Source organism: Oncorhynchus masou, chromosome 25, assembly GCF_036934945.1.
Source record: "Oncorhynchus masou masou isolate Uvic2021 chromosome 25, UVic_Omas_1.1, whole genome shotgun sequence".
NCBI lineage: Eukaryota > Metazoa > Chordata > Actinopteri > Salmoniformes > Salmonidae > Oncorhynchus > Oncorhynchus masou.
Window position 1 is genome coordinate 38,494,597 of NC_088236.1, and position 60,948 is coordinate 38,555,544.

Genomic DNA, 60,948 nt, shown 5'->3' on the forward strand with positions numbered 1-60,948 from the left:
ATACCCACTGTCAAACATGGTGGTGGCAGCATCATGGTTTGGGCCTGCTTTTCTTCAGCATGGACAGGGAAGATGGTTAAAATTGATGGGACGATGGATGGAGCCAACCTGATGGAGTCTGCAAAAGACCTGAGACTGGGACGGAGATTTGTCTTCCAACAAGACAATGATCCAAAACAAAGCAAAATCTACAATGGAATGGTTCAAAAATAAACATATCCAGGTGTTAGAATGGCCAAGTCAAAGTCCAGACCTGAATCCAATCGAGAATCTGTGGAAAGAACTGAAAACTGCTGTTCACAAATGCTCTCCATCCAACCTCACTGAGCTCGAGCTGTTTTGCAAGGAGGAATGGGAAAAAAGTCAGTCTCTCGATGTGCAAAACTGATAGCGACTTACAGCTGTAATCGCAGCAAAAGGTGGCGCTACAAAGTATTAACTTAAGGGGGCTGAATAATTTTGCACGCCCAATTTTTCAGTTTTTGATTTGTTAAAAAAGTTTGAAATATCCAATAAATGTCGTTCCACTTCATGATTGTGTCCCACTTGTTGTTGATTCTCCACAAAAAAATACAGTTTTATATCTTTGTTTGAAGCCTGAAATGTGGCAAAAGGTCGCAAAGTTCAAGGGGGCCGAATACTTTCGCAAGGCACTGTATATATATATATATATATATTAATGCTTATGTTCAACAGAGCAAACCAGGAACTAAAAGCCCCAAATATGGAGCATGGTTCGTAGATGCTAAAACATGGAAGTAAAGAGATGCTGATGAACCATTACGAGACCCCAATATCATCCCTGAGGACATTGAGTTTCCACCAGAACCAAGTGAAATGGTGGGTCTTTGGTATAACTCGTCCTTGTTCTTTGTGGGTATTTATGAGACAATTGATTTTGAGAGACCATCAATCCCCCTTGACGTTTCAGTTAAAATTATCTGAAATTATATTAGATGCATGGGACTCAAGCGTTCATCATCAGCACGGGGCTGAGGGTAGGGTATGACAACATTGCTTCACGTTTACATAGTGAGTGCTTCCCAGCACAGGCATAATGCTTTTCCTGGGAAGAGAGAGACCATATTGAATGGCAGATTATTATTAGATTTAAAAAAATATATTATATACAGATTGCTTGACTTTTTAACTTGGGACTTTTCTATTTTTCAGTTTCTGAATCTTCTCTTTGCAGAAGAGGAGCGAGACAATTGATCAAGGCCAGATGCAGCAGGCTCTGCTTCAACACAGAAAGGGAAATTGGTCCTTCAGGCATGTTTCAATAGGCATTATGTAGGTCAGTTTCACAATAGTACACAAGAATAAGACACTATGCTGGTAAAAAAGAAAAAGTGGATCTTAATTTTTCACGTTTCCAGATCATGATTAGAAAACATTGACAGTCTGTCAATGCATGTACATCACAGATCATCCTCAGTTACCTTGAATAAATGACATATTTTATGAACAAAAAGAGATTGTTTATCCTTCTGTCATCATATTTAGTGCCAATCTTGCTGTGTTGAAAGTAACATGCCATGGACATTGGCAATTTCAATTAATAATAAAAGACAATTCACAATAATCAGAGTGCCTTCATTTAAATACAAGTTTATTTTTGTTACACATGTGGAAATTCACCCAGAGCCTTGCTTGTTATAAAGCCTCCCTTTGTCTTTGAACATCAATCTCCTCTCTTGACCCTTTATCATAGAGGACATGTCTGTAGAGAGTAAAAAAATAAGTTTCCCACAAAAAGTGAGTTTTCATGTCAAATTCCACCTTTAGGACAATCCAGTTTATCGGACAAACAGCAAATGGAATTTCTCCGGATTAATTAGGAATTAATGTTTTTCTGACATTTATTTTATGTTTTACATTTACGGGTTGGTTGTTTAGCAACAAAAGCGATGCATGTTCAACAATGGGGCAAAACAGACAGGTTGACTTAGATTGTTGATAACATGTCAACTATATTTTGTCTCCAATGTTTATTAAAAACATAAATACATTTGCACAATGAGCGAGCACTTATTGTCTCACAAAAACATTGATACATTGGTTAGCTAGCTTGTGAATTTTTATCCATATTAGCATTGACATGAAATCAGTCAAAACATGGTATCAAGAATAAGATGAAACAAGCCAATTGTGATTCCCCACATGGCAGGTTCTTGTCATTGTTGGTAGCTATCTGGCCATCCAGAATCACAACAAGTCACGGACTTCTGCCCCATTGAAGCGTGTGCATCGTTTGTGACGTTGTCAGCTATAAACCATCTATTTATACAATCATGAAATTGACCTACCCAAGCCAATATCCTCTTTTTTCTGATTACATTCCTATTAAAATATTTGTCTGCTACACGAGGCAGGGAAGGACAGACATAAGTCTGGATTCTCACAACTGTTGAGTGTGGACAACATTGGTATCTAGGCTATTTCAACACTAAATACAGATTCAGTTCTTTAGCACGGATGTCAGTCACCGACCACTGCACAACAGTCATATGAACTCAAAAAACAGTGTCTTGGCTCAACAAACCTTGGTTCTTCATCTGCAAGTCATCCACCATGTTTTGAAGGCTGTCCAGTTTTCCTTGCAAGTGCTTGCATGTGTGTCCTGTCAACTCAGCATGCGGATTGGCCACTGGACAAACATTTCAAGTGAAACCACAAGTAAACGCACTCAAAAGGTCAACAGATTAGAGTTCAGAAATTCAACCATTATTATGACGACATACTGTAGTAACAGAGGAACTTCAAGCCCATTTAACTGGTGCAAAGAAGGACTCGGTCATCTCCCACATTGGTTACACAACAGAGGTGTAATAACACTGAAGGCAGTTGGACTTACAGGTGCACATGTCTGCAACAGGGCTTCCTGCCTGAGGCAGAGGCCTGCTCGGTTGTAGATGCGTGGGGCTGTGGTCAGTAGTCAGGAGTGAGTGTACAGGGGACGTGTGGCCCAGTGCCATGGCTCGAGGTGACGATGTGTAGCAAGGCAGAGATGCAACAAAAGAGAAGTCCCGGCCTGTAGAAATAGCAAACGATGTCTAAAGTGGAGGAAAGATTAACTGATCAAAATAGTGTGTTCCTTAATCATATTACATTTGAGAGGACCATAGGGATGATAAAGGAGACTCGAAGAGTGATACGAAATGTGTGAAATAAGGGAAATTAAGCACATGCTTTGTTAACTGTGTATAAGTGGTTGGTCGTACCAACAAAGACAAACTCACTCTCGCTTGAGAAGGTGCTGTTTAAATTCCGCTCATCCAGATCAGTTGTCCTAAGGAGGTGAGGCACACCACTACACATATTGCATACACAAACATGCATTAGAACGATGCCACAGACACTGCACACGCATGTGTGCATAGAAGGCGTGAGGAGTAGAAAAGCCAAGACACAGGTAGGGGCCGGTTGCCAACTGCCATGCTCAGGCAGTCAGACACAAGAGGTTCAAGGATACATGCTCTTACCTGCTATAGGTCCCCTTTGTCGTTTTGGCATTGTTTGTAAAACAATTGGTGACTTCATTACGTTTAAAAAAGAGGCTCCACATTATTTTAGTTAATGGGTTGAATGAGAACCAAATAGAACACAATCTTTGTAAACATTTGCGTAAAAGGTCACTCGTGGTTGTGAAATAAACAGATTGGCGCACACTATAAAATGTGGGGTGAAAACTAGTAACATCATGACCTCTAATGGTCACGTGATCTCTAATAGATGAGGACAGACTTACAGGGTGGTCCTGTGCACTCTCTCTGGAGCAGACGTCCTTTTGATAATGCTGGTGTGTGGTCCGGGGTTCTCAGAAATCACACGTCGCAGCTCTTTGACTAGAGAACGCAGCTCCATAGTGGGGCTTTCCAGCAGCCGCTGCGACTTCAACTGCAAGAGGGGTGAAGAGGTGCTGCGTAAAATACCATTATGGCCAATACCAATAAGGATTACAGTATATTCAACACATAAATCTTTTGTTTACTATCTGGAATCCCTCCATGCTTTGAATAAATTGGCTTAAATCCGTCCGAGTCAAGTCAAACGGTTGATGAGCGAGTCTGTCGTGCTACCACAGGAATGCAATCAGGGTGTGTTTTTAATTTTGGGGAAGTCAGATGTGCTGAGCTTGTATCTTTGTTTTCCACAGCTGAATAAACAGCGATAAAGCAAGGCCCTGGGAGGATTGGAGCCATTTTGTAGGAGATTTCTGTATTGATTTACCTCTAGCAGGCAGTTAGAGCGGTGCTGGGTTGAGGTTAGTGCATTCCGGGCTGTTGGGCTTGTAGGGGAAGAACGCTGAGCATTCCCTGTGTCTCGCAGGTTTTGACCCTGCAGCTCCTGCTGAAAAGACACAGCACTTGAAAAAGCACACAGTAGAAAAGGTAGAGACAGAAAACAACAAGACATCATATGCATTAGACCTCTATAGAGGCAAATGGACACCCGTCTTACTGAACTGTACCTGAGCATGCTGCAGCTTCAGCCGCACAAACGCCTGCTCTTGCAACTGGATGAAGTCTTGACAGTCAATAACACTCCCAGACATCTGAGGAACGTAGCAAGTGTAAAAAAAAAAAGGGGGTCAGTCAAAGCATATATATATATATATATATATATATATATATATATATATATATATATATATATATTTCATACTGTGTGATGAAGCGAATTTACATACAAGGTAGTGCCACACCACCTTGTGTAGGGTCGCCTCCAGTTTGGCCACTTTCTCCCTGAGCAGTCTCTCCAGGGAACGGACGGTCTCCAACTCAGTTGCCATCTGTCTCTTCTCCTCTGTGACTGAGGCCAGCTCCTGGACCTGACGCTTACTCTCCAGACTCTGGTAATGCTTTTCCTGGGAAGAGAGAGACCATATTGAATGGCAGATTATTATACATTTAAGTAAACAAGAGAATCCCTTGTTGTTTAAAATCCCTACATAATTAAGGACACAGGCCTTTTTTTCTGTGTGGAAGCCAGGGCACGTGTAATAGTGAGAGAATGGGGATTAACTCAGAATTTAGAGTTTTGCATCATGGATCCCTAAAGCAGACTGTCAGGTGTTCCTACCTGGCTCAGTTTGTCTATGGTTTCCTCCAGTAGTTGGATTCGGCCCTGGAGAGAGTGGATCTGGTCTCGCTTAGTTTTTATCTGCTTCTGCATTCCCATGGCAACCTTCAGGCCTGGACAGAAAAGGGGATGCAGGTCAGAGAGGACGAGTCAATCAAGGTTCATCTACTCTCATCTCTTTCTGTCTACTCAATGGAGGGGGAAAATTAATTAATACATTATTACTGAAATTATATTTACACCCAAATTGTCATACAAACTATTAACAAAGGTGTATGCCCAATACAAACGTATAACAAACTCGTCGCAGCTCTACCACAAAAATGGAAGAGGCAATTGCTCAAAAGAGAAAGGAATGAATTTGTTGGCCTGCCTCCAAAGAAAATCCATGCATGGCTTAAAATGACTAGTATAAATTGTAAAATGTATCAGTTTTACTTAAGGTCGAGAGGTTTGACAACTATACCAAGGCATTGGGTTTATGAACTGATAGAGAAAACAAATTGACACATCAAAATCCGTTGTTTTCAATTAAAATTATTATATAAAATTCTCGCCACAAAAAAAAGGCTCAATATATTGGGGCATTGAACAGACTCTGCCACTAGGAAACAGAACCAATAGATCATCTCTTTTGGTTTTGTCCTTCGGGGGCTCACTTTTGGTGTCAGGTCCAGGACTGGTTGTTAAGTCACAATGTCTGTGTGGACCTACAAACAGTACTGTTAGGAGATCTGAAGAACCACGATCAAACAATGGAAAATATGATTATACTCTTAGATAAACAATTTATTTTCGGGGGCAATCTCAATAGAAATGGTACAAATAGAGAGGTTCAGACCATCGTTAAGACACCACAGTAAAACAGATGTATATATTGAAAATCAAATAGTAAAATGGTAGTGTACTGGGAAAGATGGGTTAGTCTGTAAATATGTTGGTTGGGATTTTAAAAATGATTTCTTCCAGAGCTCTTTACTCATCCGTTTCAATAGTCAGTTCTCTCAAGTAAAAACCTCATGCCTATACACAGTGTATATTTCCCATAATCATACAAACACAAAATTCTCTACTATACTATAAATGTTCTCCGTGATGTTTGTCAGATGTGCAGTGCTGACCGTGTCCGTCCACCCCCTCTAGGGCCCTCCTGGCCTGGTCCATCTCAGCCCGGGTGGTCTTCAGCTGGGCTTTGAGACTCACCACCACACCCTCCTGCTCCTCACTCTTACTGCTGTGGAGCCTCTTCAACTCCTCATGCTCCTCTGGACAACAGACAGATGGACACACACACTCACACACACACACACACACACACACACACAAAGCACAATAAAGGCTTGATGAACATGAAACACATACAGTACATGCTGAAGTGTTTTTCCAACACAGTGTAGCAACTTCATCATTATTCTTGCCTTTTGCCACTAAAGACCTGTATTACCCCAAAGACTGGAGAAATGGATGCCGTTATATCTAATCATTGAAAGGTCTTCAATATTACAGAATTAATAAAGATCATAATTCATAGAGAAACGTCAACAAATAACGGTTTGGTCACAGGAGTAAAACATTTAATTGGCTAAATCAAGGACACGACGTCAACACAATCGTTTATGTTGATTAGAAGGCCGGCCTCAAGACGGATAACCACAACATTATCCTGCTGATGAAAGAACTGACAGAGTGGGTACGTCATTTTATCTGTGCACGGGGAATATTCTCATATGAAAGCCATCTATAATGACAGCTAGTGTACCTGTGAGGGTGACCAGTTGCATGCGTTGCATCTCTAGCTCAGCGGTGAGCTTCTGTTTCTCCAGCTTTAGCTCCTTGGCACAGTGGCTCTGTTCGGACAGGCCAGCCTGCTGCACTCGCCTCTCCTTCTCCAGCACTGCCAAACACTCCTCACGCTGCTCCAAGTCTGTCTGTACAGGGTGGGACACAGCAGGGTTTGAACATTATTGGTAGGATAGCTTTGAAAACACACCCAAAAAGAAAACATTGGAGTATTATAATCCAAGACAAGGAACAATTATTGGTGTTAAATGAGGATTCCCTTTAGCAGCCTGTATGACCTCTTGCCCAGAGGTGGAGGAAATGACCAACCATGAAATGAAAGTAGGATGATGCAAATAAACTATGATCAAAACTAAGTAGTCAACTAACTCTAGCTAGCTAACTAACAAACCAACCCTTAGCTGTTGGATCTCCAGCTTGTGCTCACTGAGCTGGTTGCTGAGGCGGCTCTTCTCGTCATGCAGGGAGTCAATGCTACGTCCATGCTGTACGGTCATCTGGGTGGTGCTCTCCAGCTGCAGCCGCAGCAGGTTCACCATCTTCTCCCGGTCCTCCAGCTTGAGCCTCAGCACCTCAGTCTCTGCCCTGAGGGCCTGGCAGTGGCCCTGGGCCTCCTCCAGCCTGGCCCGGCCCTGCTGCGCCTCCTGTTGCCTCAGCTGCAGCTCTCTGTCCCTCTCCTCCAGCAGCGCCTGGACCCTCTTCAGCGCCTCGTCCCGGTCCCCCTGTAGGGCCTGCAGTCTCAGCTCCTCGTCCCTGGCCCTGTTTAGCTGGTCTGTGGTCAGTTTCAGCTCCCCTCGCAGCACAGCCAGCTCCTCCTGCTGCTCCCATTGATGCTTCTCGCCTAACAACTGGCAGAGGAGATACAAAACAATAAGTATTTGACAACTAAGGCCTTGGTTTCATTTTTCATTTAAAAAAAAACAACATTTAAACAAACAGCTCAAGGCTTTTCATTTAATTCTCACCTGAGCCTCCATCTGTGCCTGGCAGTCATCTTTGAGAGATCCCACCAGAACCTCCAGCTGCTGCACCCCCAGGCGTCGCTCCTCCAGCTCCCTGCGCAGCCCGTCGCTGGTCACACTGTGACCAGTGTCCCACTCCCACAGCTGTTTGGTCTCCTCCTTCTCAAGGGCCAACTCCTCACGGACCTGCCGGAGCTCTGACTGACCCCACACGTAACACAGTACACACTCTTACTCATCGCAGTTTGTGTTCATACGTTTGGATTTATTCAAAACATTTTTTTTATCAAAGCCACTTTACCATTTATATATCAAATACATTGATAGATGTAGGCTTGTTGGAATATAAAAAATGTGCAATGTGCTTTTTCCACAGCAGCAGGGAGCACACTATGGCTGTATCCTCCCTGTTTATGTCTGAGGCTGGGCTGTCTTACCGTGAGCTGGCAGAGCTGAGAGTCCAGCTCCTCTGCCTGCTGGAGAGATCCGTCTCTCCCTCTCTGGGCCTCCTCCACCTGGGACTGGGCCTCAGCCAACTGCTTCTCCAGAGCACTCACCTGGCACACAACATCATGACAACCCAAACCTTCAGAACCTTCACAATGCAGTGGAGGCTGCTGAGGGGAGGACAGCTCATAATAATGGCTGGAACGCCACTAATGGAATGGCATCAAACACATAGAAACCATGTGTTTGATACCACTCCACTTATTCCGCTCTAGCCATTGCCACGAGCCCTTCTACCCCAGTTAAGGTGCCACCAACCTCCTGTGTTACAATGTCTACACCCTAAACTTCTGTTTGAATAGGCCAAGGCCACTATCATTATTCTAATCATTTAAAACACAATAGAGATATGTAGCCATTACCTTGTCTTCATGGATCCGCTGGCCATCCAGTAGATCGGAGCGCAGGATGGAGAAAGCTGACTCCAAGTCCTTGACCTGAGACTGGTGCACTGAAGCCTGACTCTCACCTTGTTTTCTGGTCAGAAGGAAATAAATGCATGTTTTTGGACACTTTCTGAAAGATAAGACTGATGTTTTACAACTAAATTAAAATATAGGTGATATAATTAATTTGCGGGGGAAAGAGAGCTTTAAATTTAATTCAACTCAGGGAATGTGTAGATATTGTATTGCGAGTTAATTAACGTCTCTCACTGTAGCAATTCCACCTGGACAGACAAGCTGGAGGCACTGCTTCTGGAGCTGCTCAATTTCTCAGTCAATATCGCCACCTCCTGGTCATGACTGGTAATAAGCTGCTCTAGTCTGGAAAGCAAGCCAAGCAAGGCAACTTGACATGTCACCTCAAGGAACTTGTCGTAAACATAACTTACAGTTTTTTTTTTAAATCAGAGAAGTGAATGAATGACTAATCCCAGGTAACCCAAGTGACTGAGGCAAGAATTGTCAAAAGTTAATGAAAAAGTACCTTTCCCTTTGCTCCTTCAACCGTATCTCTGCTTTATCTTGGCATTTCTGTTCTTGAGTCTCCATCTGCTCTTCCACCTGGCACAATGAGTTTGGAATAGAAAGATACAATATCAAGAACAACACGTCAAACCTTTGACAAAAGTGTTTAGAGTGGCATAAAACACAAGACTGATTGTATTACCAGCAGGAATCTTTCTCTCAGATTGCGATTCTCATGCTCCAAGTCCTGTAATACTTTCTGCACCGCAACTCCCAGTGCGTCATGGTTGGAGTACAAATAGTTTCTACACCGTTTCTCATAAGCCAACAGTGTGGAGTGAACCTCCTGTAGTGTACGCTCCATTGACTCTGCTTTACTGCTTTGTGACTTTGCTTCCTCCTCAGCCTCCAGTAGCCTCTGGTCCCCTGTCTGTTTATTGATTTGCAGCGCTCTGATTATTGCATGCATTTTCCCCATTACATCTGCCTGTTTTCTGCTCTCTTTCATTCTGAGGGACAAAACAATTAACATTCACGCAACTTATATCCTTTACTTCCTTACTTTTACAGTTAAAATGAGCTGAGATCTGTCCAAAGGTATACAGTACAAATGGCCTACATTGCAAGGGTTTTAGCATGAATTACCTTAGATCAGTCAGGGCATCTTTCTCAGTCTGGACCTCGTGCAACTTTGTCTGCAGCTTGATGATGGACTGACGCAATTTGAACTTCTGCTGTTCATGAAAAGCACACATCTGGAAAAGTATTAGCAAATGTGCTGCAATCAATGGCAACTCTGTGGCACAGAATTGCATGGCTCTTGAATCGAATAACTTAGTTCAGGAGGCCTCCTTCAACCAGATTATATCAACAACTCTCAGCAGGAAAGGAAAATAAATAGTCCTCCATCTCAGACTAACCTCACTCAGCTGCTTTTGGAGCTCCGACACCTGCTGAGAGTAGTCCTCTATTACATTTTCCAAAACATCTTTCCCGGGGAAGGTTACACCACTTCTGACCACCATCAGATCCAGGCCATCATGGTCATATGTAAGAGGCTGGATCAAAGACGGTCGGTATGGAGACAGCACTTCTGAGTTCTCCTCCGATGAACCATCTTTAAAAATAAATAAATAAAAAGAAATAAAAAAGGGGGCAATAGGGAAAACGTATCACAGCAAAGTACTACAGGTAGCTCCAGAATTCAAAATAGGTTAGTGTCATATTTTGACGTGTTACTGTATAGAGCTAGTACTAGCTAGCTAGTGTATACGCTTTGCAATGGCTATATTTTTATTAATGACACAAGAAAACCTCATACTCACCCATAAAAATGGGAAAGTCATTTATTTGTGAGGGTGAGCTGCTGGGAAATGTGCGTCCCATTTTCTCCATGGTAATTTTAGTTGCATGTTCCACCTCTTCTTGCAGCATTTGGGTCTCCTTGGTTCGTCTGTTGAGCTCCTCACTGTAAAGAAAGCCAACCTAACAAATTCGCTTCCAAATGGATAACGGTTCATGGTGCAAAAGGCAGACTGTTTTTAAATACAGGTAGGTAGCTAACGCCAGTGTTTTGAAAAAGGAGGTAGGGCAGTTAACAGGTAACGTGTTATCTAGCTAGAGAAACTCAGTGGAAAAATTACCTCAACTCATCCAGATTCTTGTACCTTTTAGGGGCAGTACTGGTGTCATTTGTACCTGTAAGGTAGGGGTAGTTATCTTAATTAGATAGCCAAAGAGGGTGGCTCAGTACTGCCACTGCGGATGGCGCCAGGGACCAGCACTATGACAAATAAGCGTTGCTAGCTAACGACGTTATAACTAGCTAGTCAGGTTAATTGACTTACTTGTTGTTGTTGAAATCTCGTGCAATAATCCATCATCAAAAAAATCAGACGATTTATGGATAGATAAATCACTATCTTTAGGTATGGAATTTTGAGATACAGATGACATTATCAGTTGGTTAGGTATCTAGCCTTGTGAGATAGCATGTGCAAATCCACAAGCGCCTGCAGCTACAAGTAACTACTAACGTTATAACGTTAGGGAAGCTTAATCGCTCGCCATGGAAACCGTTGATTTCGTGCTTTCTACAGAGTTGGTGGATTTTAGAAACGTTAGCTAGCTAACTCCCCAAACTTGTTCCTGACTTTATAGATACTATCTCAAGAACGAACAGAAAGATGTTTTACTTTACTGTTAAATACAAAATATTAAAGGGTCGTAGAACCTGTTGTCATCCACCGGTGCCCGATGGATGTTGTAGTTTACGAGACAACGACAGTCGTTGAATCCGCAAAGATGTTATAATTAACCCAAGATAGACCACAGCCTATTGTTTCCAATGGGGACAAATGAGTCATAGTGGGCAGGACAAGCAAGGACGTGGGCAGAGCCAAGCCAAAGCTAGCGAGATCCTATTGGTAAGTTCTAGCAAGTATTTGTATGTTTTGTTCGGAAACGCCTACTCCGTGCAGTGCGCGTGTACAATACCGACATACGCCGTTGCACTCCTTCTAAACAACGCGATTTATTTTTATGTGGCAAAGGGTAACGTCTACAAAACTTAGTCCACTCTGTTCATAACATATTATAGTTTTAAGAACATAAAACCTTTTTGAGATCAAATGTGTAATCGATGAGAAAATGTGCAGAATGTCGGACAAAATCTATCTTGGTCCATCTTCTCCCACTACCGGCCACTGTGCTTCCTCTCACTATCATATTTGGTAGTGATTGGAAACGCCAAGCGGAAGCTTCACATTTATACATTCGTCGAAATATCTCTCATTGTTCTGTGGTTCAAGCGTTGTTGTATTTATTTCAAGACGGACATTATCAACACCAACATTACATTAGATTACCATTTAGGAAACATAGTGTTAATTTACGTTATAGCAAACATAATCGAAATGGAAATGTGAATACTGATTTGATATGTGCACAAATTCGTCTTGTTTCAAGCGTTTGGCAAGGTACGAAATGACTCTGTCTTGTTAGCAAACTTAGCTCACATTAGCTAGCCTAGCTTGTTGACCCTTTTTGCTTTGCAGCTGGTATACTGTATACTCTTAGCATGTAATTTTGAGATACATGGGATCGTTTTTCATTAAAGATTATTAACGTTAATTAATTGCGTCAAAAATAATGTCACCTAATGTCACCTATATACGTGACCTATATACGACCGTTTTTTTCCAGCTAACGTTAGCAGCAAGCTAAATAATATAGTAATCATTCAATGTTTTTTATTTAACATTTTTTTAACTAGGCAAGTCAGTTAAGAACAAATTCTTATTTACAATCACGGCCTACCCCGGCCAAACCCTAACCCAGACGACACTGGGCCAATTGTGCCCCGCCTATGAGACGAGACTGCTTGCTTTTCAATATATCCATTCTACTATCAATAATATTTTGTAGGATACCTTAAGAAATAATGTTAAAGATGGCAGGCAAAGGTCTCCATGTAAACCATAAAACATAATATAATAATAATGTTAATTTAGGTTTCATTAAATAAGCCTTATCAGCAGTTTTGTCAATCACTGCATTTGGCTGTTATTTCTACATTTTGGTGAATATGTCATTTCTGTCCATAACATCATTTGAGGACATAATTTCAGGTCAAAATTAAAAGAATAATACTGAAAGCGACACAAGTTACAGATTTGGCTTTTGTTAGCTGATTAACTCCAGCATTTACAATAAAGTTGAGCGGCGACTTCACTTTTTTTTTAAACTAGCTACTGATTTCAGCACCCAAATAGCCCACAATTACACACAAGATTGTTCTGTGTAATTGTGTGCTATTCTTTGGTTGCTGAAATAAGTTGTTTTTTTTAATGACATTTTATGTGACATTGGTGCTCCAGTCCACCCACCTAAGACACTGCTCAACTCCATTTCAAATTGAGGAGTTGAGTTTAGTCTGCTAAGATTTATGAGTCCTTTTCTGGATCAGAAATGAAAACTAATGATACTGACGTGAGAATATGTGGGGAATAAACGTTTGTCAATAATGATCACTTATATGCAGATAATGAGATATGATGTAGTTGTTAGTTAGCAGTCAGTGAATTCCCTATCAACTTGATGAGGCTGCCATTTTAAACAGCTAATACTAACATTAGCTAACCACCAAAACGTGACTAACTACAACATGAAAATAATATAGCTATATTTCGGATCAAATATTATAGCTAGACCCTTTATGCTAAATGTACCCTGAAAAATAAATAATTATATATGTACTCTGAACAAACGGTTACCTAGCAAACATTAGCTAGCCCTAATGTGTCTAAGCTAGCTAACCAAGGATATCCATGTGACTTCTCCTGGCAAAATTCCTTTAAATCTTTTTCTCAATCTCAAATACTCTTACCACTGTAGCACTGTCCCTAAATAAAGATAATTGTAGACAGCAGTGACGTTTGAAGTGATTTTATTACGGTTAGCTAGTTAAATGAAAAACATTAAGAGCAATCGTAATGGCGTATTTTTGTAGGCACTAACGAAGGCTTAAGGCGTGCGCATTCATAGGTTCCATTCGCTCCTATCAGAACTTGGCAAGGCGAAGCAACTGTTAAGTATCCCTATATTTCTGTCATTATGCTGCTATCATTCTGTTTTTAGTACGCCTGTGTAACAGTATAGACTTTACGTCCGTCCCCTCTCCCCGACCTGGGCGCGAACCAGGGACGCTCTGCACACGTCAACAGTCACCCTCGAAACATCGTTAGCCATCACTCCACAAAAGCCGCGGCCCTTGTAGAACAAGGGGAACCACTACTTCAAGGTCTCAGAGCGACGTCACCGACTGAAACGCCAGTAGCGCGCACCACCGCTAATTAGCTAGCCATTTCACATCGGCTACACCTGCGCAAGAGTCTCACTGGAGATGGGTCTGGCCTGAGTGCAATGGCAACTATGTACTGTGGAAATACGATGAATTAAACATTGTTAAACTGGAACCTAATCGTTGTGTCATGTTTAGTTAACAGCAACCGTCTGTGCTCGCATAATTCCTAAAGACCTTCACTTGAAATATTTGAAAAAGCATCAATATTAATGTTTGTTCCTCTTGAACCACTGTAGCAACAACATAACCAGAAACACTTCCTCAAAATAATAAGAATTAATCTAAGATAAATCAAGAAATCTGTCATTAATTTGGAAGTTTTTGCCGAAGAGGTCTTAGTCACGCAATTTTACATCTCGCTAAGATGTTTGGTGCATGAAAACTAGCCGTCTCGTCGAATGACAACACATTCTTCATGTTCCCACACCTACTAGGAGTAGTACTGTTGACCAATCACCGAAGAAGGGGTGTAGGCTTCGGCTACAGAATATGAGAAGAGTGCAACTGCGTCCCGCAATTTGGGACATTCCTGCATCTCCTGTACATAGACGGGAGGGGCAGGAACACAATAGGTGGCAGTAATGCACTATGACGTTGGATGCCGACCGCTGATAAAACCCACAGAAGAGACGCGGCCGACAATTATAAAAACGTTAGGGCATCTAGCCTCAGGGGATGCCTTGCTTGACCACACCTTCCTTCCTTGCTCCTGGCCTGCCCTGCCCTGCCCTGCCTCTTCCACCAATCCATTTGTTTCTTATGGACAGAAAAGAGCAGAAGCTCTGAGCTGTCCGATCAGGTCCATTGTTTACTGGGCGGTCGACAATGGTAGCTAGCACACACGGGCAGATGGCGTCTTTCGCCCCAGGTGTCGCTAACTAGCAAGTTAGCTAGCACACGGTGCTGTCCAAGCCTCTCGCCCGCTGTGCTAGCGGGAGGCGGGGGCGACTGGTAGACAGTTGCAGTTGCACACTATTGCCGAACTTCGACTTGCCTCAAGAAAAAAATGTGTGTGCTCGAACAGCCCGAAAAAACTGTTTTGACTGGGAAGCATGCAACAGACTTAACTTTCGCTTGTTGGCTAAAAGCTGTGATAAATAAGGTCTGTGGTAAACACAGGCTTCAGAGATCTTATACGTTTTGTTCTACGTGATCATCATCTTCATCATCTAATGTAACTTTTTGTGAATTTTGAAGCGTTTATGTAATCAAAATTATACTTCATAATTCATAAAGGTCATGTTAACTGACTGATGTTATCTCATAGAACAAAACGTATAAGATCTTCTGAGCCTGTGTTAACCTCATACCTTATTTTTGGCGTTTATCCCAAAAACCCAGTCTTTCCCCATAAATTTCCCCCATAGGAATGGTTGAACGAACCAGAGATTTAATTTCCGTTTTTCAGGACTACACACTGGCGAGCTCTATTCTGCTGCATAAATCTGACCTACTGCCGACAGCTTCATGGCGCAGGGCAAGTGAAAAGGGGAAAATATTTTAAAATCCCAGCAACAGAAGATGTCCTGACTGAAATAGCTGGATCAAATGTAAAAAGTGAAATTGAGTTCTGATTGTGTTCTCAACTGTACAATATCGAGCATGTGAGCTCAGAGATGTGTGAAATTGTGACTTAAATCAGATAACTGAACCTTTTCAGATGATGGCATTTTCACATTGACCTGAAATGACCAATTCCAAGCATTTCAAAGGCACATGTTGACAGGTGGTCATGCTTAAGTGTTATATCATGGATCCAAAATCTGATCTGAACAAAATATTATTGCCGATTATTTTCTCTTGTGTTTAGCTGTTGTTTTTATTTTTACAACTGAGAAACCTTTCCTTGTCACTGTTTTAATTATCAATAATGCTATGCTTTTCGTTTTCAAGAATTGTATTGGGCCTATTGTAAAACATTGCTAGCAATCTAGCTAGCTATGATTATGGGTGGCTGCCATTGACATTTTGATACCCTGTGGGTGGGGTAAAACAGTCCCCCTTTCTCTGAGGGAAATGTTACAGTTTATTTGTTTTGGATCTAATCACAACAAAATGTGTTTTTTCAGGATGCAGGATCTTCAAGACCTTGACAATGAAACATGTTGGCTTGTCAAAGAGCTAAAGTCATACATTGCTCAAGAAGCAGACTTTTTACCAAGGGAAACTGGCCTCAATATAATGGAGTCTGCAGCAGAGGTAGGTATTGCTATCCCAGTGACCCAGTTCAATATACTGTACTTACCTTTCAGTAGTGTTTTGATGTGCTATTTTGATGTATTGTTGTGGTGTTTAACATTCATTTTTCAGAATCACAATGGAGTCTCTGCAAAATGCAGAAATGCCAAAGTTGAAGACCTGTGGAGCCTGGCCAGTTTCTTTGGTTTCAGCACCCAGACATTTGTCCTAGCTGTCAATCTACTGGATAGGTTCTTAGCCATTATGAAGGTGTGTATTTTAAAGATATTTGTTTTGTGATGTGGTCACACTGAATATTCTACATAATTGCAAATTGTATGCATTTTCTTTATTGTTAGATACCTGTGTTGTTGTTTACGTTGTGTAAATTTGCATGCTTTTTATTTAGTTTTTAATTATAATCGAACTCTGCAGAAGTAGCCCATTAATGCTGACTAGTGTATCACTATAATGGCATGTTCACAGGTCCAACCTAAGCACGTGCCCTGTATTGGAGTCTCCTGTCTCCATATTGCTGCCAAAATGGTTGAGGACGAGTGCAACATCTCACCCACCCATGAACTCATCCGCATCAGCCAAAGCAAGTTCACTGTGTCTGACCTCAGCCGAATGGAGAAGATCATCTCTGAAAAACTCAACTTGGAGCTCAAAGCCATCACAGCCTTAACCTTTTTACACTTATACCATGCTGTCATTGTATCACTTACATCAGAAAGGTGAGCACTTTGTTTCTCAATTGATCACTTTTCGCGTTATGCCATCAGTGATGTATTTTTCCAATGGCTAGAAGCTGTAAAGTTGATATCCTAATGATCAGTTGACATGAGGATCACATGAGAGTTCCCTTTATTTTAAGGGGGGAGATCCCAAGCATTGAAAGACTGGAAGCCCAGCTAAAAGCCTGCTTATGCCAGCTTATTTTCTCTAAAGCAAAAGTAAGAATTATTCTCAGGCCAATACACTTTTAAATGACAAGAATGTTAACTTTGAGTTGTAGGACTGATACGTTTTTTCATTTTTTTTCTTCAGCCATCGGTGCTGGCACTGTCTGTCATTACTCAGGAATTTGATGCCCTCCAGTCTCTTGCCATGTTGGAAATTGTCCAAGAACTCCAAAGGCACTTAAAGGTATTATACAGTTTACTTACATAGCCCTCAGTTAGATATGACGGTGTTGTGACCAATGACAGTTATTATATTGTTAGAATACAAAGACCCACTGAGGCTGACACTGGCATTATACTTTACCCTGGCACTGAACAAGTGAAGTCATCTGACAACATGCTACATGAAACTAGCACCTTCTGGCTTGGATGACTACTCTCTTTATTTATATTTATTTATGTCTTCCGCCAGCTTCTCAAATGTTTCCTGTTCCCTTCACAGATTGTTGACAGTGAGTTACTCTACTGGAGGGGACTCGTGGCCAAATGCATGACTGAGTACCGCTCAAGTGAATGTAACAAACCAGACAACAAAAAACTGGTGTGGATCGTGTCCAGACGAACCGCCCAAAATTTGCACGCTAATCACTTCAGTGTCCCTGAACTGCCGACTATTCCAGAGGGCAGCTGGGATGAAAGTGAGAGGTAAACAAACAGCCCCTTTTAATGCATCTCACTGTTTAATAACATTTGACTACATTAGAGCTACTGTGTGTGAACATGAAGGCTCATTATTGAATTGTACTGCAGAGTAATGCACCACATAACTTCTACATTGCTATGATGTTTCAGGGAAGAAAGAAAAGTTAACTCACTAATCTGAAGATGGTAATGATTACATCTGTTCTCCCCTGCATATATTTAGTGAGGATTCCTGTGAGGATATGAGCTGTGAAGAGGACAGCCTGTGCGGCTCTCCTGGCAGTGACGCAGAGGGAGCCTTCTTCCCCTCAGAGTTTTGCAACCAGGGCAGAAAATGATACTCCTCTCTTTTTGATGAGCTTCAATTCTCGATAGGGATTGTGTGTGTAACCAGGGTGCTAACTGTAACTTTTCCCTAAATGTAACTTTCCTTGTCGTTCGTAAAACATTTATGTTAATTACTATACAGAATGTGTGGCAGATGGGTATCTAACTCAAGCTGCCTGTGCGACTTGTTAGACCTCTGAGCTAAAGCCTAGGTGTGGAAGCTAACAAATCTTCCGGTCCAAAGTAAGTTTACTGATCACGGGAGCGTATTCAACATACCACCTCTGCTACATATGTATGTATTCTGGAAATACTGAATGACAGGACCTACCAAGTGCCTGTGTTAATCCAATCCAGTTTTACATTTTTTTGTTATGATTTTAGATAGATCTTAGTGGAATTTAAATTGCAATATCTTGGCAGCTGACTGGCAATAAGATCTTAAAATGCCTTTTTAAATATGTTCCTGGTGTCAATCTAAGTCAAAACTTGACACATTCCAGTTGTCATTAAAGGGTTTGTTCATCCAAATTTAAAATGACACATGTTTCCTTACCTGTTGTGTAATAAGCAGTCTATGCACAAGGTATGACAGCAATCCATGCTTTGGTTTAGTTTCCCTGGCACTGTTTCCACATGCTAACATTTTAGCATTTGTGGTACAAATCCCATTCAAGTCATTGGTATTAGGTGTTTTTGCACATCTACACCAAATCATACAAAAGTATCTCAAATTGATTATGAAGCTCAACAAAGTCACTTCTAGATGTGTTGAACATTTTGCATGAAAAATACAACATTAGATTTGTTCCACAAATGCTAAAACTTTAGCATGTGCTAGGGATGCTAAACCAAAAATGGATTGCTGTCAAGCCTTGTCAATAGACAGGGTAAGGAAACCAATACAGTATGTCATTTGGGTGTACTATCTCTTTAAGCACAATGGCAAAATAATTTTCTACCTAGGATGTCCGTCCCACACACTAACTGTTCAATCAATGGGAAATACCCAACATCGGTACATTGTGCAAGTTTTACCGGTTTTATAGAATAGTATTCAAGTAGTAGTTGCCAATTCACCATGTTATTGTAATGTGTTTGTGAGATTATATGCAGGACGATACAGTATGCTATTAATGGTGACTTGTATGGAAGTATGTCAATGGGATTCTGTTAGAGAATGATGGTGATTGTTGATTCAGTACACGTGCAAAATATTTATATGTAAATGAATAACACATTTACATAACTTGTATAAGAAATTATTTTAAAAAAGTGAATGTGTTATCATTCTTTGTGAATAAGCCATTTTATGTTACTGTATATCAACATGTTGTTATAAACAAACCATGTTTGCTTGGAAAAAAGAACCCTGCAAATAAAAGGATTACAATTTTTAAACCCTGTTGTGTTTTCCCTATTATTGTTAAGGCCCAGTGCAGTCAATGATTTTAAAGTACTTTATACAGTGCATTCGGAAAGTATTCAGACCCCTTGACTTTTTCCACATTTTGTTATGTTACAGCCTTATTCTAAAATGGATTGAGTTGTTTTTCCCCCTTATCAATCTAGACACAATACCCCATAATGACAAAGAAAAAGTTTTTTTTAAATTTGTTTTGCACATTTATAAATAAATAAAATAGAATTAAATATCACATTTACGTAATTATTCAGACCCTTTACTTAGTACTTTGTTGAAGCACCTTTGCAGCGATTACAGCTTTGAGTCTTCTTGGGCACACCTGTATTTAGGGAGTTTCTCCCATTCCTCTCGGCAGATCCTCTCATGCTCTGTCAGGTTGGATGGGGAGCGTCGCTCCACAGCTATTTTCAGGTCCCTCCAGAGATGTTCGCTTGGGTTCTAGTCCGGGATCTGGCTTGGCTACTCAAGGAAATTCAGAGACTTGTCCTGAAGCCACTCCTGCGTTGTCTTGGATGTGTGCTTAGTGTCCTTGTCCTTTTGGACGGTGATCCTTCGCCCTAGTCTGAGGTCCTCAGCACTCTGGAGCAGGTTTTCATCAAGGATCTCTCTGTACTTTGCTCCGTTCATCTTTCCTTCGATCCTGACTAGTCTCCCAGTCCGTGCCACCGAAAAACATCCCCCCCAGCATGATGTTGCCACCATCATGCTTCACCGTAGGGATGGTGTCAGGTTTCCTCCAGACGTGACACTTGACATTCAGGCCAAAGAGTTCAATCTTGGTTTCATCAGACCAGAGAATTTTGTTTCTCATGGTCTGAGATTCCTTTAAGTGCCTTTTGTGGCTTCCATCTGGCCACTCTACCATAAAGGCCTGATCGGTGGAGTGCTGCAGAGATGGTTGTCCTGGATGTTTCTCCCATCTCCACAGAGGAACTCTGGAGCCATGTCAGAGTGACCATTGGGTTCTTGGTCACCTCCCTGACCAAGGCCCTTCTCTACCAATTGCTCATTTTGGCCAGGCGGCCAGCCCTAGGAAGAGTTTTGGTGCTTCCAAACTTCTTCCATTTAAGAATGATGGAGGCCACTGTGTTCTTGGGGACCTTCAATGCGGCAGAAATGTTTTGGTACCCTTCTATAGATCTGTGTCTCGGAATTCTAGGGCCAATTCCTTCGACCTCATGGCTTGGTTTTCGTTCTGGCTGTATCGTAATAAAATTTGGAAAAAGTCAAGGGGTCTGAATACTTTCCGAATGCACTGTATATATTTCCACACCATGAAGATGGAATAATACTATGAACATGATAATGCCCTCTCAGTGTAAGAGCTGTTTGAAAATGTCAGCCTGTTTTGGTGCATGGAGTTTTGGCCTGCCTGCAGTAAATTAGTTAAAGACCAATCCTCTCTGCCAATAACAGTTATTTTCCCCCTTCCCTCTCAGACCATGCGCAGACAGTTGAAGGAAATTATTGCTTGAGAAATTGCTCTTTGCTGAGAAGCTATTTTTGTTTATTTTTGACCATTTCAATTGAAAACAATCACAGTAAAGTACTTAATTTTTACTCAGAAATGATTTGTTGTCGTAAAAAAACCGGCTGCATTGGACCTTTAAACTGATATTCTACTGTTAATGAGATGTACTTTAGTATTCGTAGGGACATCCCTTATTCAGATGCTGATAAGGCTTCCACATTTGCCAAATATTATGTGATTCAGTATTTTGTACAGTCAGCAAGTAATATTCGATGGTATGCATAACACATTAAGTTTATTGCTCCCATCTCTAAACCAAGGAGGTGTAATACAGTCATGACACTTTTAGTCGAATTTTCATCTGGGCTCAACAAACACTTCTCCATTTGCACCGGAATATGTGAAATGATTTAATGGGGAGAGGTTGCGTAGCCGAGACCGGTGAGAATTTTGCTGGATTGATACATTGACGTGAAATTCAGATGCATCGCCCTAATGGTATTAATCTGGCTGCCTGGAGATAATTCAGTTCAGCGCGAAGGCATGGCAAGGCAGCAGGGATGATGTGAGTGCACGAAGACAAATCGCTAACTGCCATTTCAACCACATTGCATATTTGCCGTCCATTTTACATTGGAAAGCATGTTTATTTTGTGTCATAATACGAATATGTATAGCCAAAATCAACATCTAGAATCGAGGTGATGAAGGCTGGCACATTTCCATCGCTATTCTTCAAGGAATGAAAACGCTCCAAGATGGTCCGCATCGCAAACGCGCTGGGTCTGGTCATATTGATGGTTGCTCTTCTCATTTTATCCTTAATAAGTTATGTGTCCATTAGAAAGGACAGCATCTTCTCTTCCACAAAAAATGACAATATGGGAGGACCACGGATAATGTTCCACGCAGGATTTCGGTGAGTAAGCTAAACCAAGATTTGGAAGCTCATCATTTTTTATTTTGATATGACGCATGTAAAAATCCTGAAATGGTCCGATAATATGTGATATATTTCATTCTGACAAGGCGCAAGCGGTACAATTTTTTTCCAACGTAATCTTTATGATTGTATATGTCTACATTGTTCTGTAGGCTATGGCATTATATGTCCAACTGTATTAGAGGAAACAGGACCTGAATAAATAATCAAAATAAATAATAATACTTCTGCAAGCGGAAGTAGCCTAACTCTAATGCAAACCCCTGCCTCAATTAATTAGCCTTACATTAAATGTTTAATGACATTTCAACTGAATCATCGACAGTAGGTATTTGCCCCCCCCCCAAATATATATCTAATATATATTGTTTATTGTTATGTGGTTATTGTGACGCGCCAGGCTATGTTTCCATGTTCCGTGCTTTTGCACTGTATGTTCATTTGGTACATTAGCTTTGGTGAGTGTTTTTTCGCGCGTTACACTTTTGCCTTTTTGCAGGAGGTTTTGACGCAGTTTGCGTCCGTCTGTTTGTTCACTCCAGCCTGAATAAAGTGTGCGCCTGTTCACAACACTCTGCTCTCCTGCATCTGACTTCGCCACCAGTATACACACACTTGACAGTCCAAGGTGCTGCTAGATGTTATTGTGCCTATACTGTTACAAGCCCACACATGAATGCATGCTATGAGTTGGCTTGGACATGCTGACAACAATGCTGACAATATGAATAGCTCTTTACTAAGGAAAACCCTTTTCTTCTCAGGTCACAGTTTGCCATGAATTTCCTGGACCCATCCTTCATCCCGTTAACCAATGCTCTGAACGAGGAGCTGCAAGGGAAACCCTCCAAATGGAAATTCAATAGGACAGCATTTTATCAGCAAAGGTATTATTATTATTATTCGGTTTAAACAGAATACTGTTTATGTGTTTAGTAGAACATTTCAGTTTATTTGTCGTTTGCAGTTGGCTACATTGCAACATTGCAATTTGTTGAAACAGCAGCTGTGAGCTGATATTTTGATCTGTTTACAACTTTTCAGGAAAGAGATCTTCCATTACATTGATGTGGCCAACAACTTCTCCCTCACCAAGAATGGTGTGCGCGTCGGCCAGCTGATGCACTTCGACTACTCCAGTCACAAGTATGTCTTCTCTATAAGCAACAACCTGAAGTCACTGCTTCCTGATGCTTCACCCATCCAGAACAAGCACTACAACGTGTGTGCCGTGGTGGGTAACAGTGGGATCCTGACTGGTAGTCATTGTGGGCCAGAGATCGACAGTGCCGACTTTATCTTCCGCTGCAACTTCGCCCCTACTGACTCCTACTACAAGGATGTGGGCCGGAAGACCAACCTCACCACCTTTAACCCCAGCATCCTGGAGAGGTACTACAACAACCTTTTGACCATCCAGGACCGCAACAACTTCTTCCTCAACCTGAAGAAGCTGGAGGGGGCCATTTTGTGGATCCCTGCATTTTTCCTCCACACCTCGGCCACCGTCACACGGACCCTGGTGGACTTCTTTGTTGAGCACAAGGGGCAGCTGAAAATCGAGCTGGCCTGGCCTGGAAACATCATGCAGGATGTCAACAAGTGAGTATGGAGAGACTGAGTTTATTGTGCCAGAGTTCTGGGAATCAGAACTGTCATTGGTGGTTTTGTTCTCACTTTCAGACACCATTGTTCCTACATACTGTACACACAAAAAATGACCCAACTGCTGGGTTGTAGGCAATGGGTCCCTTAGGTTGTTTTCTTTTAAAAGAGCAAGGTTGGGTTTTAATGCTGGGTTATTGATGCTGGGTTATTGAAATAGACTGCAGGCGTGGTTTAGTAGGGGCGTGGCTTTCAGATAGCCACCTGTGAAAGTAAATGTCATTCCTGTCAATCTGTTCTGTTATATTATTTCTGCATGTTAAGGTTGAACACTGGCAGTTTGAAGCTTTTATGAGGCTCACAGAAGGCTTACAGAGGTTTTGTGTTCCTTAAAGTCCCAGTGCAATCAAAAATGTGATATTTCCTGTATTTTATATATATTTCCACACTATGAGTTAGGAATAATACTGTGAAACTGTTGAAAAATATGATAATTTCCTTTTTGTGTAAGAGCACTTTGCAAAGACCGCCTGGTGGGATGGAGTTTTGGCCTGCCTGGTCACATCACCGGGCAGGAAATTAGTTAATAGACCAATAAGAAAGAGAGTTACAAACCGATCTGGATGGAGACGGTGGAATTCTGATAACATGGAAGGATCTTAAACAGTCGATCTCTTCCGCTTGTTCCCGAACGCGTTCCTCCACCTCCATGAGCGTAGTGTCCTCTCCTGCTGACTTCATAATTATAGGGTCAGAGAATCTGTCAGAGATATGTGGATAGGTGGCAGGGAAGTCAGGCGCAGGAGAGTCAAACGGAGTGTAAAATGGAGTCTTTGAATAATGTCCAAGTAACATGCTCCATAACACTAAATAGAAAAAATGAATATAAACAAATATGGGTACGAAGACCCGTCGCGCACCTATACAACAAACACTACACTGACAATAAACAATCTCTGACAAAAACCTGAGGGGAAACAGAGGGTTAAATACACAACAGGTAATGAATGGGATTGAAAACAGGTGTGTGGGAAGACAAGACAAAACCAATGGAAAATGAAAAATGGATCAATGATGGCTAGAAGACCGGTGACGTCGAACACCGAGCACCGCCCGAACAATGAGAGGCAACGACTTCGGTAGAAGTCGTGACAATGGCCAATTAATTAGGGCCGATTTCAAGTTTTCATAACAATCGGAAATCTGTATTTTGGGGCGCCGATTTGCCAATTTTTTTATTAGATTTTTTAAAAAATTTTTATATGCCTTTATTTAACTAGGCAAGTCAGTTAAGAACACATTCTTATTTTCAATGACGGCCTAGGTACGGTGGGTTAACTGCCTTGTTCAGGGGCAGTACAACAGATTTTCACCTTGTCAGCTCGGGGGATCCAATCTTGCAACCTTACAGTTAACTAGTCCAACGCAATAATGACCTGCCTCTCTCTCGTTGCACTCCACAAGGAGACTGCCTGTTACGCGAATGCAGTAAGCCAAGGTAAGTTGCTAGCTAGTATTAAACTTATCTCATAAAAAGCAATCAATCATAATCACTAGTTAACTACACATGGTTGATGATATTACTAGATATTATCTAGCGTGTCCTGCGTTGCATATAATCTGACTGAGCATACAAGTGTCTGACTGAGCGGTGATAGGCAGAACCAGCCGCGTAAATGTAACAGTATTGACTTTACGGCCGTCCCATCACCCCGACCTGGGCGCGAACCAGGGACGCTCTGCACACATCAACAGTCAACCTCAAAGCATTGTTACCCATCGCCCCACAAAAGCTGCGTCCCTTGCAGAGCAAGGGGAACCACTACTTCAAGGTCTCAGAGCAAGTGACGTAACCGATTGAAACACCACTGGCGCGCACCACCGCTAACTAGCTAGCCATTTCACATCGGCTACATAAACATTAATTCAAACAGCACATTCGTGAGTTTTGCCAGCAGCTCTTCGTTGTGTGTCAAGCATTGCGATGTTTATGACTTCAAGCCTAACAACTCCTGAGATGAGGCTCGTGTAACCGAAGTGAAATGGCTAGCTAGTTAGCGCGCGCTATTTGTCATAGTGTTGCTGGTTCGAGCCCAGGGTAGGAGCGAGGAGAGGGACGGAAGCTATACTGTTACACTGGCAATACTAAAGTGCCTATAAGAACATCCAATAGTCAAAGTTTAATGAAATGCAAATGGTATAGAGGGCAATAGTCCTATAATTCATACAATAACTACAACCTAAAACTTCTTACCTGGGAATATTGAAGACTCATGTTAAAAGGAACCACCAGCTTTCATATGTTCTCATGTTCTGAGGAAGGAACTGAAACGTTAGCTTTCTTACATGGCACATACTGCACTTTTACTTTCTTCTCCAACACTTTGTTTTTGCATTATTTAAACCAAATTGAACATGTTTCATTATTTACTTGAGGCTAAATTGATTTTATTGATGTATTATATTAAGTTAAAATAAGTGGTCATTCAGTATTGTGATAATTGTCATTATTTCAAATAAATAAATTGTCCGATTAATCGGTATCGGCTTTTTTGGTCCTACAATAATCGGTACCGGTATCGGTGTTGAAAAATCATAATCGGTTGACCTCTAGTTTTGTGTTTTACCCTCCCAACTCAGACCACTCCCAGACAGGCCTAGCACAATTCTTGCTAGAGTCTTTGCGAGGAAGCTTTTATTTGTATTTTATTTTTTGTTGAAAACAATCACAGTAAGGTACTTAACTGACACCTAGAAATGATTAGATATTGAGATAAAAGTGTCTGCATTGGACCTTTAAAGCTGGAGTCCTTAATGGTGAAACAGCCAAATTCGTTTGTGATATTACAACAGCAAATACGTTTTTTTTAAATTGGATGCGAGATAGAAGAGCACAATATGATTTTTGTTTTATCATGCTGTGCAACGCTCCTCCAATCTAAAAATTAAAATAAAAACATTGGTGGTGGGGTGGCCACTGGCACTGTTCCCCACTACTGCGGATTCCATCTTGAAGAACCTATGCAAGTTCCAGTGTTGAGATAGCTACCACTTTATTACAATATGTAATTAATAATGTTAATATCCAAAAATATTTAAGGAACATTTAAAATTACACTGTACAATCTTAACATGTGATACAATAGAACAGAACAAATGAACAGGCATGACATTTACTCTCATGGGTGACCAAGAATAACTATCTGAACGCTACATCCTTAATAAGCCATACCTCCTGAAAAGAATAAGGATTACATTAAAAAAAGACCTGCTGCTTTGTCAACCCATCATGAAAGAAAACCCAACTGATGGTTAAATTAACCCATGTTTGGGTAATCCTAACATCCCAACTTGTTGGGTTATTCACGCAAACCAACTGGCTGGGTCAAAATAACCCACCATGGGTTCTGTCCAATATTTACCCAGTGCTGAGTTAATCAAAATAACGAATTGGGTTATTTTTAAGAGTCTATCTAAGTAACATAATAAAAAACTCCATCAAAATCTGTCAGTTTAAGCTAGACATATCCGGAAAGTGGCCGAGCTACAGCTGTGTTTGTCAGCCCATGAGACATACAGAAGATCGATCTTTTCATGAAAACATCTGTAGCGTCCAAACAGTTTGGCTTAAGAAACTAATAGGACCCCACTATGGAAAGGGGGGGCTTTCTGTTTTGCTCTATGACACACACAAGTGTCATGGGAATTGTCTGAAGGTAACACGAATGGAAGTATGGAGGTAGTTTTGTGCCAAAAAAAGCTAAAACATTTCCTAAGCTTTCTTATATCGCTTAGATATAGGACAGACACTTCAAAACTTTATTCCTTATGATTTTTTCTGACTGTCTTTTTTGCCATCTGTCGAACACTTCATTGTCCAAAAAAAGTGTTTACTTTTCCCCCATAGATATTGGAAGACCAAGAACCTGTCCCCGAAGCGACTCAGCACTGGTATCCTCATGTACACTCTGGCCTCGGCCATGTGTGAGGAGATCCATCTGTATGGCTTCTGGCCCTTCGGCTGGGATCCCAACACAGGCAAGGAGCTGCCCTACCACTACTACGACAAGAAAGGAACCAAGTTTACCACCAAGTGGCAGGAGACCCACCAGCTGCCCAGTGAGTTTAAGCTGCTTTACAAGATGCATGGAGAAGGTGTGACCAAGCTGAGCCTTTCACACTGTTCTTAGACATTCCAGCCTGGGTGACAGTGCGTCAAGAAATTCATTTGGTGGAGCTCCAACACAGCAGCTGACCTTGCGCTCACATAACATATTTTGCGACTCGAAGCAGACAATGCATGATTTAGTAGTAAGATGTATTACTCTTTCACTCCAGAAACACACCATCATACCACCACTGCATCTTGCCTTTCAGCTTCGTCATAGGGTATGTAATTCACACTTTAGGTTGCGAGGAACATGGCACAGTATTTCAAATGTGGATTACTGGTTGATGTCATTATGATGCTGAATATATTATGTCACACTATCATAGTACTTACCATACAATATTTCACATGACATTATTTGCATTGCTATCATAATTATTGGGATAAATAGATCAATACAACACACATACATTTTATGAAAAATAATCACTATTTCCAAACGAAAGTTTTTTCCAGAATGTAGGGGTGAGGTGGGGGGCATAATTATTATTAGGCTATAGCCTTATTTCAAAGGGATTTGATTGTTCTTTTGATATCACTGCTTAGTCTCAGGGAAGGATTTAAGAGAAGGAATGTTTTTATTTTTTTTATCAGATGCAAATGCTCCCACTGAGGTGCAAGCAGACACATTGTCTAGTTTCCATCCCTTTTCAGCATACAGTGAAGTACCACAGGTGCCAGCAGACAGCCAATGGGCCCAGCCAGCACACTGCACTGCTAACTACTGTAGCAGTGAGATTTGTTTACAATGCCCCTTAATGTATATAATTGCTGCCCTATTTCGATAAAGATACTGTAGCGATAGCCACAGTCCCACTATTTCACTGAGATTCTGGTGATCGCTCTGGTAATATTTACATTTGCGAATGAATAATCTACATTCCAACACCAAGCCATAGACTGAGCTTAGTTACAGTACACTTTAAAGTATATATATTGTTGTTATCATCCCGCTTTAAGAATTTTTCTTTAGTAATTGAACAAAACATTCAGAAAAAGTGTCAGAATTTTGTTTTTAGTTTCATACGACTTCAACTCTTATCTATTTTCAAAATACCATTGAACACCATGTTGCTAAAGGGAAAAGGAATTTCACCAACCAGTCTTTACCTTGTGGGGTGCATATACCCGTAGCAGCATTTTTTTGGTTTTAGTCAAACACTGAACACAGAACTCATGTTATGACCCATGTGTCAACACAGGGTTTTGCTGCTTCCCACTACATTCACTGTGTGTACAAAACTTTAAGAACACTTTCCTAATATTGTCTCAAGGCTTACAAATCTTTCGTTAACCTGTCTCCTCCCCTTCCTCTACACTGATCTGATTGAAGTGGATTTGACAAGTGAAATCCATAAAGGATCGTAGCTTTCACCTGTTCAGTCTATGTTATGGAAAGAGAAGGTATTCATAATGTTTTGTACACTCGGTGTATACATTACTTTGACTTTTGAGACATAATCCAGAGAAGTTAAGTTTTGTTGAATAATTGTAGCACCTTGTACAAAGAGCATGATACAATATTGAATGACACTGCATGTAAGAAACTAACAAATTATTTGTGCTGATATTCTAATTTAAACAGCACCAGAAACATTGTATGAAAGCTGTTTTAAGGCAGAAATTCCTATCAAACAACTGGGACCAAAATTCTTTGTTTTACCTTTCTGACAATTAAAAAACTAATGTAACTTTATTTTTATATCTCTAGATTATATTTACTCTCCTCAACAAAGTGTTACATGAAACATATACTGTATCGAGTCAAGCTCCACTATGTTAGAGGATTGGGTATGGATTGGTACTGTAGCTTTCAGGATTTAACCATTGATGTCTGTACATTGACTTTGCTCAAACGGTACCATATGATAGCCACATGATGACTCACAGCACATGCTCACATTGGGAAGGAGGTGAGGTTGGTGAAAACACAACAAGTTGGCTGTATTTATTAGACAGAGGGTTTCGTCATAGTGTACATGTCATGCACAAGATATGGGATTGCCCTTATGAGCAGGGGTAGAAAATCTTTGGAATTTACCTTAAAACATTTTTCTTATAAGTTCAGATTTACTATGCTCATGAACCAGATTGATTATTGGTACTTTTAAAAGACAAGTTAGTCAGTATTACATCGACCATGGGTGTCATGCTCATGTATTTTAGAACAGACCGTTTTTTTTCCCATCATAGTACTGTCTGTCATTATTATGACACAAATATATGATACGAATGTGCCATTAATTTGTTAGGTAGTAGTTTACTCTTAGTCCATACCCTGGTCGCGTAGATTCGATTTTAGATTAAATTAGATTAATATTTTCACTAATGTTTATTTCTTAAAAGTAAATACACCAAAGAAAGCCCATTAAACAAGAGATACTCATTCATCTGAATGTGATGTGATTTAAAATGTTGGCTTAAGTATGGCAACCAATGTACAACAATATATTTCATTCAATTTATGTTTTTTATTTGATGTGTTGTCAAATGATTTCCTGACATAGAAAACACTTGGGTAGTTGTGTGGTATATTTGCCTTTTGTGTCTTGTCTAATGGGCTCTGTTGTTGAATTATAATGCCTCTATGAATGTCCTCCTTTAAATGCTTCCATGTACTGATCATCTCCAAAGAAAACTACAGTACTACTCACATAAATGAAGAGAATGTATGCTTCCCCACATTTCCTTAGAGCAAAATGTCCAATGTGTGTGCAGACGCGTTTGTGTTCAAAAGGAAAGGTACTAACAGAATCCCGGATTGAAAATCACCCCAAGTTTGTGCTTGCATGTATTTATTTGATAAGAACAAACTGATAAGTCATCAAAGCAGCCAGTCATTTTCATGTCAAAAGGCAATTATTGGTAAAACTGACATTAATTGTGTTTAAAATGACAGCATTTATTCTTAAGACTTAGGTTTTAATACAATTTAATATTTTCTTTCTGTCAGTACTTATGACCTCTAAACATTTTCTATACTTTCTTAAATGTGCATGACAATTTTGTTCCAGTAATAATCAAGCTTAAGTACCAAATGTGCTCTTTGTCGTATACAGTAGAACTCATGGATCCTGTAATGCACTTTGCTATCTATGTTTGTAACACAATAATAGATTTTCTCATTCATATATAAGAAATGTAACCATGACTGTGAATGAGTTGTTGCATAATCAGTTTTGGATTATATATTGTCAATTATAAATGTATGTGCCTGCATTTTCCTTCCATCGACGCCTCAATGTGTCAAATAAAAAAGGAACATACTTTTTACATACGACTCTTCTTCAAACAGGTTTGATTAGTATTTAACCATTTAGAATCACACAAAGCCTAGTCATATTACAAATATTGGCTTGAGATCTACACATGGTGCTTTCATTTACTTTTTAATCATTTTACAATGTTATAAAACTGGATTGTGTGTTATGTTGCTTGTTTCTGGTCAATAACATACATCACAAGTACAGACTGAAAATAATACTGACCAGGTTGGGAATAAATATCCAGTGCAGCAGTTATCAATCCAAAAATAAACACACATTATTACATAAGAGGATAATACACATCCTTAAAATACTGTATGGGATAATTGAACTTTTCCAATATAATAAAACTCCTATGATGCAATAGTTACACATTAGAATGAATGGTCCTTCGTTCTGAATGTAGCCAACCACATGTCCATGAAATGTGGCTGACATCCTAACAGTCACACTTCCTGCTGGTGGAGGTTTCGGCCACTTTGTTAATGACTGCGCTCCCATTGGCAGCCTCTGATACAGGCCCCTCTGTGTTCTGCTCCATGCGCCTCATCACCAGGTCCAGCAGAGTGGTCACTGCCTGGTCTACCTCATCCCCTGTGGCACTACTCGTCTCAAAATAGGGTACACTAGGGAGAAAGGGAGGGACTTATTAACCTGAACACTATACTGATTATAGTGATTATTAATGAATGGTTGAAGGCCACAACGTTCAGTTGAATTGTGATTTATTTCTAATAGGGTCATACTTATTTTAATGGTCTAATGCAGCCATTTGTAATCTTAATATCAAATCAATTCTGGGTAACAATTAAGCACATTACTGTGATTGTTTTTAATTTAAATGGTCAGAAATAAGCAAAAATATCTTCTTAGCAAAGAGAAATTTCTCAGACGGTCTGGTAGGGGGGGAAATTTCACTAGCCGTTATTGGCAGAGAGGTTTGGAACTCTCTTTCTTATTGGTCTATTAACTCATTTACCAAATCTCCATCCCACCTAAACAGGCTGAAATTTCAGCCAGTATTTTCAAACAGCTTTTACACTAAAAGGCCATTATAATAATTTTCACAATTTCACAGTATTATTCTAATCTCAGTGTGGAAATACATATAAAACACAGGAAACCACATGTTTGATTGTACTGGGCTTTTAAAGATGCTGAAGAGGCTCTATAGAGTGGATGGTAGTAGCTAACTGACTCAACCTCCTGGTGAATTAACAGAAGGAGTACAATAGTACTCCTTCTGTTTGGAGCATTCGCTCTAGATCGGTACGAATGCTTTACAGTTGTGCTAAAACTATGAACTCAAACACCCTCAGTTCATGGAGGTTCGCTGGAGAAGAGAGCCGTGCCAATGGTCAGATCACATTTCGCAGAGGTAGCAGAACTTTGTCCTGAGCAAGCAGGTATCCATCTCACTTACCAATATCTGTCCGCCAGGTCCCTGGCTTGTTTTCCTTGTACATCTCTCAGGTCTTTGAGGTCTGCTTTGGTGCCAACTAAGACTATGTCTGGACTGTCACAATAGGCATTTGCCTGTAGCTGACCTGAACAATCACAACAAGAGGTAATCAAATTCCAGTTATTGATGGATATGTAAGTTAGTATTTGTATCACAAACAGTAACCTACCCTGCTAGATTGAGATCATTTACTAAAATGCCAAATACAACGTAAAATACACTATCAATGTGGTATTGTACTTACATCCTCTACTAAATGGATGATTCAAACTGACAATAGGCTGACATTGATCTAAGTGCTTTGGGAGATACGTGTGCTGAGACATACTCATCCAGTTCCTGACATTCAGAAAACTCTGCTGATTGGTCAGATCAAACATAAGAAGGAAGCCCATTGCGTCTCTGAAGAAGGCTGTAGTGAGACTTCTGAACCTGGAATTTATACAATTACAACAATGTTCGAACACTGGTAACGTTAAGGATATGGATTATACCATTGAAAATGCTCATCTTACAATGATACAAAATTGCCTTTGAATTTCTAAATACATTATACTCCTAGAAAAACGGCAAATACCGTGAAATGTGACAGACTTGCAGAGAAGGACAGTTCCGATATCACATGTACTGTCTGCTTGTTGTGGCCTACCTCTCTTGCCCTGCTGTGTCCCAGAGCTGTAGATGCACTTTAAAAGTCTTCTCTGTTGTTCCATTAGAGCCAGTCCCCAAATACGTCTGGAGACACAAGACAGTTGTAGAAGAAGTGTCATCTCAAGAGCTGGGACCAAAGCCATGCTCTTTGGCTCTGGAATATGTTTTCAACAAATGTTCTATTTTTTATTGTGAGTTGATCCCCTACTATTCCATCCAATATTCAACATTTGGATTTGTATAACCACATTATCATTGGAAGCTGGTGTGGAGCAAGGATGACTGAACATGAATGATGTGTTTGGAAGGAATGTCATGGGCTGCACACAAGTAAAGCAGCACGACTCACCACTCTCTTTTCCCTGAAGTCTATTCCCACTGTGGTGGTGAACTTGCGGTTGAACTTGTTGTCGGTGTACCTGTAGAGGAAAGTGGTCTTCCCCACTCCAGAGTCCCCTAACGACAAGAGCTTGATCAGGTAGTCGTAATCCCAATCAGTCGTCATTGTGCAGCCTCGTGCCAAACCTGCCCGAAAATATGAAACCAAAGTACTGTAGGCTATTATAGTCACATCTTACTCGCAAATATAGCCATAACTGACATTACAGACATTACTGTGAATGGTGGTACATTCACCACACTTACAATTAATACAGCAACAATTAATACAGCGGAATTACTATTACTTTGCCAGGACTTCAGAAAATTGAATACAGGTCTCCCAGAAGACATTGCTGGCTTGATTCGTGCCCTTAACTAATATACTTTGAAACTGTCATACAGATATAGGCTATTGTAAATTTCATTGTAAGTACTGTAAATATAGCCAGTATACTACAAAGTGCCCTAAAAGGATTGAACAAAGAGGCAAATATTGGCCTAACACACAGCTGAAATTCCCAGTCAGTGGGTTCATGATCACAGGGGCTTCGTAGACCGTCACAACTCGAGTCATTAAAAGCCGATCAGAGCAGAGCAGGCACATGACTCGACCCAGCTTTCACATGAGCGGTCAAGTGGCTGTCCTGTGTGAGCTGCAGGAAAGCTCTAAACATGTGGCTTCTATTCATTGTCTACATACAGTACACTCTCAAATGGTACAGAGACAGAATACAAAGAGGGCAGAAAGAGCTTGGGCTCCTGTAGCTCATTCAGTTACACCGGTAACTCTTTATTTGAGTAATAGCATGACAAAGCATCTTGTAGTATGTGTATGACGATCAAGTGGAAGAAAATATCAAAAGGGATGTTGACATTTTCACATCATTACCGTCACGGACTTCAATCGATCCATTATTGTGTTGGGAACAGTCTAAAAGCACAACCTTGTAGTTTATTTAAAATGTTTTATTTCCAATCATACTTGGAAATGGCCTGTCTCAGATTCCTTAGGCACTGAAAAAGGAATGAGATGCCAAAATGAAATGCTGACTCATTTCCAGTGTGGATTATCAATATGATATTTCTGCTCAGTTGTCTGGTGTCTTTATTGAAAGATGAGCAAAAGTAGGCCTGATTAAATTCTTTCAATGGCATGTGTCTGTGATGCCCGAAATATTTAAGACATTGGACAATATTTATTTTGTATGCAGAGAATGTGCAAGTTATCCATAGAACAAACTAATCTGTATGCATATTCTCTTGAAGATAAATGTCCATTGTGCACATAAGGAACGTCTCAAAATGCTTTTTCAGCAAATGTAGGCCAACTATAATGCCCCCGAAAATACAGTGTGACAGACAATATAATGCCTGATGAAATGCCTGGAGATGAGTAAACCAATATGCCACTCAATGATGCTGCTACAAAATGCATGAACTTCACTCTACCAAGATTGGAGAAAAACAATAAATAAATTCAATCTTACCGATTTAGCCAGAGGTACTGCCAACTTCCATTCAGGGAGCTCAACCAGTCCTTGGCAAACACATAGCTATTGCCTGAACCTTTCCCCCTCTCACATGCTATAAGGGAGGAGTTTCCAGCTAAAAAAATAACCACAGAGTGCAGTGTTCACAGACCTTGTGTTTTCTGGTATTTCTCAGGGGGGAAAAAAGCTCTTTAATAACTGGATTGCGGCCCTGTCTACAAATAATGTGTGCTTATGTGGATTTCAATGGAACTCAGCAAACTGGGAGCTTTGTAAACACCTCTAAAAGTCAATTCTCCCTCTTATTCCTCTGGAATCTCAACAAGTTGGCTAATACTCTAAACTGAGTTTTTCCCTTTCTAATGCGTTAGGACATCATCTTGAGGTCAACTTGTGGGGAGGCATGTGGGGGTAACTTCTATTGTGTCACACACCGTTTCTACATCATTTTTATACCAGGTCTAGACTACATACTAAAAGTCAGTGGACACCTGCTCATTGAACATCTCGTTCCAAAATCATGGGCATTAATATGGAGTTGGTCCCCCCCTTTACTGCTATAACAGCCTCCACTCTTTTGGGAATGCTTTCCACTAGATGTTGGAGCATTTCTGTGGGGACTTCCATTCAGCCACAAGATGTTGGAGCATTAGTGAGGTCGGACACTGATGTTGGGCGATGAGGCCCGCAGTCGGGGTTCCAATTCATCCCAAAGGTGTTTGATGGGGTTGAGGTCAGGGCTCTGTGCAGGCCAGTCAAATTCTTCCATGCTGATCTCGACAAACTATTTCTGTATGGACTTCGCTTTGTGCACGGGGTCATTTTCATGCTGAAACAGGAAAGGGCCTTCCCCAAACTGTTGCCACAAATTTGGAACTATAGACTTGTCTAGAATGTCATTGTATGCTGTAGTGTTAAGATTTCTCTTCACTGGAACTAAGTGGCCTAGTCCGAACCATGAAAAACAGCCCCAGACCTTTATTCATCCTTCACCAAACCTTACAGTTGGCACCATACATTTGGGCAGGTAACGTTCTCCTGTCATCCACCAAACACAGATTTGTTCTTCCGACTGCCAGATGGTGAAGTGTGAAATATGTTTCAATTGTAGGACTGAAAACATAACAGGAATAGTTTTTGTTGATTTATCCATCTTGCTCTTTTTGTACAATAGGCATGTCATGTAGCCAAAGATTTTTATTTTACCATCTTTTCTCAAGGCTATTGTGATTAATATGCTTTTTGTAAAATGTTGGTTAATATTATGTTGCTAATATGTTATTTATAGCAACTATTTATCTAATAAATTATTTGTCAATTAAAAAATATATACTTTGTTTGAATTTATCAAAAGTAATTAAGTGCCGTCCTCTTATCGTTAAAAGAGGATTCCATTGACACCATGCAACCATTTTTACTGATGTAACAGAAAGTGCTAATCCCGTAAGTCAAGAGTACAGCTGCTCCCTGTGTGTTTGTACTGGTCCATTCTGGATCCCCTAGTCTAGTCAAGCCCTTGTTCCCTCTCAATGGGCCAGTAATGGCCATCCCTCTGATTGTCCACTACAAACACCCTGACCACCGTGTGGACACAGAGACAACCCCTGACCTCTGAACCCTTATCTAGTGTCTGAAGGCAGAGGGAGGGGAAGAACGCGTTTCCACTGTTCCAGAGTCCAATGGCGGCAAGCATTACATCACTCTAGCCGATGCGTAGCATTGCGAATGGTGATCTTAGGCTTTTGTGTGGCTGCTCGGACATAGAAACCCATCAATCTCCTGACGAAAAGTTATTGTGCTAACGTTGCTTCGAGAGGCAGTTTGGAACTGAGTGTTGCAACCGAGGACAGATGATTTTTACATGCTTCAGCCCTCGGGGGTCTTGTTCTGTGAGCTTGTGTGGCCTACCACTTCACGGCCCACCCGTTGTTGCTCCTAGATGTTTCTACTTCACAATAACAGCACTTACAGTTTACCGGGGCAGCTCTAGCAGGGCAAACATTTGACGAACTGACTAGTTGGAAAGGTGCCATCCTATGACGTGGCAGCATCATGTTGTGGGGATGTTTTTCAGCGGCAGGGACTGGGAGACTAGTCAGGATGGATGGAAAGATGAAAGGAGCAAAGTACAGAGAGATCCTTGATGAAAACCTGCTCCAGAGTGCTCAGGTCCTCAGACTGGGGGCGAAGGTTCACTTTCCAACAGGACAACGACTCTAAGCACACAGCCAAGCTTGTAGCGTCATACCCAAGAAGACTCATGGCTGTAATCGCTGCCAAAGGTGCTTCAACAAAGTATTGAGTAAAGGGTCCGAATACTTATGTAAATGTGATATTTCCGTTTTTTTTTATTTTATACATTTGCTTTGTTGATATGTGGTATTGTGTGTAGATTGAAGAGGTAATAAACTATTTAATCCATTTTAGAATAAGGCTGAACATTAACAAAATGTGGAAAAATTCAAGGAGTCTGAATACGTTCCGAATTAACTGTATAGTGTATCTGTATGAATATCTGGAAATCCACAGTCAGCCGACTGCCTTTGTGACACAAGGCCTGTAGAGGAGTTTCCCTCCTCCAAGCGGTCTGTGAGTGAAGACTGCAAGGAGGTGACTGTGAGTTCCTTGTGTTTGTTGGTTGTTGGTGCGTTGGGCTGTCTGTCAAAGCCCTTGGCAGTTTATTTATGGTCTCTGGGAGTGCTGTGAAATGAGTCATTTAGATTGCATGGAACAGGCTGAGAGAGAGAGGCAGGCTGTTCTGAAAGATGGTTGTGAGATGAGTGGGCTGTCTGCTGGCTCCGGCTGAGGTGGCCCTGGACGGTCTCGGGTAGGCAGGTGATAATAATTCTTTCTGGATGTCACCAGGCAGGAGTCTGAACACCTCAGGATCAATGTTTGGGGGCAATCCAGGAAAATCTGTCAAACCAGGACTGTTGGTCCTTTTATCATCTACTGTTCCACCTACGCAGCTCTCACCCAACCTTGGCTGCTGATGGGAGGCCTCAGGGCTATGCTAAGGTTGGAAGGTGTGTCTGGTATCCCCTGTGATGCATCCTGACCAGTCAACCACTCTGTCCTACCTTCAACATCAGATCCAGCCTGCACTGTGAGGTTACCAAGCACACTTTGAGACGGATCATCTTATAGCAGATGGAGAGAGAGAGAAATTATGCACATTTTTACAATTCCAAAGATGACCCTTAGGGAGTGCATATTGCAGGGGTAAGGCCTGAGACAGAGATATTAGTTGATATCTTATGGGTGAAATCCAGATGTCTTACCTGACACATAGGAGGCCTGGGTTTTCTCAAGAGATCTGTGTGTGAAGAAGGCACAGATGCATGCCTTGCTGACAGCAGCACACCTGGCCTGCATGTTACTGAAGCACATGTTGAGGAGGGTGAGGTGGAAGCCTGTGCTGGTGTGGAAGAGCTTCATGGCCATGGTGACCAGCTGTGCCAAGGCATCACTGTCGCCTGATGGACAACACAGCAGATTTAAGTGGGATAAGTTGCTAAATGTACAGTAACTGATCTACCATTTAAGATCTGTGAAATCCAACCTTAGAAATTAATGTACTATTAAAATGTAGATTTACAGCAGGTTCTAATCAATAGTTACTGCATATTTACCAAAGCCATTGGTAGTCCATTTTCAAATCGTAATGACGTACAGACAAAATATACTCCTTATTTGTGTGAGAATTATTTGACAATACCAGAGCTGATCTTCTGCTCAATGTGGTTGAGGATGGTCACTGCCTGCTCTCCCGGCTGAACCGTTTGTTGGTTGCTGAGTAGCGCCTGATGGTGAGTCGAAGTGTCAGAGCCTGCCTGCCATCTTTATGCATCCTGAAACCAAGACAGCATTCTGAAGTTAAACTTAATGCAGAAACACTACTTACAGACTTAGCTGTTTCTGCACCTTGCAGTTCAAACCTTATGAATAACTGTGTAGAAGGCTACTCAACAAATCTTTGGTTGAGGACTTTTTCATGAAGGGAGTCTTCATCGCTAAAAGACTGGGATATTACGAAGATATGGAGACAAAAGACAGAAAGACATATCAATATGTGCACTGTATCAGTGTTAGCTGAAAACGGTTTAAATCACAAGGTCCTTTCATTTATCAGATTTTAGTTTTCAGTGGGGTGACTGGAGTGTCATCTATGTCCAAGGCTAGATTCTGGAGACGATGAGCGTTGGAGGCTCTGAACTCCCTCACCAGGTCAGCCAATGGGAAGAGCTGCAAGTCCTGCACACTAATCAATCCCAGGGCCTGAAATCTCTTAGCAGTCTGGTGGCCTAGTGAATATATAGTACAAAATCAACCATCCAATGTTTATACAGCGGAAATTAAATTCACTCCATTACTCCCGACAATCTTAGATAAGTATTTTTGTGATGATAGAAAGCATTTGTTGTGATTTTTGACATAATATAGGGAAATCAGAACCAGTCAACATGGCCGAGTGCATGAAGGCACATCAAGCAGCATCAAGGAAAATGGTAAAGAAAAGGAGGCTTGCAGTACATTTGCCAGGTGCAACACGTCAAGGGAAACTGTTCTTCCTATCTTCATTTTGGAGAGAGAAATCCTTACAAGGGAGGAGGCCACAGCTAACCCTCTGAAAGAAGAAGAGCTCTACCATAGCCTCACCCAGGAAATCCACCCAGGCCACCTTAGGTCAGTACAGAGAGCTAGAGCACTCTGGTGTATCCATCTACATAAAAGGAAGCAAGGGCAAAACTCCAATTAGAGGAATATCTGTCTGTGGAAAGCATGTAGTGTTCGAGGAAAACAACCCTTTCAGTCTGAAGTCATGCATGGCCAATCAGGACTCAGTCCAAGTTACCTTTATTTATTTAACTAGGCAAGTCAGTTAAGAACAAATTCTTATTTACAATGACAGCCTACCAGAAGGCAAAAAGCCTCCTGCATGGACAGGGGCTGGGATTAAAAATTAAAAATAAAATATAGTACAAAACACACATCACGACAAGAGAGACACCACAACACTACATAAAGAGAGACCTAAGACAACCAAAGAGCTGGCTGAATTAGTTTCTAACTAAAGCAGGCTGCAAATCTGTGGGGAAAGTGATGAAACGCATGATTCTATGTCAGAACCAACTAATTAACTGTTCCAATGGAGATTGCTTTGTTTACATTGAAGCAAGCCCATACCCCACTCTGCAAAGATCGATCCACACTGGGTCAAAATATTTTACTCTGGACAGGGCAATGGACAGTGTCAAGATGGACCGGCACAATACCCTGCGCCTGTCACACCCTGGTCTGTTTCACCGGTCCTTGTGCTTGTCTCTACCCCCTCCAGGTGTCACCCATCTTCCCCATTATCCCCAGTGTATTTATACCTGTGTTCTGTTTGTTTGTTGCCAGTTCGTTTTGTTTGTCAAGCCTACCAGGGGTTTTCCCCTTGCTCCTGTCTTTTTCTAGTTCCTGGTTTCCCGGTTTTGATCGTTCTGCCTGCCCTGAGCCCGCCTGCCGTTCTGTACCTTGTCACACCACCCTGGATTATTGATGTCTGCCTGCACTGACCCCGAGACTTCCTGCCGTTGTGTACCTTATGGACTCCGATCTGGATTACTGACCTCTGCCTGCCCTTGACCTGTCGTTTTTCCTGCCCTAGTAATACACTTTTGTTACTATGACACTGTCTGCATCTGGGTCTTCTCCTGAAACGTGATAGCACCGAGCCCAGAATGCAGTCCAGCCACTGAAGATAACTCTAAGTATATAGAGGAGATATACAGCCAATGTGATGACATAGGAGATATACAGCTAGTATGATGACATAGGAGATATGCAGACAGTATGATGACATAGAGGAGATATACAGCCAGTATGATGACATAGGAGATATACAGCTAGTATGATGACATAGAGGAGATATACAGCCAGTATGATGACATAGTAGATATACAGCCAGTATGATGACATAGGAGATATGCAGCCAGTATGATGACATAGAGGAGATATGCAGCCAGTATGATGACATAGAGGAGATATACAGCCAGTATGATGACATAGAGGAGATATAGAGCCAGTATGATGACAGAGAGGAGATATACAGCCAGTATGATAACATAGGAGATATACAGCCAGTATGATAAAATAGAGGAGATATACAGCCAGTATGATGACATAGAGGAGATATACAGCCAGTATGATGAAATAGAGGAGATATACAGCCAGTATGATAACAGAGGAAATATAGAGCCAGTATGATGACATAGAGCCAGTAAGTGCCGGCCTTCAAATGTACGCTGATGACACTGTTCTATGTGTCTATGTGTCTGATAAAACCTGTGCTGATGTCAATAAACATTTGACAAAACACCTGGACTCAGTGGCCACCTGGTTGAACTCTGTCTGACTGAATGTAAAGTAAACAGTCTCAATCTGTTTCTCAACAAGGAAGCTGCCAGTGACAAAGTCGCTCTCTGTCCGTATCAAAGAAAAGACAAACAAGTCACAGAGGTAAAATATGAAGTTGGACAAACATGCTAAAAAGATCAGTAGGACTATCAAAGCAAGCTTCTACTGTTTCAGACTAAGGAAGACCTTGTCTGTGTCTTGACAGTGCCTTTTTTATTCTTACATGCAATGGAGTTCTCTCGCATGTCACTCTGTTTAACATCCTGGTTCCAGGCCAGCCAGACAGTGCTGAGACCCTAAGAGTCACTCTATAAGTGTGCGCTGAAAATATTGGTGCAAAAACATGCACGGGTACCATCACTGTTACATCCTGAAAAAGTACAATGTACTGAGCTGTTAAAAACTTAATCAGATTTGCAAATGTGAAGCTTGTGTTTAAGTGTCTCAATGGTATTGCCACTGAATCCCTGACCAAACACATACAGAAGCTGCAATGGCCTGGAATGTCCACCAGGGGGTGCACCAAGGGAAACTGCAAGGTCCATCTATATAAATTTACCGTAGGGCAGTCCTCTTACCGAGGAGACACATGCATGGAACACTTTATCAGAAGAACATAAACTGCGGGAACATGTCAATACATTCAAAAGAAACAACAACAGCTGGTTGCAACTGCTCCAATATTGCAATCATGTATGAACTGTATGAAGTGCTTCCATTAAGAGCGCTGTACATCCAAGTTGTATATATTAGGGGCATGTATGAGATTTGCTTTGTGCGTCTAATTGTTGACTGACATCTGCTTTGTGATATAACTATGATAATGTACAGATATGTTTTTTTATGTGATTATTATTTTAAACATTGATTATGCACTTGTTTCTTAGCTTTGGTTTCCATTCAAGTCCGACTTGGGATAGGTGTTGAAAATGAGCGTGAGTTAGGAAACACTACAGGGCAATGCATAGGACAATTGTTTGTTCAATGTGTTTGTGCTTGTTCCTATCCAAATATACTAAACTAACTCCTGAAATCGGCCAGAATGGGTTAAGGTAAAGACCTGAATGGCTTGACAACAGCTACAGAGGCGATAACTGCTATGGGTTACATTGAGCATCAATAAGCTCTACTCTACACATATAATATGTTGTGAAATCTGTTGTGAATGTACTGTCATGTTTTTACAAATGTATAACTGCCTTAATTTTTCTTGAGCCCTAATGGGGATCCATAATAAATTCAAATACTTCATGTAGTGATTTGGATAAATTAAATTGAGTCAAGTTAGATATAAACGTATATCTAAACCACTTAGACTACCCATGATTTCTCTGACACTCTCTGGCAAAAGTGTGGTTTGTTGATTTGGCTTGACGGCGCCTGACACCAGTGTGCTTGCTTTGGATGGCTGTTCTCAGTTCCGCTGTGATGTGTGAGCCCACCACAACCAAGTCCATGGTGGTCCATGACTTTGGTAAACAAAATAATAACATATACAATCCTTGGTTGCATTTCACATCATCGTAAACTGATTGCTAGTATGAAGACATTTAATTTCTTCTAACTAAAATCAAATCAAATCCAAATGTATTTGTCACATGCGCAGAATACAATGCTTACTTACAGGCCCTAAACCAACAATGCAGTTCAAGAAATAGAGTTAAGAAAATATTCACTGAGGAACTAAAGGTTAAGAATCCAAACCCTTCCTGAAACGTATATCCTGACAGATTGTTTCACAACCCATATCCTGGTTTCATTAAGCCAAATGGATACCTAGAACCATATAAACAGTAAGTACCCAGTCTGAATGCTGCTAGAAAGGCTACTCACTGTCATGATGAATAGCGAGCAGACTCTGGAGTCAGTTCCTTCCTCCTCTCAACCATCTCTGTGATGTCCATGAAATTCTTAACATATCCCAGACATTTTACTAAATGGACAGAATGACATCAGTGACTCTGAATGGGGGAAAACACAGAGACAGGTGAGAGTTATTCCATAAAATCACATTTTATTGGTCGCATGCACATATTTAGCAGATGTTATTGCGGATGTAGCTGTCACGTCCTGACCCTAGATCCTTGTTTATGTCTCTATTTTAGTTTGGTCAGGGCGTGAGTTGGGGTGGGCCTTCTATGTTTTGTGTTCTATGTTTTCTATTTTTATGTGTTTGGCCTGGTATGGTTCCCAATCAGAGACAGCTGTCTATCGTTGTCTCTGATTGAATACCATACTTAGGTAGCCTTTTCCCACATGGTGTTTGTGGGTAGTTGTTTCCTGTTTTCACCTTTCAGGACTGTTTCAATTTTCATTTCTTACATTCACGTCGTTATTTTGTATTTTTGTGTTCTGGTATAATAAATAATCATGGACACTTACCACGCTGCGTTTTGGTCCGATCCTTCCTACTCCTCATCCGATGAAGACAAAGATCGTTACAGCCCCACAGGTCAATGAGGACAAAGACCCTTGCCTTTTGGAGTTGGAGAGGATTAACAAGGAAATAGAGACTGTGAATGAGGTAGAGAAGGAGCAGAGGAGATGATCCCTTGACCAAACTGTGCAGATTAACAGTCAAAGCAGAGTCCAAGAAAGTCTCGATTCCCAAATCTGAAACGGCAGGTGAAGATTTGAATGGAAATAGCGCCAAATCTTACGCACAGAAAGCCCACTACAGTCTATTCTCCTTCTAGGAGGAAGTACATGTTTGACAGCTCCGAACAGAAGATTGATTTGGAATAATAGCCCTTCTCACTTCTTTGTTATCTAGCCGTTGTTTTAAGTACAGGGTTAAGTGGGCAAGGTGTTAACAGGATGAGAGAGAATGTTTGTAAGGGGAACCAAACTAGGCCACCTTCTCAAGAGCCCACTCCCTCACAAGCTAGTTAACGACTCTGATGAAGAAGGGGTCCTCATCATTGATATTCCACCTCTGGAGAGCGACAGGAAGAAGAGTCGAGCTCAGAAGCCCTGTAAGACCACCACAAACCCTCCACAGGAAGTCAATGCGGAATTCCACCCTGTTGCTGTTCCTGCTGTGGCTGATGCTCCACTTGCTATTCCACTTCCCGTGTCCACTCCTAGTCCTTAAGTAGTCAAAGTCATATCCCCACCTGCAGTGTCTGAGATTGTGAAAGATAAGGTTATAAGTGTTGTCATATCTAGTGTTTCTGCTAGTCAGGGAATTGAAGGTAAACCCAGTGCTGAGTGTGTTTGATGACCTGTCAAAATGCTTGGAAAACCTGAGGAGTGAAAGTGAGAGAATAGTTTGTTACCAAGAGGCTGAGGCCACTGCGGAAAGTAACTGAGACAGATCTTGAATGTCCCAAAAGGGATGCTTCATCTTTACAGACACCTCACAATAATGATCCCGTTGGTTATGCGGATGTTGACTTACTGATGGCAGAGCCTGAATTGCTTGAAAGTGAGCTTGCCTTCAACTGTGCTGAGAACAGTAACCCTCTTCAACCCAATGAAGTCTTATATGGACATGTATCTTCACTACCTCCCAAGGTTTTAGTCCCTCCCTCGATCTCCTCCCCCCATAAATTCGTCATTGAGACCCCAGAGAGATAAGCAGCCAGCAACACAGAGCTTCTGGTCACTTGTACAAAGCGTATCATCAGTGCCATGTCTTCAGAAAATACCAAGCCAAACTCCAGGGCATGATTGTGCCTTGCCTAGTCCAGTTCCGGCAACAAACTTTGTAGAGCAAGCAGCCACTACCCCGGGTATCACAAAATGCCAGCTGTTATATGGGCTAACTAATGGAATAGAATTATAATCTGCTCCTTTTGAACCACTTACCATAGACGAAGTGAATGAACAAGTTATTGAGTTCTGAGGAGCTTGAGTATTGAGTTATCTGATAGTGATGCAATGGAGGAATGCTACCGTATCTTCTTGGAGGAAGCCAACAAGATGAAGAGGGATCAACATAACAGGCTGATACTCCCACACTCTCACACACTGGGCAGGGTACTTGGACTGTTGGAGATTGGAACATGTTGATATTGTGTGTACAAAGTCATTGCTTGTGTTTTTCCTCTGCTAGTCTGTGTGAACATGATACCTGTGGGAACAAACATCCAGGTGGGCAACAACCTGCACTTCATCCTCCCAAAGGGAAGCTATACTCTGCCCATCACTTCAGTTAGTTCTCCAGTCACTCCAGTCCATACCCAGTCACAGTTTTACCCATTTCCCCTGTTCCTGTAGAACCTCAGCCTACTGCCTTCATCCCTGCTAAGGTGAGTTCAAATGTAAAGATGTAGAGGTGGACTAAAATGGCTTCAGTGATGTTCACTGACCGCGAGTACAGTATGAAGCAAAGCATTGTTCAGTTGTATATTGCTGAGGGCTGACCAAATGTAAAAATGCACCTCTTGAAATTTGACAGATTTAGTCATAAGCATGCCTTTTACATGCTTGGTATAGGCAGTATATCCTATAGGCTGTGGTATGATTCATTTCCCTAGGACTGGCCTACTTTGGGTATTGTAGTCAATATATATCCCATTTAGCAGACGCTTTTGTCCAAAGCGACTTACAAGTCGGCTGGGGCCACTACTTTTACATATGGGTGGCCCCAGCGGGAATCGAACCCACGACGCTTGGCGTTGCAAGCGCCATGCTCTACCGACTGAGCCACACAGGACTGTGGGGCTGTCAACATGTGGGGCAGTCAACATGTGGGGCAGTCAACATGGGGCTGTTCTTCGTGCTCTGTTCATCATTCCCCATTATGCCAGAATAGGGCATACTTCAGCTTTATGATGTATTTGCATTCAGGGCTAGTCCTGTTTTACTTCTAAATTGGCAACTTGTGTGTTTTTGTTTCTGGGTAAAGAAGCTTTAAAGAGTGTTTTCTGTCGGTGTGGGGCCACTTACTCTATGAACCAAGTGGGAAAGTACACTCGCAAGGAGGAGTGCAACTACCAGAATGGGAAGGGAGTTGAGAAAAAGGGTGAGAGGACATGATGTTACGTTCCACATTTCTGAATTTAGAAATGTAATCCTGTTTGAGTTACTTCAGTTCCAGGTGGAGTGGAAACACGCCATAGGTGCTGTGAGGGTGTCATTCCTGGATGCCACGTTTTCAAGGCAATAAGAACACAAAAAGGGCATAGCACCTATTTTCCGCAAAACTTTTCAAAGATGTCAGGAAACATAGTATCCCCCACATACTTCTCCACCTCAGCTGCATGTCCCATGACACAGTTAGCCGAGATGCCTCTGTCAGTACCCTTCCTCGACCTGCCTCTGATACGGGCTGCCTGGAGGTGTTCTCAGTTGACTGTGAAAAAGGGTAGCCTAGTGGTTAGTAGGGTAGCCTAGTGGTTAGAGTGTTGGACTAGTAACCGAAAGGTTGCAAGTTCAAATCCCTGAGCTGACAAGGTACAAATCTGTCATTCTGCCCCTGAACAGGCAGTTAACCCACTGTTCCTAGGCCTTCATTGAAAATAAGAATTTGTTCTTAATTGACTTGCCTGGTTAAATAAAGGTAAAATTAAAAAAATGGTGAGATTAAACAGTTGGATTATGGAAATCATAGGCAACCTTTTGCATGACATGCCAATTAAAGTTAGGTCAGTGTGTTTTGAACATCGATGTCACCACTTCCGTACTAGTGATCTGGTCAAGTTATTTTCTTGACTGTATGACTAATAGATTTAGTCTTTCTTCCTTCAGTGCTTTACCACTCATGGTCTGGAGCTGGCTAGAGTGACTTCTGTCAACTCCAGTTTGCAGGTAACCTATGATGCCTTTTGTGAAAGCTGATAATGAAGTCATTGACTACAACACCAGGAAGGGCCACATAACACTCCAGAATTCATATAGAATCTCGACAGACTGATTCATTTTATCCAGCATTTTTAACAAAGATGGCATCGCAGTCACCAATGCTCTCTTCTGCTCAGGTTTTCAGGCACCAGTGAAGTTCGTGTGAAAGGAACACGCTCGTCCACACGGGATGTTCAGGAGACTCTTCTGAGCTTTGTAAGCGCAGAGACTATACTGATTGGCCAACGCTTAGAAACTGACCTCTGTGCACTTAAGGTGAGTTCAGCTGCATTAGTTATTAATAGTAACTATGTATTAGTGAATACGCACCGATATGGAAAGTCTATCAATACTAGTTGCTTTTTTTCTCTCAATACAGTATAGATTAATATTGAAATAAAAAACATTACAACTGCCAATGAGAATTGTCTTTGAGCATATTTTTTTTAGTCCAGGACAAGGCCTAAACTCAGCCTCATGAATAAGATTATGCTCCACAACCTGACAGCAGACTACCCGAGGAGGATCATCCAGGAGAGTGGAGGGTCAAACAAACAAGTCTCTGGCAATGGGAATAATACCCATCACCTGTGTGTCATTACATTTCTAAACAGTCAAACTGATCATGGTGTAAACAGGGAAAGATGTTGCATGAATCTTTTAATGAAGTGTCTCACCATCCCAACTCTGTCCATTCACTGCTTACCGTTAAATGTGTTCTTAGAACACTTGTAAAAGCAGTTGAGACAATCTGAGAGATAATCATATTTTGTGTTTTGTTCTAGGCAAAAGTCCTAAACATGTATCCACTAATTTGAGAATCATTCCTAATCCAAGGTTTTCAGATTTTGTACATGTGCGCTATAGGTTTATAGTAGCTGTGTGTATGGTATTGCTCTGCTCCATTCCAGCGGGTGGCCATGACTCTGCAGAAGCTGCTGCCTGCTCATGTAAGGAGTATGCTAGGAGTCGGGAAGCTAGTACAGGGAGTGAATTTAATAATAAATGGAAAAAAACAAGAAACACGACTACCGTACAGACATAAAACACAGAAACAGAATCAATAACGCCTGGGGGGGGGAAACCAAAGGGAGTGAAAGATATAGGGGAGGTAATCAGGAAGGTGACGGAGTCCAGGTGAGTCTCATGAGGCGCATGTGCGCGTAACGATTGTGGCAGGTGTGCATAATAATGAATAAACTGGCGACATCGAGTGCCAGAGAGAAGGAGCGGGAGTAGACGTGACCGCTCAGGTTGTGGAAGGTCAAAGATGGAAAAACTAAACGATGGTGACCTGAATAAAACTGTCATCGCCCACCTACGTTTTTCATGAAATCACAAATATTGATGTTCAAATGTCACTAATATGTATAAAGGTGAAGTGTTATTTGTTGGGTCTTTTCTTCGAATGGTGTGGGTAGGCTTGGAGAGGGACTGAAGTTATAATTTTTATGTCAATTGGTGGAATTCCTTTTTGTTTTTACCATGTTATGCTCCTTCCGCAGTCTCTCTTGTCAATGTAATTATTATTTGGGGATGCACTCTAAACATTGGGAAATAAGAATACATTGAAAGTAAAAGAAAAATCTGTTATGGGGTTTTATTAACAATAAATAGCCTCATTAATGTTGATGGTGGCTGTGTTGATTGAAGGAACACCTGAAGACTATTTCAATTTCCAATTGATGAGATTAGGGTCAATAATTCCAAAATAAAATGAAGAATTTGAACAATGCATCTCCTCCCCAGTGTGCGATCTACTAATCCTCAACACTTTCAGATGTTATATGCGATGTTACATAATCAAAATGGACACATAAAAGCTCAAACAGTGTCAGAGAATGAACTATTTCCATAAGTATGAACGCTTCTTTTGAAAGAACAGGTTCAAATTGTGTGAAGCCTATTACTTCCTCAAAAAAGTGAATGAACACAAACATTAACTAAAATAAACTGAGCAATCTCACAGAAATGTCAGATATGAGACACAAAATGCTGATGTCGTTTGGTGTCCATCACTTCTCCCTGGCGAGGAAGAGAGTCAAGTTAAATAACAGTACAAGAATATGGAAATAATATTGCGTACTGAACCTGTCACTTTCTTCCTTTTAGACTTAACAGAACCTCCTGATGCAGAACAGGCCTGTTTTGATGAAGAGGAGCATCAGGATAGCAACAAGCAGAACCAGCACGTGCTTGGCCCTTTTGTTCCTCGTGAGGCCTTTTCACACCGCATTGTTCTTAGCCCCTAGCAGTGACGATTTTAGAATGTAAATCTTGTTGGGGCAAACAAACACCAAAAATTGGGGGATGCATGCCAGCAAAAGCCATAACACTAAACAATACATTCATTGCACTGTAACGGTGACAAACGGTGCCCACAAACTGTTAGGGTCTACATGAAGCTGGCCCAACAGCAGAGTCCCAACAGCAGTTCCAACACCTTACCACTACTACACCTGGCTATCAGCGGAGCCTTGTCTGGCAGCGAAACAGTTCATTCAGCCTCATTCACTAGCTTTTATAAATACATACAGTGCCTTGCGAAAGTATTCGGCCCCCTTGAACTTTGCGACCTTTTGCCACATTTCAGGCTTCAAACATAAAGATATAAAACTGTATTTTTTTGTGAAGAATCAACAACAAGTGGGACACAATCATGAAGTGGAACGACATTTATTGGATATTTCAAACTTTTTTAACAAATCAAAAACTGAAAAATTGGGCGTGCAAAATTATTCAGCCCCTTTACTTTCAGTGCAGCAAACTCCCTCCAGAAGTTCAGTGAGGATCTCTGAATGATCCAATCTTGACCTAAATGACTAATGATGATAAATACAATCCACCTGTGTGTAATCAAGCCTCCGTATAAATGCACCTGCACTGTGATAGTCTCAGAGGTCCGTTAAAAGCGCAGAGAGCATCATGAAGAACAAGGAACACACCAGGCAGGTCCGAGATACTGTTGTGAAGAAGTTTAAAGCCGGATTTGGATACAAAAAGATTTCCCAAGCTTTAAACATCCCAAGGAGCACTGTGCAAGCTATAATATTGAAATGGAAGGAGTATCAGACCACTGCAAATCTACCAAGACCTGGCCGTCCCTCTAAACTTTCAGCTCATACAAGGAGAAGACTGATCAGAGATGCAGCCAAGAGGCCCATGATCACTCTGGATGAACTGCAGAGATCTACAGCTGAGGTGGGAGACTCTGTCCATAGGACAACAATCAGTTGTATATTGCACAAATCTGGCCTTTATGGAAGAGTGGCAAGAAAAAAGCAATTTCTTAAAGATATCCATAAAAAGTGTTGTTTAAAGTTTGCCACAAGCCACCTGGGAGACACACCAAACATGTGGAAGAAGTTGCTCTGGTCAGATGAAACCAAAATTGAACTTTTTGGCAACAATGCAAAACGTTATGTTTGGCGTAAAAGCAACACAGCGCATCACCCTGAACACACCATCCCCACTGTCAAACATGGTGGTGGCAGGATCATGGTTTGGGTCTGCTTTTCTTCAGCAGGGACAGGGAAGATGGTTAAAATTGATGGGAAGATGGATGGAGCCAAATACAGGACCATTCTGGAAGAAAACCTGATGGAGTCTGCAAAAGACCTGAGACTGGGACGGAGATTTGTCTTCCAACAAGACAATGATCCAAAACATAAAGCAAAATCTACAATGGAATGGTTCAAAAATAAACATATCCAGGTGTTAGAATGGCCAAGTCAAAGTCCAGACCTGAATCCAATCGAGAATCTGTGGAAAGAACTGAAAACTGCTGTTCACAAATGCTCTCCATCCAACCTCACTGAGCTCGAGCTGTTTTGCAAGGAGGAATGCTAATGTAACTGTGCAGCACAGAGACACAGTGACTCAGCTGCCCGTAGGAGTCGTATCAGAATCTGCTAGGTCGAGGCAGGATAAAAGAACTGAAGTTAGAATGGGGAGCATTAAATCAGATTGATGAGGGTCAATGGTGCACATTGGAAGAGGTGTTTACAAAGCATGAGAATGTGTTCCAAGAGGAACATTGAAAGGTTTCCCAACTAAAATCTATGTAGACGAGGAGGACACACCAAGGTTTTACAAACCAAGACCTGTGCCTTATACCATGAAGTCAAAGGTAGTGGCAGAGATTGACCGTCTCTTGAGAGACGACACTATGGAACCAGTCAAATTCTTGGAATTGGCAGTGCCTGTTTTAAAACCTAACAATACTGTGGGAATTAAAATGGACTGTTAAGAGAGTATCCAAATTAGAGGAGTATCCTATTCCAAAAACAGAGGATCTATTTGCAAATCTGTCTGGTGGACAGAAGTTCACAAAGTTAGACATGAGCCATGCATAGCAACATGATGAAGTATTGTACAGTAAACACACACAAGGGGTTGTTTATGTATAAACTTTAACCTTCTGGTGTCTCCAGCAGTCCTGCTTTTTTTCAGAGGACCATCAAGGGCATATGTCAAGGGATTCCACATGTCACCATTTACTTGGATGACGTCCTGGTGACGGGGAGGAGAGATGACGTGTTGGTGACGGGGAGGAGAGATGAGGTGCTGGTGACGGGGAGGAGAGATGAGGTGCTGGTGACGGGGAGGAGAGATGAGGTGCTGGTGACGGGGAGGAGAGATGAGGTGTTGGTGACGGGGAGGAGAGATGAGGTGCTGGTGACGGGGAGGAGAGATGAGGTGCTGGTGACGGGGAGGAGAGATGAGGTGCTGGTGACGGGGAGGAGAGATGAGGTGTTGGTGACGGGGAGGAGAGATGAGGTGTTGGTGACGGGGAGAAGAGATGAGGTGTTGGTGACGGGGAGGAGAGATGAGGTGCTGGTGACGGGGAGGAGAGATGAGGTGTTGGTGACGGGGAGGAGAGATGAGGTGCTGGTGACGGGGAGGAGAGATGAGGTGCTGGTGACGGGGAGGAGAGATGAGGTGCTGGTGACGGGGAGGAGAGATGACGTGTTGGTGACGGGAAGGAGAGATGACGTGTTGGTGACGGGGAGGAGAGATGAGGTGTTGGTGACGGGGAGGAGAGATGAGGTGTTGGTGACGGGGAGGAGAGATGAGGTGCTGGTGACGGGGAGGAGATTGCGGCCTTACGTCTCAAGCGGAGTAAGTGTACCTTCATGGGGAATAAGGCAGTGTTCCTAGGACACAGATTGGACGCCACGGGTATCCATCCACTCAATGACAAGGTACAAGCAATCCAGAACGCACCTGCTCATAAAAATGTGACTGAGTTTACCTGGGACTGCTAAACTATTATAACAGGTTTTTGCACCTCTTCAGACACTGCTGCGTAAAGAGACAAAGTGGCAGTAGGGGAAAGAGCAGGAGGCTTCTTAAACCAGCAGAAAATAACTATTCCCAACTAGACAAAGAGGGGTTAGCAGTACAGTTTGGGGTACATTCGGAAAGTACTATAAGGACACAAGGCGAGACCCAAATGCAGACACAGGAAGCAGATGGTTGAGCTCCAATATTTATTAATCCAAGGGGTAGATAAAAGGTAGGTCGGGGACAGGCGAGAGTTCATAAACCGGGTCAGAGTCCAAAACAGTACCAGACGAAGGGCAGTCTCGATGTCAGGCCAGGTAGGGGTTCAGTAACCAGATCAGAGTCCAAACAATACAAGGGGATAGGCAGGCTTGAAGACAGAACAGGCAGAGTGGTCAGGCAGGCGGGTAACGGAGTCAGGATAGGCAAGGGCCGAAACCAGGAGGACTAGAACCAGAAGAAACTGGGGAAAAGATCCTTGATGACAACCTGCTCCAGAGCACTCAGGACCTCAGACTGGGGCGAAGTTTCACCTTCCAACAGGACAACGACCCTAAGCACACAGTCAAGACAGCTCAGGAGTCTCTGAATGTCCTTGAGTGGCCCAGCCAGAGCCCGAACTTGAACCCGATCTAGCATCTCTGGTGAGACCTGAAAATAGCTGTGCAGCGACGCTCCCCATCTAACCTGACAGAGCTTGAGAGAATCTGCAGAGAAGAATGGGAGAAACTCCCCAAATACAGGTGTGCCCAACTAGTAGCGTCATACCCAAGAAGACTCGAGGCTGTAATCACTGCCAAATGTGATTCAACAAAGTACTGAGTGAAGGGTCTGAATACGTATGTAAATGTGATATTTCATTTTTTGTTTTTTTTTATACATTTGCAAAAATTTCTACAAGCCTGTTTTTGCTTTGTCATCATGGGGTATTGTGTGTAGATTGATGAGGAACATGTTTATACATTTTTGAAAAAGGCTGCAGCGTAACAGAATGTGCAAAAAGTCAAGGGGTCTGAATACTTTCCGAATGCCCTGTATATGGCAGGAAGTTTACCACATGTACAGGTCATAAACCTTTACGGTCTCTTTTCAAAGAAATGAAGGCAGGTCCACAGATGGTGTCTCAGAGGATTCAGAGGTGGGCAGTGACGTTGAGGGCGTATAAGTCTTCGTTTCCGAGACAGGAAAGTACCACGGGAATGTAGATGCCTTGAGCCGTCTTCCTCTGCCGTACACGCCATCATAACAGCTCAAGAGGACAGAGTGCTGATGTTTGTGGACAGACACGGCCCTCGTGACAGCAGAGCAAGTGAGGACCTGGACAGGTAAAGATACAGGACGGTCTAGAGTTAGACAATATATGGTAAGGGGATGACCACAACAAACAGAAGGGATTGAATTTCAGAGTCAGGAAAACAGAGTTTTGCATACAGGATGGTTGTGTTTTGTGGGGAGCACGAGTGATTATTCCACTATCAGCACGCCAGGCGATCCTACAGCAGCTACATCAGAGTCGCCCTGGGGTTGGCTAGGAGTTACTTATGGTGGCCTAAACAGCTTCCCTCCACCTTTGGGACTTCCTAGAGAAACCTTGGAGAAGATGGCATATAGATTACGCAGGGCCATTCATGGGCCGTTCATGGGAAAATGTTCCTGATAATCATCGATGCACATTCAAAATGGATGGATGTGTGTCCTGTTAGTTTTGCTTCGTCCACCACTACTATCGATGGCTTACGACAGAGTTTTAGCAATAAAGGGGAGACTTGAGAGGGTGGCGAGCGACAGTGCAACCTGTTTCACGAGTACAGAAACACAAGAGTTCTCCAGAAACGGCATTGTGCCATCTGCTCCATTTCATCCATCTTCAAATGGCCCGGCGGAATGCGCAGTACAGACATTCAAAGAAATGAGGAAGTAAAGCGCAGCAGAAGGGGTCGTAGCAGCGAAGTGTCACGTGTTCTGTTCAGCTGCAGACTTAACACCTCGACCCACAACAGGACGTTCTCCTGCTGAGATGTTACCATGTTGTCGACGCCGCTCCACACTGGACCTAGTCTATCCAGACCTGAAAAGGAAAGTTGAACGAAAACAAAACAGACTGAAAGAGAACCATGACAAATTCACAAAGGGCCGCAGTTTTGGAGAGGGGGACCCTGTCCTTACCATAAATTTCAGTCAGAGGTCAAAATGGATACCTGGATACCTGATACCTCATAGACTCAGTGACGGGTCCTGTCTCTTACAAGGGAATTTTGGGAGATGGTAAAGTGGTTTGCAGACATGTTGATCTGATTATTTCCAGATGGAAGGAACAACAAGTGAGTTACCAGTTGTGGTGGCAGAGGACAGGCTGTTCTCTAGCTATCCAAGTGCTTCTGTGGTGCACGTGCCACAGACAGAGACTGTAAACAGGGAAAACAGTTCACCAAGAGAAAAAGCCTGGATCAGAGTATTTGTGGCTTTTCGGTGTCTTTTAGAGCGTTGAGAATAAATACTACCCCTCGTGTTCGTCGTTCACAGAGGCATGCAGAGCTTCCAAGCTGCTTAAAAAACCTTTAACTCTGAACAAGAACTGATATAAATTGATATAAATTGTTTTTAAAAGACAACTAAAAGCCACACAGTAAATGAGACTCAATAATTAAATGCATAACAGCTAGCCAAGCATGTGAAAAGAAAATTCAATTATTGGGAACATGTGAGATGTCATGTCTATTGTTTACACTGACTTGTTTGGATCAGTACATAACACGTTTTAGAAAATGTTTCAGTTAAAGGAACTTCACATTTCATAATGAGTTCATCAACGCAATACGCATAGGGAATGTATTATGTTGTATGTCCTAACAAAGGACTTATTTAAGAGGGGAGGAATGTGGTATTAACCGTAATACACATACACGCCACCAGTGGGCGTAGCACTTGAGTACCTATTGGTATCATTGCTAGGGTATTGGAATGCACCCCATACACACATTGAGTGCAGCTGCAGTTTCCTACCTGTTACATACACCATGCTCTGGCTTAGTAATAAAATCATTTCTCCAATAAAATTAGACATGACAAATTACTACAAATCGGGAGAATATAAGTAGTATTTGCATTAGAACATCCATTTAAACTTTTTTTTAAAAATACACTGTACTCGGTTGTTTTGTGGTGTGATCATCAAATTGACCTCATCCAATGATATTGTAAATGAGCTCACCCATAGCCTCACTGTAGTAGTCATCCATATCATGGCCACAGACTGTATTGTAATGTCCTGGGACGCATAGAGCAGACAATTCAGAACAGGAAGCTTACTTTGCCCTTTCATTTCACCATGGCACCGGGGACGCAGGACGGTGGAGTGGGAAGCTGCTCACAGAGCCTCTCCCAGGTGTGGGCGATAGAGAAACACAGGATCTACACGAGAGGAATGGCCAGAATCTCAGCCATCAGCTCATCGCCGGGCAAAATGGGGTCAGCTAACAGTTGGTTGTACTTGACCACTTTCAGTCTCCCCCATGACTCTCCTACCTTAAATAACAGTCCAAAAAGTTAAACATCTGCATGTTAAACTGAATTTATTTTTGTATAAATTCATGAAGTCTCAAGTGGATCTGCTAGTAGTACAGGTAGTCCATCTCGTTCACGGAGAAGTGTATGAACTCAAGGAAATCCTCCAAGGCTTCCACAGAAACCGAGAAATGAAAGGGTTCGTAGCTGAAACAATAGCATTCCGTGGGGTCCAGGTATAGAGAAGCACAGTGCACCAGCACGGTAACGTTGTGTCCTCTGTCTATCAGTGTCCGATATGATGCTAGAAGTTGATCCAGTGACTGGCTTCAGTGGGCCAAACTAATATGCTTCCACAGTCTATGTGCCTTATGATACATAACTGTATGATTAACAGCTGTAATCAATCCCTTTTAAACTAGTCGTTCAAGTGAAGCAAACATCCACAGAACAACTTTAACTCTGAATCATAGTTGCCCTCAGTGTATCGCACGTCACCAGATTAAAGAGCCAACAGCTGGTCTTTTGGGGGTGAAAAGTAAAAGCCGACATTGTAAATCTGAACAGGGTTAAAAAACAACAACAGAGGAAGTCAACAGAGTAGAACGAATGTAAAAGTGAATGGAAGTCATCATTGTAAATGTTTGTGTTACTATTATGTGTGTGTGACAAACAATTATTATAATTGGGAATAGACACTTGTAAACTAAGTAAACCTTCTCACTCAGTATAGTATAGTTAATTGTAGATGACTTAATCTCTGTTTTTAATATGAAATGTAGCACTAGTATAGTGATCAGGTGAATGAGGCAGCTGGTTTGAGTGTGGGGCCACCGAGTTCTTCCAGGGTCAGGGTCCTTTAGGAAGCTGTGGTGTTGTGACTGGCTGTTTTCTCTGGCAAATAATGTCATCTCCTACACGGCACTCTGCCCCCCCCCCCCCCCACACACACACACACACATTATCATTGTAGATTCCTTTTGACATTGGATCCAGGGGTGTCTGTGAAAACAATAAGGATTTGAATGGTTAATTTGCCTGGCTGTAAGAAGGTCAGCCTTCCTATTTATGGTTCTATGCTACTTTTATGATGAAGGACGTGGGTATTATATTAATAAGGTCTAGTGAACTTTTAGCGTGGAGCGTTCAGTATACACTATAAGTTGTTCTTCTCTAAACGGCTGCCTCTGCTCTCCTTCCTCTTTCTAACCATCCTTAGTAATCTCTTCCTCTCTCTCTCTCTCCCTCCCTCCCACTCCTCTCTCTCTCCCTTCCAACCCTCTCTGTCTCTCTCTCTCTCTATCGCTCTCTCTCTGTCCCTACCAACCCTCCCTCTCTCTCTCTCTCTGTCCCTCCCTCCCTCCCACCCACCCACCTCTCTCTCTCCCTACCACCCCCTCTCTCTCTCTCTCTCTCTCTCTCTCTCTCCCACCCCTCTCTCTATCTCTCTCTCTCCCACCCCTCTCTCTCTCTCTCTCCCTCCCACCAACCTCTCTCTCTCTCTCCCTCCTACCAACCTCTCTCTCTCTCTCCCTCTCTCACCCCTCTCTCTCTCTCCCTCCCACCAATCTCTCTCTCTCTCTCTCCCTCCCTCTCAGCGCCTGGGTATGGGTTACAGCGTGTTGCTTTTTGAAGTATACATTTGCATAATCTGATTAGAATGTGGGTTTGTCTGTGTCAGGCCCTGTAAGAAAGTGCTCCAGAGGAGAGGGTGCTGTCCAGCCAACAATGGGGTCCCCCTTCCCTCGATGAGCCTGCACCTGCATCCATCCTTCATTGGGCTGCCCTCCTCTCCCTGCCGACGCTGCTGGGGAAAGACCAGAGCAATGGGTAGGAAGAAAAGAGGGGGAGGAAAGGAGGGGATAGGGAAGAAGGGGGGTGCTGAAATATTTAAACATGCAGAGTGTGAATTGGTTTAAGGGGATAAAGAGCTCAGGGCCTATCGGTTGGCACCCAGCTCCAGAAATTCTTTTTCATGGCGCCTCAGCCGGGAGTGAGAGGGCTTGCCTGCACTGATCTGGTCCATTGTGATAACAGATTCAGACAGTGTGCTAGACGCAGATAAGGAAATGTGCTGTCAATAGACCATTACCCCTGTACTTGGGAGAGAATAGTCAATCAGGCAAATATACTTGAATAAGATGAGCAGAATACAGATTTGATTTTCAGTAGCTAGTGAGTTAGCATTGAAGAAGAAAGAAATGTCAGAGAAACGTCTACTGTGTTTGGATGTTTTCTGCGAATCACGTGCATAAATGACACAGTAAATGATACTTCGATTTAATATGATTACACTGAAGGCCTATGTGTTGTGTTGAAAACGTCACATTTGTTTGGCCTTAAAAGAGTTCTATAGTTTGCTGAGCAACAACAAATCCATGTACTGCATCATGTGTGCAATTTTTCTACCATATATCAATACTAGCACAGCAAAAAGACACAGAGGTATATATATTGTAATATACATATACATTGTAAACAACCGGAATGCTGTGTAACTGCAGATGGATTAAGGGGGGTAAAACTGCATAGAAAACCTGTTGGCACTGTGGTACTGTCATCCTAATGAAGTAGGATTCTAGTCTAGTGTACCCCAATGGATTAAGAGCAGTCGCCTGTCCATTCCCACAGGCTGTATGCCTGCGTCCAGCAGCTGCACATTGCTCCGTTTACACACCACTAGCAGGTTTAATGGCGGTGGAGAAAAGGCCTAAAGCCTTACACCAACTCACAGTTGACTCTTCAGCTCAGTAGTTGCAAACTGTTGGCACAGTCAGGACACGGGGCAGATTTTAAACAGTGACAATGGGTGATTAGTAGCCTGGTTAAATGTTTCACAATGGTGAGCTCCGCATTTAGGCTGGTTTAATCAGGCTAGGTGATTAGAGCTGTAGACTTGTGACCTTGGGGTGTAATCGTCTTCTTAGCTGATGACGTCTCGGCCAACATAATGGTGGACCAAGGAAACTTTTCTTTCTGTTTGTTCTGTTTCTGTTTGTTCACCAATCAGAAGCACTTTATTTTACATGACTGTTTCCACTGGTATTTTCTTTGTATTTAATAGGACATTATTATTATTTTTTAAACGAGCCTTTATTTCAAATTCTTATTTACAATGACAGCCATACCCAGACAAAGCTGGGACAATTGTGCACCACCCTATGGAACCAATCATGGCCAGATGTGATTCAGCCTGGATTCAAACCAGGGACTGTAGTGATGCCTCGTGCACTGAGATGCAGTGCTTTAAACCGCTGCGCCACTCGGGAGCCCTTATTAAGTGGGGGTAACAATGGGTACTTTTTGGTACTTACTTAACAAAATAAGCCTTTGTTCTCAATACATTTATTTTGCTGTAAGTTTATGTATTTTTCTAAATCAAATTTCACAGTTCTTATATAGTAATCCATGATGGAGAGCCTACAGGGAAATTCAGTAATTCAAGTCTATTAAATCTAAGATGTGCGTATCTATATCAAGGGAAAATATCCAAATTAAACCATTGGACAGAGAAATGGCCAAGCCTGTGTAACCTACACTGGCATCTGACTTCAGTGACATTTTGCCTCAGTAAGCGGAAAATTCCACTATGACCTCCGACGAGTCATCGAATAGACAAAACGTCAACCAGGACTAAGATCGAATCCTACTACGCCGGCTCTGATGCTCGTCGGACGTGGCAGGGCTTGCAAACTATCACGGACAACAAAGGGAAACCCAGCTGCGAGCTTCCAAGTGACACGAGCCTACCAGACAAGGTAAATTCCCCTCCTGTGCTTAGTCCCCTCCTGTAATCCCTGTTCACCCACGACTGTGCGGCCGCACACACATCTAACACCAATATTAAGTTTGGTGACGACACAATGGTGGTTGGCCTGATCACCGACGACAATAAGAGTGCCTATAGGGAGGAGGTCACTGACCTGGCAGTGAGGTGCCAGGGCAACAATCTCTCCCTCAACGTCAGCAAGGAAAAGGAGCTGATTGTGGACTACAGAAAACAGAGGGCCGATCATGCCCCATCCACATCAACGGGGCTGTAGTGGAGAGGGCTGAGAGCTTTAAGTTCCTCGGTGTCCACATCACTAAGGAATTATCATGATCCACACACCAACACTATTGTGAAGAGGGCACGACAACGCCTCTTCCCCCTCAGAATATGTTGCATGAGCCCTCAGATTCTCATAAAGTTCAACAGCTGCACCATTGAGATCATCTTGACTGGCTGCATCACCGCTTAGTACGGCAACTGCTTGTCATCCGACTGCAAGGCACTACAGAGGGTTGTGCTTACATCACTGGGACCAAGCTCCCTGCTATCCAGGACCTCTATGACAGGCAGTGTCAGAGGAAGGCCCTAAAAATGGTCAAAGACTCCAGCCACCCAAGTCATAGACTGTTCTGTCTGCTGCCACAAGGCAAGTGGTACCAATGCACCAAGTCTGGAACCAACAGGACCCAGAATAGCTTCTAACACAAAGCCATAAGACTGCTAAATAGTTAGTTAAATATTTTACCAGCATTGAACCAATGTAATATTTTTGATAATGTACTTAACTACTGATTTAGAACCAAGGAGTTACCACAAGTCAGCACAAAGACAACAGGAGCACTGCCTCCGCTTTCTAGCAACATTTCAACTTAAACATTTACACATCAACAAGGCTACAGAAATTAGTTTAACACATCAACAAGGCTACATACATTAGATTAATACACCAAAAACAAACTTAGATATCAAAAAACAATTTAGATCAATCAGTGCTGCTAAATATCATGTTGCTGTCCATGGTACTGATCTGCATGTGTGTGTGTGCGTGCGTGCGTGTGTGTGTGTGCACACACAAGTAAAATAAAAAACA

General features: G+C 42.0%; 4 protein-coding genes and 3 pseudogenes across 18 annotated transcripts; 4 read left to right on the forward strand and 3 right to left on the reverse strand.

The window, feature by feature from the left end:
- Nucleotides 1-1,585: 1,585 nt before the first annotated feature.
- On the reverse strand, nucleotides 1,586-11,543 carry LOC135514291 (coiled-coil domain-containing protein 158-like). Of its 14 annotated transcripts, none has more exons than XM_064937664.1 (23): nucleotides 11,113-11,534; nucleotides 10,909-10,963; nucleotides 10,591-10,733; nucleotides 10,186-10,382; nucleotides 9,911-10,020; nucleotides 9,468-9,774; nucleotides 9,285-9,361; nucleotides 9,011-9,121; nucleotides 8,717-8,831; nucleotides 8,285-8,404; nucleotides 7,851-8,048; nucleotides 7,281-7,733; nucleotides 6,845-7,013; nucleotides 6,207-6,350; nucleotides 5,086-5,198; nucleotides 4,694-4,870; nucleotides 4,475-4,558; nucleotides 4,234-4,353; nucleotides 3,752-3,900; nucleotides 3,243-3,292; nucleotides 2,858-3,034; nucleotides 2,546-2,650; nucleotides 1,586-1,723 (listed from the first exon to the last, which is right to left on the reverse strand). In XM_064937664.1, exons 1-23 carry the CDS (start codon nucleotides 11,219-11,221, stop codon nucleotides 1,638-1,640), a joined length of 3,369 nt encoding a protein of 1,122 aa, XP_064793736.1. In that variant the 5' UTR covers nucleotides 11,222-11,534; the 3' UTR covers nucleotides 1,586-1,637. The 14 variants fall into 14 exon arrangements, 9 of the variants coding, with proteins under 9 accessions (XP_064793736.1, XP_064793732.1, XP_064793737.1 ...); XM_064937660.1 differs by having other exon boundaries at nucleotides 3,243-3,313; XM_064937665.1 differs by lacking the exon at nucleotides 3,243-3,292 and adding an exon at nucleotides 3,486-3,499.
- Nucleotides 11,544-12,033: 490 nt separating this feature from the next.
- On the forward strand, nucleotides 12,034-19,642 carry LOC135514292 (cyclin-G2-like). The gene is made up of 8 exons (XM_064937670.1): nucleotides 12,034-12,243; nucleotides 16,199-16,328; nucleotides 16,440-16,577; nucleotides 16,794-17,044; nucleotides 17,185-17,263; nucleotides 17,358-17,456; nucleotides 17,715-17,917; nucleotides 18,138-19,642. Exons 1-8 carry the CDS (start codon nucleotides 12,206-12,208, stop codon nucleotides 18,250-18,252), a joined length of 1,053 nt encoding a protein of 350 aa, XP_064793742.1. The 5' UTR covers nucleotides 12,034-12,205; the 3' UTR covers nucleotides 18,253-19,642.
- Nucleotides 19,643-21,452: 1,810 nt separating this feature from the next.
- On the forward strand, nucleotides 21,453-31,130 carry LOC135514293 (alpha-N-acetylneuraminate alpha-2,8-sialyltransferase ST8SIA3-like). Its single transcript, XM_064937671.1, has 4 exons — nucleotides 21,453-22,057; nucleotides 22,846-22,968; nucleotides 23,126-23,683; nucleotides 27,594-31,130. The coding sequence occupies exons 1-4, from the start codon at nucleotides 21,897-21,899 to the stop codon at nucleotides 27,874-27,876; spliced, it is 1,125 nt and encodes a 374-aa protein (XP_064793743.1). The 5' UTR covers nucleotides 21,453-21,896; the 3' UTR covers nucleotides 27,877-31,130.
- On the reverse strand, nucleotides 31,110-35,185 carry LOC135514294 (ras-related protein Rab-27B-like). 2 transcript variants are annotated; one of them, XM_064937672.1, is made up of 6 exons: nucleotides 35,105-35,185; nucleotides 33,586-33,787; nucleotides 33,235-33,320; nucleotides 32,914-33,017; nucleotides 32,547-32,670; nucleotides 31,110-31,749 (listed from the first exon to the last, which is right to left on the reverse strand). In XM_064937672.1, exons 2-6 carry the CDS (start codon nucleotides 33,739-33,741, stop codon nucleotides 31,563-31,565), a joined length of 657 nt encoding a protein of 218 aa, XP_064793744.1. In that variant the 5' UTR covers nucleotides 33,742-33,787; nucleotides 35,105-35,185; the 3' UTR covers nucleotides 31,110-31,562. The 2 variants fall into 2 exon arrangements, with proteins under 2 accessions (XP_064793744.1, XP_064793745.1); XM_064937673.1 differs by having other exon boundaries at nucleotides 33,586-33,761; nucleotides 35,105-35,155.
- A 2,408-nt stretch (nucleotides 35,186-37,593) lies between these two features.
- Nucleotides 37,594-38,957, reverse strand: LOC135513637 (DNA polymerase iota-like; annotated as a pseudogene).
- Nucleotides 38,958-43,931: 4,974 nt separating this feature from the next.
- On the forward strand, nucleotides 43,932-45,766 carry LOC135513638 (uncharacterized; annotated as a pseudogene).
- Nucleotides 45,767-45,798: 32 nt separating this feature from the next.
- Nucleotides 45,799-49,548, forward strand: LOC135513639 (putative exonuclease GOR; annotated as a pseudogene).
- Nucleotides 49,549-60,948: the final 11,400 nt, after the last annotated feature.

Excerpts from the sequence above, each read along its gene's own strand:
- LOC135514291 (XM_064937660.1), bottom strand. The coding sequence starts at position 11,221 with ATGTCATCTGTATCTCAAAATTCCATACCTAAAGATAGTGATTTATCT. Across the intron at positions 10,734-10,908 it reads AAGAATCTGGATGAGTTGAG|TGAGGAGCTCAACAGACGAA; the intron begins GTAATTTTTCCA and ends CTTTCTTTACAG. Across the intron at positions 6,351-6,844 it reads GCAACTGGTCACCCTCACAG|AGGAGCATGAGGAGTTGAAG; the intron begins GTACACTAGCTG and ends TCTGTTGTCCAG.
- LOC135514294 (XM_064937672.1), bottom strand. The coding sequence starts at position 33,741 with ATGACGACTGATTGGGATTACGACTACCTGATCAAGCTCTTGTCGTTA. Across the intron at positions 33,018-33,234 it reads GACACAGCAGGGCAAGAGAG|GTTCAGAAGTCTCACTACAG; the intron begins GTAGGCCACAAC and ends TATAAATTCCAG. Across the intron at positions 31,750-32,546 it reads GACCTGGCGGACAGATATTG|TGTACCCTATTTTGAGACGA; the intron begins GTAAGTGAGATG and ends CTTTCTCCCTAG.
- LOC135514293 (XM_064937671.1), top strand. The coding sequence starts at position 21,897 with ATGGTCCGCATCGCAAACGCGCTGGGTCTGGTCATATTGATGGTTGCT. Across the intron at positions 22,058-22,845 it reads ATGTTCCACGCAGGATTTCG|GTCACAGTTTGCCATGAATT; the intron begins GTGAGTAAGCTA and ends TTTTCTTCTCAG. Across the intron at positions 22,969-23,125 it reads ACAGCATTTTATCAGCAAAG|GAAAGAGATCTTCCATTACA; the intron begins GTATTATTATTA and ends ACAACTTTTCAG.
- LOC135514292 (XM_064937670.1), top strand. The coding sequence starts at position 12,206 with ATGTGCACAAATTCGTCTTGTTTCAAGCGTTTGGCAAG. Across the intron at positions 16,329-16,439 it reads TAATGGAGTCTGCAGCAGAG|AATCACAATGGAGTCTCTGC; the intron begins GTAGGTATTGCT and ends TTCATTTTTCAG. Across the intron at positions 17,918-18,137 it reads AGCTGGGATGAAAGTGAGAG|TGAGGATTCCTGTGAGGATA; the intron begins GTAAACAAACAG and ends GCATATATTTAG.